The following is a 72089-nucleotide window of genomic DNA, read 5'->3' on the forward strand; positions in this document are numbered from 1 at the left end:
CCACATCTTTGTCAATGTTTACATTGTCATTTTAAAATATATTAGCCATCCAGGTGGTCATGCAGTGGTATCTCATTTTGGTTTTAATTTGCATTTCCCTGATAGCTAATGAAATTAAACTTGTTTGGCATTTAGATACCTTTTCTTTAGAAGTGCCTGCTTATGCCTTTTGTACATTTAATAAAATGAAATGACTGTCTTTTTTACTATTGATTTGTAGGAGTCCTTTATCCTTAATAAAAATCCTTTGTGAATACAACTGCACACATGCACATGTGTTTGAATACACATATACATGGGCTTATATATACACATATATGTTTGTATGCATAAACACATGTATATATTCTCACTATGCAAGGATTTTATGAACAAACTCCATTTATAGCAGCTACTCCATTATACACAGAAGTACAATTCCTACTCCATTTTTCTGACTTAGCTTTCTGCATAATTTCTTCTCTGTTACCTTCCCTATCTATTATTATCCTACATGTAATGTATATAATGTCCTCCATTTAATGACTCTGTGGCAGATTGCAGTTTCCAAAGATAACTGTTACAATCTCTCCCATTCCAACAGTCTTCTTATAATGTGACTTTACCTCTCTGCTCACTGAGAAGTACAATCTTCACTTTCTCCCCTTGAACCTGGAAGACTCATGACTATGGTAGAAGTGATGCTGTGTAACTTCCAAGGCTAAGTCATGAAAGACAACAGAGGTTTTATCTGTTTCTCTTGGGATGTTGCTCTTGAACTCTAGCCACCATTCTGTAAGGATGTCCAAACAACCCCATGCTGAGAGACCACACGGAGAGTCCACGTGACAGTGGTCTAGGTGACAGCCCAACTGAGGTCTCAGTTGACAGTCAGCATGACCAGCAGACGTGAGAGTGAAGCTGCCTCTAGATGGCTCTAACCCATATCTGTTAAGTCACTCTCAGCCTTCAAATCTTCCTGTCTGGAACCCTAGGCATTGTGGGTCACAGAAAATTCATTCCTTCTGTGACTGTTCAAATTCCAGATCCACATAATCTATGAGCATAGTACAATGGCTGTCTTATGAAACTAAGTTTGGGGTGCTTTTTACACAGCAATAGTAACAGAAGGAGAACCTTTCTCTAATGACTTGCACTTAGAAGTACTGAGGGAGAATCTATCTGTATATCATGGTAACCAAATCTGACTAATTTTTAGATATATGTTAATTTTATTCCTGTATTTCCACCTGTTCTTCTCTCTCATTCATCTGCAAGTTTGCCAGAGGAGATGTTTAGTGACAGATGGCCAATGGACTGTCATCTTATCTTAGACGCCATTTTTCTCAGGAGAGGACTAGGGGAATACGTATCTGACAGTTAAACTTTTCATGGACAGTGCAGTACAAAACACACACTTTCAGGGCATCCCTGGTGGTACAGCGGTTAAGAATCCCTCTGACAATTCAGGGGACATGGGTTTGAGCCCTGATCCAGGAAGATCCCACATGCCATGGAGCAGCTAAGCCCGTGTGCCACAACTACTGAGCCTGCGCTCTAGAGCCCACGAGCCACAACTACTGAGCCCGCGTGCCTAGAGCCTCTGCTCCGCAACAAGCGAAGCCACCGCAATGAGAAGCCCGTGCACCGCAATGAAGAGTAGCCCCCACTCGCCGCAACTAGAGAAAGCCCACACACAACAACGGAGACCCAATGCAGCCAAAAATAAATGAATAAAATAAATTTTAAAAAACACACCTTTTATTAATTAAAAATGGTGTGTTAGATAATTTAAACATAAAATTCAGTACTGTAGGTTATATATAGGCTAACTCTTGTCCCTAGTAGACCCCAACCTGTATGTTGATAGTAGACTACCTCCTATAACAAGCAAAAATCAAAATGTACACTGGTACAAACACAGTAGAAGCCTATTTCAGGCTCATGTAGCTATTCCAATGGGTAAATACATCAAAGGGGTGGTTCTCTTCCATGTGGTCATTCAGGGACCCAGAATGCCAGAGGCTCTACAATTATCAACAAGTGGCTCTCAAGCTGGAAGCAGAGAAGATTATGGGGAGGAATCCAAATGGGCCAGACATGGGTCTGAAAGTAGCACGTGTTACTTCTGGTCACACTCTATTGGTTAGAACTCAGTAATATGAGCGGCGCAACTGCGAGAGAAACTCTAGTACAGATGTGTACCCAGGAAGAAGCAATGAACTTGGATTTTGGTGAGTAGCAGTTTGTCACAAACACAAATTAATTTCAGTATTTTACTGATCGTGACTGTTCAGAAAATTAAAATAGAATTTAAGTGCCATTTGGCAAGGCTCCTGTTGTTTTCTTTCCTGTATTTGCTCTACTGTAATAACCTTGGTTAAAGTCTGAACTGATTTCTACTCCTAACCATACCCTTTTCAGGATTTAACACTGAGAACATTTCTCTAATCATAGTCTCTCTCTTTCATAGCATAAAAAGATAATTCAAAATGTGATTGCAATAAAGAAAAGCAGAGGTATTCTGGACTTGAGTGGCCACTCTCTGGTTGACTAGTTAGCTAAGGGATTACACTTACATGACATTTAATTTCTATCTTTCTCCACTGCATTCTCTTTGCAGACTGGAAAAAATTCTCTACATATTTCTTTTTTGTCCTTGTGCTGTATTCAAACTCTTTACCACTGTTTTGGGCTGAATGATATGCGTGACCACAATCAATCAGCACAGAGCATATCTGAGTTGTATTTAAAAAAATACAAAAAACCAACAAACAAACACGAGAAACGAAAAACAAGAAAATGAAAAAATAAACAAACAGGAATTTCCAAATACTGATCTACAGCAAAGTAAAACAATCTAGTGACTTCTTTTTAAAGTTATATTATTTCAGTTTTTTTGTGTTAATGGTAAACTATATGCTTTTAAACTATATGCATTTAAAATATATTCTAAATATGGCAAACAAAAATTCATAGATGTTATGATATCCTCCCAAAGCTTTGAAATATTGTTGTCCTTTGAAAGCCAAACTTTGAAAACTCGTAGCACATAAAAAGCAAATTACTGAAAGGACCTGTCCCCGGGCAAGCTTGGGTCTTTGCCTCATTTTTAGCATCATTCACTTAGCTTTCTGCTGAGCTTAATTACTGGATAATTTGAAGTCCAGATTTTAAAACTTTCATCCAGAATACCACAGACATGAAAAAATCATAATTTTCACGTTCACATCTCCTTAATAACATTGTTTCCATCCTGTCATAAGACAATACTGATGTTTAGCAAGAATCATAGCAAATTACATTGCTTAGTAAAAATTCATAACTATTGCTGCTATTGTTTCCCTCCAAAAGATATAGACATATTATTTAAGTAACTCTGAAATTAGAGATTTTTAAAATAAAAGTCTATAGTTTTCAACTACTCTGTATACAGTATTTATTTTGAATGGGATTATCTCTTAAATGGATATCAAGGGCATCTATTAAAGTTAAAAATATTAGAAGATTCTCTTTTGGTTTGAGAATATTTGAAGCACTTTTACCTTTGAGCAAAAATAACTGCGCCTTGAATAAAAGTCACATTTTAAATGTCTGAATAATGCTGAATTTTTTGCAGCTGAATTCAAATGTGAAGCAACGACAGAAATCACCTTCAGTTTAAAAGTTAGCTAAATTCACAGTTTCTGATGCATATTTTAATAATACAATGTTGCAACTTTAACAAGGACTGCATTTGCCTTTAAGTCCACATAATAGTGAAAGCTTAATATTAAAAAAAAAAAAACTTTTGTCTAGCAAAAGTGATTTGAAGATGTTTTGCTCCATGCATGTGAACTCAGCAGGTGATTCTTGCCTATCTTTGATGTCAAACAGCACAAAACTTCAGTGAGTAGTAGCTTCAGAAATGCAATAGACATAGCTGAGTCTTCATACGAAGCTCATGCTTGAACTACATCAGAAGAACTGACATCTATTATGGTGAGCAAAGACAAGTGTTTGAAAAGAGATTCAAACAGAAGTGTCAGAATTTACAGTGCATAGTTTTATATAAGTTGATTTTAACCAAGCATATCTCTATGAACTCTGCAGGATAGAAAGGAAGTTTCAAAAGGCAGAGAAATTGTTGTCATCTAAGGGCATGGAATGTTTTAATAGCTTAAGGAAGAACATTTCTGAAAGGTGATGTGCTGATCCATTTACTTTGACTGAGTAATAAGGCTTGTCATTGTGATAGTGCAGTTTTTAACCCTTAGAACAATAGAAATGTATGTGAACCAGAGAGCATAAAGGGACGCTTGAAAACTTGGAAGAAACTTACAGCCCATTTAAAAGTTTTTTAGTCTCTAGTCACAGAGACTCACTGTAAGTTTTCTGAATATCATCTAGCCACTAAAGAGAAAGCAAACAAGAAGGAACAAACAAACAAAAATCCTTTTTAGACCTAGTGAGTCATAGTGACCTTAAAAATAAGGCAGAGAAAATTCAGTGGTGTTCCTAATTTGTTGCTTTTCAGAAGAAAACAAACATTAGCACTGTTTGTTATGTTTCTTCATGTGTGGTTGCTTTTATTCCCAACAATGCAGAGGTTTTGGGCAGGTTATTAAAGAAAGAAGTCCCTGTTTGTGTTTGTGAGTCTGAGTGTACATGTGTGCTGTGTTTCAGCGGTGGGGTGGGGATGAGTGTTTGAGACCTCAACTGGAGAGAGGTTTCTTTTGAAATTGCGTCCTAAGGGTTTAATCACAGCAGTCCTCCTAAAACTCTCCCTTAGGGGTCTAGTGTCACAAACGAACTTAATTGTTTTTCTAGCAATGCTTCTCCACCTGGCACCCAAACAGATTTAAACAAAAGCAAATCTCCTTGGCTAAAGCACAGAAATGCAATCTCTATGCAGCAATTTCTATGCAGCGATTTCCAGTTTGTAATCAACATTTAGCAGTGTGAGATCTACCTCTTCTTAACCTACAATTAGCACAATTGATGCACTGCATGCCAAACCACTTGTTTAGTTATTATATTCTAATGTTTGCTTTTAACAACAAATTTCCCTCCCTAGATTAGCTGCTGAAGCCTCCCCAAGGACAGTCTGGCTAGTCAAATTCAAATCTGTCATTCCCTGGAGCACCACATCTCAGTTCTTTTAGATTTAATTACTGAATTTATTACATTGCATTTAAACAAATACTTTCTCCTTCTAAAGTGGTCTAGACCTTCAGAAGGGAAAGAGTAGCATATGGCATATGCCGTGGGCTGAGGGTGGTAGTGAGGGCTTGGCTATGGACATATCATGTAACCCACAGCCCTTTCTTTCCCACATTATTAGAAGATGTGCCTGATGAAAGTTAAGCCTCAAGAAAGTAAATTTAAAAAATGTTCACTAAGCATATACTTTCTGCAAAGCATAGGTATAGTGCTGTGGGGAACAACCAAAAGATATAATAATAGCACAATAACCACCATTCATTGAACTGTTTTTGAATTTGCTCCTTTCATCCAGTTAGTGTCTGTTTATTTCCTTCATAGGATTTATGAAATATAGAGTAATTTTATTTTTTTTACTTGTTTAATGTCTCTCTCCCCTCTCCCACTTCTAAATTTTAAGAAGGTAGGTAGTCTGGCAGATTCAAACTATTGTACAGGGGATGGATAAATGATGAAGTCTTACTGTATAGTGCAGGGAACTATATTCAGTATCCTGTGATAAACCATAATGAAAAGAATATGAAAATGAATGTGTATATGTGTGTGTGTATATATATAAATTTATATATAAATATATATGTATATATATTTATATGACTGAATCACTGCTGTACAGTAGAAATTAACACAACATTGTAAATCAACTATACTTCAATAAAATAAATTAAAAAAAAAAAGAAGGTAGGGATCTTACATGTCCTTATGACTGCTCTATCTGTAATACCTCACAGAGTGCCTGATCCATAGTGGATGTTCAATAACATCTTGTAGAATAAATGAATAAAAGTGCCAAGTGCTTCCTATACATTATCTCGACTAATTTTCACAAGTCCATTTTATTTTTGTGGTTTTACAGATGTGGAAACTGAGCCTTAGATGGGTTAATGTTGTTTGGAGATGTAATTCAAACACAGGTCTGTCTGACTCCAGTGCCCAATTTCACAATGTTGTCAATTCAGAGTCCATACTAGGTTTCTCTTGCTGGAAGGTGGTCTTTTTTCGGGGGGGGTTTGTGTTGGGTTTTCGTTGCTGTGTGCGGGCTTTCTCTAGTTGCAGCGAGCAGGGGCTACCCTCCACTGAGGTGTGGGGGCTTCTCACTGCCGCGGCTTCTCTTGTTGCCGAGCACAGGCTCTAGGTGCGCGGGCTTCAGTAGCTGTGGCACATGGGCTTGGTAGTGGTGGCTTGTGAGCTCTAGAGCACAGGCTCAGTAGTTGCGGCTCACAGGCTTTGTTGCTCCGCAGCATGTGGGATCTTCCCGGACTAGGGATCGAACCCGTGTCCCCTGCATTAGCAGGCGGATTTTTAACTACTTCACCACCAGGGAAGCCCTGGAAGGTGGTCTTGAATGAATGACGCCAGGAGCGTACAATCAGAGAGATAGAGATGTATATAAAGAAATCATAGAAAACTGATCACAAATTGCTACAGTAGAAGTACAAATATCAATCTATGAATAGGAGAAGGTTAATTTTAACTAAAAGATGGGAATCTAGGTAAGATTTCTGGAAAAGCCTGATTGATTTCACATATTTTATATAGTTTTTCCATTTGGTTCTTTTAAAATAATTTCTATATACTGCAGAGCTTCTTTATATATTTAATTCATTGTAGACATACTTTTTATGATATTGAATGGTATTTAAAATTCTATCTGCTAATTCCCATATATGAGTTATCTCAGATTCAGTTTTCATGGAATATCTTTTCTTTTGAGGATGGGTCCTATTTTCCTGTTCTTCCTATTTTTGGATTATATCCTGGATACTGTAATGTTCTGATTTGGAGACTCTGGATTTGATTATACTCCCCTGAAGAGTACTGACATATTTTTGTCTGTTTTTGCAGACAATTAACTTGGTTGCACTGAACAGAAATGGGACCAGGGAAGGAGTGCAAAAGTGGACTTTTATACCAAAGGAACTGTGTGTACAGTGGTAGTGAGAATAAAAGCATGTTTTGAGTTTGCAGCACTGTGAGTAGGTTAGTGTAGGTGTTTGGTTATTTATGTGGCTATATGGGAGCGTGTGAGTATTGGGTCAGTTAGATAGAAAAGGAAGGCTGAAAAACCACATTTTAGAATGCCAAGAGGGTTCAGACTCTAATCTTCTGCTAGTGGGAAGCCGTGGAAGGGTTTTGGGCAAAATAGAAAGATGATAACATGTCTTGGATAATTAATACAGAGGATGGTTCTAGTGGACAGGATGAAAATGATGGTATTGACTGTCATCAACGAACCCTTCCAGGAGGTCATTGCAGTGATCCAGAGAAAAAGCCAAACTGGAGGCAGTTGTAGCATAAATCTATCTGAACTGAGCTAACATAAAGTTCAGAATATTTTCCCATACATATCCTGTGGAATAGTTTAGAAGACGTCTAAAATAAAATCTTGTGAACATGGGACACTAATTGTTAGAATATTATGATTGAGGGCTTCCCTGGTGGCGTAGTGGTTGAGAGTCCGCCTGACGATGTAGGGAACCCAGGAACATGGGTTCGTGCCCCGGTCTGGGAGGATCCCGCATGCTGCGGAGCGGCTGGGCCCGTGAGCCATGGCCGCTGGGCCTGCGCGTCCGGAGCCTGTGCTCCGCGGCGGGGGAGGCCACAGCAGTGAGAGGCCCACATACCGCAAAAAAGAAAAAAAAAAAAAAAAAAAGAATATTATGATTGACACTAAATTGGTTATAAAATAATTTGTGATTTCAACTTGTAACTGAAAATCACTAGACTCCTTTGCAAATTTAAACACTAAGTGTACTTAGCTGTTGTCAATTAATTAGCATTAGACTCAGGGCAGTGGGGGTGGGATGGGGTGGGGTGGTGAGAGCGGAAGAAACTTGACATTTACAAATTGCTTACTACATGCCAGGCACAACATTGACTTCAGTGCCTCTTGGAACTCCTGAGAAATAGTGATTTATATTTCCATTTTAAAGATGTGGAAACTGAGAGGCACAGAAGTTAAAAGTAACTTCTCCGAGGTCACACAGCTACTAAGTAGACAATGTATTAAGTCCAGGTCTATCTGATTCTAATGTTTATTCTATTTTAAACTTGGCCCTACTTTTGAAAGTGATAGTGAATGTAGCAGACAAGCTATAACTCTATTTTTATAAGCAACTTCCATATCTCCTCTTTTTCAGTCTCCTCTGATAAATTCTACAGATATTTCAACAATAGGTATCAATTCCTTGGAAGTACAACAGAAAGAGAAGGTTCTTAGGAAATAGCTGTTCAGTTTGTCTCCCCCATGGAAGAAAATTGGTAGAATAAATTCTTAATGGACTAAAGTGCTAAGGGACAAACAGCTTGGTTAATGGTAAAAATTCATGACATAAAGTAAGTAATCTTTATGCAGGTAACCGAATTGATCTGATTCTTTTCATGAGTTGACAGGGATGGCTCCCCTGGAGAAAAAATAGCAGTTTTCTCAGATGAGTGTTTTTAAGGTTGTATTTCCATAAGGAGAAAGCATAAAGTTACAAATCATTTAGTCCCTCCTAAAGCCTTCAGACACTACATGTACCTAAATGATCCTTGAAGACAAACCCTGAATACAACCTTATGCCTCCTTGTCATGACTTCGATATTTGACTGCTCACCCTTTTTCCAGCTGACAGTTTCATAGACCACTGGTTGTATTTAAGGTGGGTAGTAGGCAAGAGAAATCGCCCACTGATTCTTCTACAACAGAAGATATGGGGATCATAGGGAAGAAATATCACCTGTGTCTTATTAAAGAACTGAGTGACTCTAGAGGATGGTGGATTTGGTATAATTAAAGACTTTACTTCTCAAATTTTGGTCTTGCTCCAAATTATTTTTCCAATGAAAACTAAAACTGGGAACACTGGCCATTTTCTTATGGAGATTCACTACAATTAACCGCATTAGTTGGGAAAGGAATCACATAAACTAATTCAGATTTTAGTTAGTTATTCCTGGTAGCAAACACAATCCATGAGAAAAACAGTCTCAGGAGAATTAGTCTGTGATGGAGGTGGGGAGGTAGCATAGGTGATTATAAAACAGCACACTGGAAAATATTTGTGAGGAGGACTTTGATGTAGGCCCTGGACACCTGAGAAGAGAGAATCATTGAAACCAGAAAGATTGGTCAAAAACTGAGCACACCCTCTAGCTGATGGCTGATTTCTATCTTTATCCTCACATGGTCTTGCTTATCAATAAGCATTTCCATGGGCAATTTTGTTTTAGAAACTAAGCTCTGCAGCTCAACTAGAGACTGCGCTCAAAATCTTAAAAAAATACTGGAGATTTCACACTTCCTATTATAAATATAGATATGCTGTCTTCACAGTTTTAGAAATGTCCCTCTAGGCACCTGGGAGTAAGACCCTGTCAACATTCCAGTTTCAACAAAACTGGATAGATAAATTGAATAAATTTGTGAAGGTTGTTCTCCAAGTTTATGGAAAATTATACTCTACATCGAGTCAAACATGCCGAGTTTTTTGTTTTTTTTAAGTTGGCCTTTTATTTTAGGAAAAGCGAGTACATTTTTACTTGTAGCCATTTGGGGGGCTTATATTTTAAAGAAATAAATACACAGTTCAGCATCCTATATTCAGAAAGAAATATCTGGGAACATTATAATACTAATTTCATCCTGAAACGATGGCTTTCTCCTCCTGGCTTAATCATGTGCTTGATAATTGGATCAAGAAATGCAAATATCTTGAGCCACGCTCCAGTGAGATAACCCCTCTGCACTATAATTCAGCCCCACAGCTACTAACCACCTCCACAATGACTTCACCAACTTCATCAGCCCCCAACTCATACCTTGACCATGAGAGAGTCAGAAAATACATTAATCAATTTAAGGATCATAAGAATACTTTACTGTCCACTCGTCATGGATGAGGAAACTAACACTCAGGGAAATTAGATGAACTCTCCAAAGTCACACGACAGGAGGAAGATGTACGTATGCAACTAGACGTAGGTCTACCTTCAGAATCCCTACTCTTTCTACCATGCACCGCTCCCCTAGGTATAGGTAAACAGATCCCCTGAAAAGTGGAATAAGCATATCTTTCATTTATATCATCAGTATGTATCAATGATAAATAGGTAGAAAGATAGACAAAATTTATATAATTCATATTTAGGTATATATATTATATATATATAATTTATATATAAAAAGTCTTCCTAATTTTTAGACTCAGTGTCAACTGAGACCACTCAGACTGATTGGTTACTAGTGTACTGAAGGATTCCAGAGAAGAGAAGGTAAGACATGTCAAGTTCCATCATTTCCAGGATGATTTTGTCAAAAGGCGCCCATATTCCTTTCACAGCAAGATCACATCAGTCGATGTGAACCAATCCCTGTGGGGATTTCATAAAAGAAATTAAAACAAATGTCTTTTTCCTATAATGCAAATGAAGTCTAGTTTTCTAGAAACAGTGTTTACTGACAGTTTAACGTAGGTTTTTTTTTTTTTTTTCTGAAACTGGAAGTTGGATGTAATCAATATCTGTGATCTCTTCTTATTCTCTAAGAACACTCCTTACACTGGAACTCATCTATCTGACAATTAAAGAGAACTGGTTAGTGAAGTAGCTTTTTCCAAAGGAAGGAAGGGAGTGCATTTAGAATCTAACAGGCACTCAGTTTCTATGGGTTCTATAAAGCTTATGATGATATTTACTAAACAGTCTATAATGAAAGATAAAAAATCTTTACCGAATGAAATATGACTTTATTATATGAAATGCATAGTCACAAGCCAAAATACTCCTTCCAAAATTTTATGAAATGATGACTAAAAACATTATCAAATAGTAGAGTAAAAGTTTGAAAACTCTAGTTGCAAGACTAGAAGAAACTTTAGGCAGACCTCCAATATATAAAACAGACACGAGTGAAGCCTCTGTGGCTATAATGTGAAATGCTGAACACCTCTGTAGGACCTTAGGCCAGTCTAAGACATCGATGGAAAATCTTGAGATAGAACGTATAAAGAATTTTTGAACAAATACCAAGTAAGTCTTTTTAATGATAGCAAGGAGATAAAATTATTTTTAAAAAGACAGAAAAAAAAAGGTCAAGTTAGAAATAAAATTTACCTGACAGTGGATTAAAACTTATTTTTAATTATTTAAATTTTCCAACAGCAGTTTAACATATTTTTTTAATATATGTCTGGGCAATAACTACAGACTTAATCTAGTTAGGCTGCCCTCAGCACTACACTTAAATCTGCCCATGACAATAGATAATACTCATATGTAAAGAGAATCTGTGCAATGCATTTGGTATTCAACTGGAAAAGCACCTTGATTTAAAAACTTGAAAGCCAAGTGTGTTCTCTATCAAAATTACAAACTACTGTTCTGATATATTATTGGGTCATTTCACCAGCAGTGGACCACAGATACAAGCTTTATGAAAAAATGGTTGCATGCTTTAAATGTCCATTAATGTATGTTTAATTATAATGGAATGTCTATAAAAGTCCGTGTGACATCTACATGAAGATCAAAACAATTAATTATAATCAGCATTAACTAAATGGATACAGAATAAATTAGAAAGAGAGGGATGTTCAAAAGAAAAAAAATACACGTAGAAAGCTTGAATATGAATGAGAATAATGGATTTATCTTTAAAGGAAATAAAACAATTCTGATTTTATATACATTTGATTTATGAATAACTCTTTTAAAAGTGTATTTTTTTAATCAGTTGCCAAAAATTCCAACTTACTAAAGTACATGGAAAGAGAATATACATTCATTCATTCGTTTATTCATTAACTCAGCAAATATTTATTCGATATTTGTTAGGTACTGGTAATGTAATTGTAATGATAAAATATGCTAGTTACAAGTTGCTCAGAGACAGTTCAGAGAGGTACATAGATTTTGTAATTGTAACTCAATGTAATGGGAACTATTATTATAATAGTTATGTAGAAAAGAAGAGAGTGGTCAGTTCTATAGGGCAGGAGGTAGATTAGAGAAATTGTGAGAAATATATTTAGAAACATTCTTCAAAGACAGAAAATCCTTAAAGCTCATACATCAGTTGCATACATAATTGAGGGGCTCAGAAGAAAAGGGCAGAATCAGAATTTTTGCATTACTTACATTATGTCCATGCTTTGAAATGTTTGATTCATATATATATATATCTGTTAGACTGTAGTATTTCGAGTAAATTATGCCACTATAGAGAAAGTTGAAAGCAGCACCTGTGGCAAGTTTCATAGGTACGGCAGAGAACTTCAAATGTGGCAATCAAAAGTTTGAGATGATATGAGACTTCCCCGGTTGTGCAGTGGTTAAGACTTCATGCTCCCAATGCAGGGGGCCTGGGTTCGGTCCGCTGGTCAGGGAACTAGATCCTGCATGCTGCAACTAAGAGCCTACATGCCACAACTAAAAGAGCCTGCATGCGGCAACTAAAGAACCTGCATGCCGTAACTAAAGAACCTGCATGCCACCACTATAGATCTGCACGTTGCAATGAAGATCTTGCGTGCTGAACACGACCCAGAGCAGCCAAAAAAAAAAACTATGTTTGAGATGATATATGCCAGCACTCATGGGCATGGACAAATGAGCCTCTAGCTAAGTGTTCACATATAAACCAACCTAACATGTCTGAAAATAAAAATATATCAAATCAAAGATCAGCCATTTACCTCCTCTAGATTCATTCACATATCCATTCCTTTATTTTCATTGCTTAGGTACTATTTTAGGTCCTGGAAAAATGGCAACAAATAGGACAGAGAAAGTCCCAGGCCTCACAGAGCTTACGGTGATCAAGATTCACCATAAACACATGTACAAATAACTTCAATTCAGATAGTAATAAACACAATGAAGAAAAAGAAAGCAGAAGAAAGAAACAGAGTGTGAAGAGCGGCATTTTGAAAAGGGTGTTCAGGGAAGAATTCTTTGTTGAAGGGAAGGAAAGAGGGAGTCATGAAAAATACGGGAGAAAATATTCAAGGATCAGCAAGTTCAAAGACCTTGAGGCAAGGCGCTTTCCTCATTGAAGGAAGTAAATGTAGCCTTGACCAGAGCAGAGTGAAGGAAGGAGAAATGATGGGGTACGAAGTTGGAGAATATGCCGGGGGGAGGGGGCAGTGGAGAGGTTTAGTGGGGGCAGAGAGCAGGATGGGTTTTATTCTAGTCTAAGGATCATCTAGATCCACTAGAGGGTTGTGAGTAGAGAGTGAAACTATCTGATTTCTGTTTTGAAAGAATTAACTCTGGCTGCCATGCAGAACTATGACTGTAGTGTTACCAGGAGCCAGTTTGGGAGCAGCAAGATCATTAGAAACTACAACAGTGGTCCAGGTGTCAGACAGTTACGGCCAGGCCAGGATGGTAGCCTGGAGTTGATGGGCAACAGTCAGATTTAGAAACATGTTGAAAGAAGAGCATTGAGACTTGCTGATGCCTTGGAAGGTATCAGCCCCTATAAGCTATTGATCAAAAATAACTTCTGAGAAAATTTATGTCAAATAACATTTGACTGTTAAAAAATTGACAATATTTTAAAGTTTTTTTGTCTGATTTTACCAAAATATTTTGATGAGCCAACATATTTAAACAGGTTCTTGAATCTGTGTATGTTCTTAACGTAGAATCATCCTTCTTAACGTATGCGTATGGCTGCTATGTTATGAGTGTGGTTATATTTAAATAAAATATAATTTTTCAAGGAATCCCCACAGAGAACATGGAAGGCAAGATATAATGCTAATATCTATCTCTGATCCTTGCCTTATTTTCATCATGTTTCTAAATATGTGAGAAAGATGCATGATAATATCTATGGAGTTTGGTAGGGTACTGTGATACCAGATATAGACGCAAGCCTAACAAACATTTTAGTCTTTAAAGAGCAACATGCAGGTGTATTTGTAAAATACTATGCCACATGATGGATGACTGTGAAAAGGATTTTCGTATATCCACAAACTAAATTTTATTAGACTCGTTCATTTTCAGAATGAAGAAATGTTTTGTGCATTTAAATATATATATATATATATATATATGTATGTATGTATATAAAACATTCATTTGAAGGCCAGTGAGTTCCTTTCTGTAGCTTAGACCAGATGAGTCTTACGGAAAAAAGTTTTAAACTCATGAAAATTGGAGTTTACTCAGGAAATACCGCTAGCGTTTTAATGAAAGTGCCATGCATACTCCTTCTGAAATTTAACACATGGAGTGAACCTTCCCACATCTGTAGCAAATGCAGACTTTGCGCCTTAAGGGCTTGGCATTTTCAGATAAAAAAGAATCAATGTCATTATACAGTATCTCTCTAGAGCATCGTAATTATTCTGCATGCATACAATATTTATTTAAAACTTAAAATTAAACTTCAAGAGGTGGTCATTTGAAAGCTGGCAGTGAGTGAACAGATCCTGTATTCATGCAAAAGAGAATATTTCTTCTAAAAGTTGAGAAATAGATCAAAACGGTCTTTCCAGTAACTGGCACTTTAGTCATATGGATGCTTTTTATGTGTCAGATTTATTAATCAAGAAGGTCCATGGGAATGAGAGGAGGAAATCTTGAGGATGTGACTGTCGGTTTTTGATATGTCAGGTATAATTTTGTGGCTGTGATTTTTGGATTGCAGTACACACACAGCATTGTACTGATGTTTGTGTATCTCTTTATACTCATCATTTGTGATGACTGGAAAAGAAGATAAGGCGGAGATGTTTTGATACAGGATTGAAACTTGAAACTACAGTCCTTCAATTTGAACGGTATTCCTGTTTCATCTTTCTTTTCATGTTACCTTTTTAACTTTTGCCACTGATGTAAAAGGAAAAAAAAAAAAAGAAAATTTGAAAAGATGCCAGGTGTTGGTTCTTATCTGGGTGAAGGATCACAGAAGTAGAGGATAAAATATAGTTTGTAGTTTGTCACAGTGGCAGACTTATGAAGATCAAACACTTGTCAACAACACCTGTTTGTCCTCCTATGGCCATCATAGAATTATTAAGACGGTGACACCTCTTCATAGTTGGTACATTTTGCCAAGATTGTAGTGTATAATGTTCCAATTAGTTTAACAGGGTGTATTCTACTGGGATGAATACAGTCTTCCTTAATTGCTTTTGGCTGCTTCCTGAAATAAAAGATTCTCTTCGTGGTACAAACACATCGGTCACTGTGAAATTCAGAATGGTATGCTCCCTTTTAAGTCATCAAAAATAACACAGAAACAGGTATTTCCAAAAGCTGAGGCAAAGCAGTTTATTTTTACAATGTTTGAACTGAGAATGCAACAAAACTGTGAAGTAAAAGAACTAAGCGAAACTTTTTTTCTTTTTGGTTATTATTTTTTTCCACTTGCCAAATAACCAGTTTGATGTTTTTCTCTATTGGTTTTTGTGAATAGACCAGCTGCTTGTGTGTACTTAGATTTTGTACTGTATCATACAATTCTTGGTGAAAATTCTCATTTTTGACCAAGTTGAGTGACTGTTTACTCATTTTATTTTTTTTTGCTTCGACTCCTGCAGACATCAAGTCCATACTGAATGCCTACCAGCCTTGGCCCATATTCAACTCAGACTATTTGTGGGAAGTTTATCTTCATGAGGTCGAGAGCCAACAGTGCCTTTCAGAGTTTGCAGTGACTGGTGCTTCGCAGCATTTCTTGAAGCTCCTTTCAGCTTAGTATCTTTTAGCCATAATTGCCCTCAGTAGCTACATGAGGTCCTAAAGAGCCTGGGAGAAATTTAGTCACCATGTGGGCAAAAAGGAACAGGAATCAAAAAGGGGGAAGAAAATTTGAAGACGAAAAGTCTTGGGTAGAGATGTGAAGCCATAAAATATACAGACATAAAGTTTTAGATGAACAGTATACCCCTCTAATACCTTCAGGGATTTTATATGGTTTTAATTTTTTAACTGAGATATGTATTTCTATACATGCCAAACAAAATCACTTGAGGAAACCAAGTAAAACATATAAAATTCTGTGCATATAAACTAATAAGATGACATCATATTTATAAAGAGCACTTTACAAATTGTCACCTAATCTATGTACCTATTGTAACTGCAAGTCTGAATTTGTCCAAGAGGTTCTACTTAATGTCCAGTTCCCAGAAACTTCAAAAAAATTTTTTTAATTAAAAAATAAAACACTGACCAGTCAAAAGATAAAGGTAACTACTTAACCTAACCAGTTAGTTTGACTGAATTGGAAAGAACTCTGTGTAATCTTCTAAACCTACTTATTCCTATAAGTACTATATTTATGATTTTAATTGTGTTCAACTTTCTGAAAATAATAAATGCATGTAGTGCTCAAAGGCTTACAACACACAATCCAACAGTCCTTACTATAACACCTAATTATTCTGCTCTGTAAAGACAACCACTTTCAATACCTTTAAGGTGCTTCTGAAACTCACATATATTATATATATCCTACATATATATGTACCAGAATCCCCAAGTTCATATCTATCTCCATATATAATATATATCCATTTCTTATTTTAATAATTGTAGAAATAGTATACTGACTTTTAGTTTTGGAAGTATAGAATTTACCTCTCTCTTACGATCTCTCCCAATCTCTCGATATAGTTAAATTACAATTTTCTGGTTAAGGTAACAATCAGTGTTAACACAACTATTGTTACACAAATATTTTTCACTTTGGGGCCAAAAAATGACTTTTGATTACATTTCTCTTCTAATAAAGCTTCTTGTTTTTCCCGGCATGAGTATTGCATCATTATTTCCCTATTATTTATTTTCCCTATTATTTCCCTATAGTTTTTCTATAACTATTTTTCATTTATATTTGGTATGAAGTCGTTTTTAAAATAAATACTCCCAAAATATGGGAGTGTTTTTTCTAAGTGTTGAAACACACTAAAACACTAAGCAGTACTACCCCACCTCCACCCCCCACCGGCCCTCCACCTCTCACTCTAACCTACATTCTTTCTGGGTGGTACATAGCTGACATATTGGTCTCTACCTGTGCTGGTTTCCTGTACTTGAACCCTTGATTCCTGGATCTTCTTTCCTGTTTTTTTCTCCTGTATTTCTAAGCATATCTTCTACCACTTTCCTAAGAAAGAGTGCATAGGAAACACATTTATTTATTTTACATATTGACTATCTGAGGATGTCTACCTTCACATATGATTGATAACTTTGAAACCCCTTCATAATGAAATTTTGTAGGCATCGAGCCACAGTCTTCTGGAGATCAGGGTCGCTTTTAAGAATTTCAATACAACGTCTTGCTCTTAAGCATTTCTCCATGACTTGCTTCTATTCTTTAAGAAGTTCTTAGGATCTTTTTTTAATTCCTGTTTTTCTGAAAGTTCCTAACAATCTGCTTTCGTGAAGATGCTTCTCTCCTCTGCTTGGTCCCTAGTTGGCCCTTTCCATTTGGAGACATATGATCTTCAGTTCTGTGGAATGCTTCTCAATTGATTTTGTCACCTGTATTTTCTTTAGGAAATTATGAAACTTTGTAAGATGTTTCAATCTGGACTTTCACCAACACTTTATTTCTGTATTTTGTATCTCTTAAATTTATTCTCTATTTTTTCCTCTCCTATAGGATTTGTCTTATTTTTCCACTCTGGGCATTTCCTTGACACTATCTTCCATACCTTCTGAAAATATTTTCCAGTAATCATATTTTAAATTCTAATAGTCCTTGTTCTTTGATTATTCCTTTTCTTAATAACGCCCTGTTTCTTCTAGGTGTGATATCTTCTCTCATCAATCAGGATAATAATAATAGCTTATAAAAGTTTTCTTTGGTGCTTTTTATTGTCTCCATTTTCTCCCAGTTTACTCTCCTTATTTGTGTCACTCTGTATTTTGTACTGGAGACTCCTCAAATATTTGGTGTTCCTTGGCTGTTCATTCAAACTAAAGAAGTACATTTACAAATTGAAAAAGAAAAACTGGATGACATCTCTTAGTGTATGGGAAAGATTTTCAACATGGATATTTATGTGAGAAGATCTTTAAATGTCAGAGTCTATGGGTCTTTTTACTGGAGTTCTTTATTTTCTCCAGACAAGACTCCTCTATATCTCCTGCGGTTGGGTATGTGGGTGTAAGATTGGCTGCAGGCATGACACCCTGGGGGTCCCAGGGGAGGGAGCTGGTCCCAGGGGGTCACATGATACATGATACCATGCATCACGTGACCCCCTGCATTATGTCTACCCTCAAAAATGCTTGATGTCCTGGACTCCCACATTTCTGGTGCTTTTTTTCCCCCCAGAGACTAAAGCTCTGGTCTTTGAGGGGAAGGTCAGTAGGGAGAGGTAGCCGCAGCTATGCCACATGTATCCCCTTGTTCTCTAAACAGTGAAGCAAGCCCACTTCTCATATTCCCTTGCCTGATATTAGGCTTCAAAAGCTTTGGTAGGCATTTTATTAGGTAAAAGGTTTTAGTTGTCTCAAAAGTTATTCTTTTTTCATAAGATAATTGGAATTGCATTTCGAGGTAAAACTTTATTGAAAGCTTTATGGCTGACCAGGTGCATTAAACTAAATACTTTTCTTTCACCTACTAATTTTGTAATTTTGTTAAAGAAAGGAGGACTTAGTTTTTTGAGTGATTTTTTCTGCCTATAATATCCCATGCTGGTTATTGCTCTTGTTTCTATTACCCCATATAGGCTGTAGGGATTTTTTTTTCTACCCCAGGGGCCTCACAATAGACTTGCCAAATTGTAATTATCATGGCAAATCTTTTCGTTCAGACAAATAAAACGCACATGTTTTATTTTATCCCATTTTCTGGAGCTACATAGTTGAGTCTAAGTTTTCAAAAGTAATTACCAGTCTTCTTGAATCTTGGGAGTGTATTTCTTTAGACCTTCTAATGTGCATAGTGTAAAACCATTTAAAGGTATGTTAATTTTTTTCTTAGAAATACTGTTTCAAATAATCATGCAGAGGAAAAAAAAAGTGAAAATGACTATTTATGTCAACTGAGGACCTCAATGAAAGTTGTTAAAGGGTTGAGAAATAAAAGTTATAAAGGAAAGTTTAAGCAAAGGAACAGGATTATTAGCCAAGAGAAAGGTCTAACAGTACCCACAGTTCAAGAACCGTATAGAAAAATAATGACCCACTGTTCTCTAGATCTAGAGAAGACATAAGAAAAGGAATTAAGCTAGAAGTGAAATGTGAAAATTACGAAACTTTCTAAGATGCTCCAATCGTGACTTACACCAACACTGATAAAAAAGAATAAACATACAGGTGAAGGCAAACTAGATACTTAGGTTAAGAAGACATGAGTCTCAACAATCCCTACAACTAAATCGTTGCTTGGGACTGAGGATTCCCCCCCCCCACCCCGCAAAGACATAAAGACTTTCATTTATTCAGAAGTATCAAATTCAGAATAAAGTATAGAAGGGGCCAATTAATTCAACTGGTTTGATAAAAGTATTTAATTAATATTCATCTCCAAGAAAAAAACCCTACGGAACCAAATAAACAAGATGTGTGTGTGTGGGGGGAGTTTGTGGGATTGTGTGTAGGTGTTGTGTCCATCGTGTGAGGGACCTGTCTGAAGGCAGAACATAGATTGTTGTGTAGGTTCCAAGACCCCCATTGCTACATGTCTCTTGTCTTCTGGAGATTACATGTTTAACCTAGTGACCTCTGTAGGGAAACGTTGGCTTTCAGTCCAGCTCCCATGCATGCCACAGGGCCCCTTCGGTAACCCTTTTTCCAGATACACAGAGCTATTTGGCTCCACCAGGATAACTGTATACCAGAGCAAAGGCTGACTTGGTTTTCTTAGTGCCCCTCATGCATTTTTTATTCCTGAAATATAATTCTAAAGTTGTAGAGTTTTTCACTTAGTTTTCCCACATATTACATGTATGTAATTCACCCATTTAAAGAATACAGTTCCGTGGTTTTTAGTATGTCCACAGAATTATACAACCACCACCGTAACCTACTTTTAGAAGATTCTATTATTCCAAAAAGAAACCCAATAACTCCCTTCTTTTGTAAGGATTCTAAAGAAGGAGTTTTCATGAAGTCCTTTAATTTCATCACAAATTATTGTATTTTTACAGAGGTATCTATTTTAAAAAATGAACACAGTCTTTCAAGTTGGCAACATGATCTTGGCGAGAAACATAATTAATATAAATATCTGAATTTATACCTTTGGTAGTTCCACATCTATCACAAATTAGGACCAAAACTAATTCTATTGCAACAGATTAGATAGAGTTGTTACATGAAGATGAGACTGTGATTTCTAAGCATTTGCCTATTTAAATATAATTAGATTAGTATTAAATGGAGTCAAAGCACATTCAAAAAGAGTTTCAGATAAGACGATGGATGACCTGTTCTGTTCTTTTTCTCCAAGCCGAGTTGTAAAGTAAGAGAAAGGATCTTTTGGCTCTCTTCTCTCACACTCTGTTAGTTAAGATACAGCTGCTATAACAAACACATCCAGAAACCCAGTAGCTGAGAGAGAACAGTCCTGAGGGGGGTGGGCAGTCCAAAGAGGTTCCACACTTCTATTTCTACATTAAGAAGTCATCCAGGACCCAGGTGTCTTCCATCATGGTGCTTCGCCATCACCCAGGGGATTCATCAAAGCTGGCTCTTATGGACTGACTTGTACCCCTCCCCAAACTCCTATGTTGAAGTTCTAACACCTAATGTGACTGTATTTGGAGATAGGGCCTGTAAGAAAGTAGTAAAGTTTAAGTGAAATGGGGCCTTAATCCCATAGGACTAGCGTCCTTATAAAAAGAGGAAGAGACACCAGATCTCTCTCTCTCTCTCTCTCTCTCTCTCTCTCTGTGCAGACAGGAAGGGCCATGTGAGGACTCGGTGAGACGGCAGCTATCTACAAGTGAGAAAGAGAGCCCTCACCAGAAACCAAACCTGATGGCACCTTGATCTTGGACTTCTAGCTTCCTGAACTGTGAGAAAATATATTTCTGTTGTTTAAGGCATCCAGCCTGTCGATTAGCAGATTAATACCCTAGATTACCAGTACCATATCCTTGTTCTTGCACACAGGAAGGAGAAAAGAGATACAGTGGAGAATAAGAAGCCTCCTTTAAGGGGTGTGGTATAGAAACTGCAAATATTATCTCTGTTCACTTCTCATTGGCTAGAATTTAGACACATGGGCACACTTAACAATAAGGAAGGTGAGAAACTATCTAGTGGGTTGACACATTCCCTGCTAAAACTCTGTGTGTGTGTGTGTGTGTGTGTGTGTGTGTGTGTCTGTGTGTGTGTGTGTGTAACTAAAAGGCAGAAGGGGAAATGGGTACTGGGCACTTAGTAGTCTCTATAACAAATGTTCTTCCTCCAAGTTTTAGCATCTCTTTCTAGGTACGTGTTGATTACTCAACAGCTTCCCAACAAATGACTGTAGATTTGGCCTGTTGACAACACCCCATGCCCTCAACTTTGACATTTGATCGAGCTTTTCAAAAATTTTGTTTGCAATCCTGTTTCTTTTCTCAGCTCTGTGTTCTTAGAGAGTTCTGATCTTACTAATTTATACTAAAATATTTATGGGTGATAAGTGTGTGGTACTGGGTGATGGTGCTTAGAGATTTGCAAGCCTGTAATCACGGGATAGTTGTGTCTCTGTTTCCATGCAGAATGAGCTCCTGTCTCTAGCAGGTTGTGCCGCTGAGAGGTGAAAGGGGGACGAGAACTTAGAGCATTACAATGAACAAATGTCCTTTCTCTACCCATGCCTATATGCCTTCCCTTTAAAGGTTACTTTCTATGTACTGTCAGTGACTGGGCCAAGGTCCAGGGGAACCACGTTTGAACAGCTGATTCACTTGCAACATTGCCCTGATCTCAGATACTCTCAGACTGTGTTGGCTCCCTGCCTGTCTGTCCATGCTTTGTGATTCTTTTATGATCATTGTACTCTCAGTGGCCAAGTGAAAACATCTAGCGCAGAGCAGATGTGAATGAGGAGAGGACCTTCAGAACTGATCATCTTTAATTAAAAGTGCAACACTCCCCCAGGTTTGCATCTGAAGACCACATAACACACAGTATTTTGATAATGAAATTCAACTGGTACTTTCTTTCTATAACCGGCCTTCTTGGATAGAAGCTAAATGGATTCAAGTTGCACCAAATTGGAACATGCACCAGGAGGTATTATCATGAAGCTTTAAATATACAATTCAGCTTCTGCATTTCTACTAGGAGAGCCAAAATTAATTTAATTTTATGAAGGTCAAGGGGCAATTGCAGGGGATGTATGTGAGGGGGCTGGGAATGGAGTTCAGCTTCCCTGTCATCACATATGTAATCAGTGATGATGCTCAAGCTTCCTCAACCAGTGGGCTGAGGAACAGGAGGTGATTCCATGAGCAGGAATTGGTGAGAACACAGGACTCCTGGGCTGGACCTGATCTCCTGAGAGCTTATCTCTCTGACAACAATAGCTTAGTCTCAGGCTAAGCAAACCTTTTCTGTAGGTGCCAATATCTTACTATTCTGTAAATAGTAAATATTTTAGGCTTTGTAGGCCCTAAGGTCACTTTTACAACAACTCAGCTCTGCCTTTGTAGTGAGAAAACAGTCACACACAAAATGTGAAGGAGTGTGGACGTGTGCCAATGAAACTTTATTTACACACACGGAAATTCGAACTTTCTGCCCTTTTAGTATGCCGTAAAATATTACTCTTCCTTTGATTTTTGTTTTCAACCATTTACAAGTATAAAAACTATCTTTGCGGGCTTCCCTGGTGGCGCAGTAGTTGAGAGTCTGCCTGCCAATGCAGGGGACGCGGGTTCGTGCCCCGGTCCAGGAAGATCCCACATGCTGCAGAGCAGCTGGGCCCGTGAGCCACGGCCGCTGAGCCTGCGCATCCAGAGCCTGTGCTCCGCAACGGCAGAGGCCACAACAGTGGGAGGCCCGCGTACTGCAAAAAAAAAAAAAACACACAAAAATATAAACTATCTTTGCTCCCAGGGCAAAGCCAACCCTTGGCCTGGTTTGGTCTTCATTCGATGAGTAATTATTGAGTGACTCCATGTGCCAAGCACTGTTCTCAGTGATAGGAACACTGCAGTGAACAAACAGACAAAACTCCCTGCGCCCACAGAGCTTACATTCTACATCCATCCACTGACTTTGTTTATCATCCAGAAAAGAGTCACTATAACGACACTGGGTGTTAATGTATGACCCTGTTACAAGACTTCATGTTCATATACTTGTTAAGCCACTAAGTAAATGCAGTTAGCATTCTGCAAGTTCAATCTCAAGCATGTTCATTGTACATACCTTTATTATACTCCTTTTGTATTCTATTCTATCTCATTTATTCCTCATCCTTAGCACAGTGCCTGGTACAGAAGAGGCATTCAGTTCTATATTTAATTGAAGCTAAGATGCTATTCATATTATTTTATGGAAAAAAATCCATTATTTTAAGAAAGAAAGTTGTCAGTTAATTCTAGGATGGCATCATTGTGAGAGGCACCCACATTTCAGAGATGTTAAAATGTGAAAAAAGAAATGTGAGACAGACTCTATGAAATAGGGTAAATGTTTCCTAAATAAATTGTGTCTATATCCCCATTGATTCTGAAAACTTACAATACTAATTTATAATGAGGCACAGGAAGAGCCAGAATCCTATCTGAGGGCTGTGTGAAAAGTGTCACGTGAGGTTGACCACCCTGCATTCTGGTGACTCTACAGCCTTTGTGTGCTAGAGATGTTTCCTCCCTCCTTAAAGGCCTTGCTTGCTTTCCTGAAGGATCCCGGGCTGCCTCACAGACAGCCTTGCCTCCTTCTTGCCAGTCTGGTGATGAGTGGTGCAGAAACGTTTTAATTAATGGTGAACTTCTCAAAGTTGAAGTACAAACAATTATAGCTCAATTTTACATTCGGCCTCATTTTCGTCAGTTTCATTCTCTCCTCCCTTCCCATTAGATGACTCTGTTTCACAGTCTGTAAAGCTGCCTAAGGGCTCTGCTTGCGAAGAAAGGGCATTGTTTCCCTCCCTCCCTCCCTCTCTCTCTCTCTATCTCTCTCTCTCTCTCTCTCCCTCCCTCCCTCCCTCCCTCTCTCTCTCTCTCTATCTCTCTCTCTCTCTCTCTCCCTCCCTCCCTCTCTCTCGCTCTCCCTCCCTCCCTCCCTCCCTCCCTCCCTCCCTCCCTCCCTCTCTCTCTCTCTTTCTCTCTCTCGCAATTAAAAGCTGCAGAGAGACAAAGACAGAGCTCTCCTGCTAAACATCTCCAATGAAGTCCTTCCAAAAGGTAGATGCCTCACTCTTCTCTAGCTGGAAAATGATTTCTTTTTTTCCAGAAAGGTTCACGTCTTTCCCATAACAACTGTTTGCACACAAGACTCCGAGAAAGTTCATAGCACACATCACAAGTACATCTGATATGTAAGTGAAGTGATCTGTAGCACTGCTAATTAGACCTAAATTCTTGATTTACTATTTATAAAACAAAATTGATTATTACTTCATCAACAACATTTAAAGCATCATTAAGAGAGGTCTGCTCCAGCAGCCTCAGGTTAAATTTTTTAACAAGCACTTTAGTTGCTAATCTGTGTTATTGCCAACATATGTAAACTTCCTAATGCTAATTGCATTCAGCTGTGAATCAAACAATGTCTAATTCTCTTCAGGATTAATTATGCACATGTGCCGCCTGCATTCCTAAACATGGTTCTCATAAATAATAAGAGATATATCTAAGCAGATGGGATTTTTCCAACTAAATGATCTGTTTATCATGAATAAAACAAATGACACATACTAGACTTCAAATGCAGAGTCACTGCAACTTTGAATATTTTTAGCTTTAATAATTATCCCAACAATTGTTTGTGTGAATACATTTTTGAACAATCCAGCAGCAAACAATGTTTGCTCACATGCTGTGTTTATATCTTACAACATTTAAAAAAATTTTGAACTGAGAACCGGGAACAGTGTAGTTCATTTTATGCACTGACTGGGTGAAGATAATTGTACACTGTAAAGATTCAAATTCTACCTTCCCCAGGGAGTTCTGTTTAAATGGAGTTGGTAATTAAACTGATAAAATGTTACACAGTTGTCTCACTTTCTAGAACAGAACATGTTGGTGGGCATCTTTCCTAGCATTACAAGGCTAGAATCATTTCAATAGTTTCATTCAGTTCTTTGTTCCTGCAACAAAAATAATTTTGAAAGAAAGTGTACTTCTGTAAAGAAAAAAAAAAGAAGAAAGAGACACAGGAAAATGTAGAATTGTTACTAATCTGTCCTATTTCTACAGGGTTTTTTGTTCACTTATATATAGTGTACCCATAGTATCTGCATATTATTACAAACCAAAGTTGAATTGGAATGCATATTAATATGAACCAAAGTTGAATTGGCATTCCAGAGAAGATTAGAATATTTTTCTTTAAGGAGGGAAATCCATAACTGCTTCTTCTAAGAAAGGTTGAAAACTTAATACCAGTCCCACTGCTTTCTCCCCTCTTCTCATATGCTTTCTATCCCATAGTGACCGAAATGTATCTGTCTTATCCATGACCATTTTTACTGGATTTCGCTAGGTAGCTAAGCCAGTTGATAAACTATTTAAACTATGGCTCTAAAGCTGATTTAAGTGTATGTAAACTCAGAATACAAAAAGACCCGAGTTTGAATCCTGTCTCTACTACTTGACAGCAGTATGAACGTACAAGTTATTTAACCTCATTATGAAATTTCTTTTCTTCACTTCTAACACAGAGATAACGCCACCTCCTTTACAGGCTGTTGTGAGGATCTGTGGAGATCTTCACAGTTCCTAGGCCTAGCTGGTCGAAGGTGCTCAGCTAACGTTGACTCTTTCCATTTCTTCTTTTCCTTCCCCAACATACTATTTGCCTCTTAACGTTCACATGCTGAGCCTTAACCAAAAGAGGATCTATGGAGCTTTCAGTGGGAGACAGAATGCGGAGGAGGAGACTTTTCTGGTCCCTCTCAACCTCACCATAGTCCATTGTTTCCTACTAGTCCTTTACAAAACCTCCCTTGTCCTAAACGATACAATTCTTCCTTAGCTTAATGACAGTATATGCACTGTTTTAAAGCAGAGACTTTGTGATTATATTAGTGAAATAATATAACCACACCATGGTTTTCACAGGAACACTTAACAACATGACCTAGGTGATATGGGAATAAATTAAAACATTGGATCAAATACTAATTTCAGCTGGCAAACCTGATAATTTAGGTTCTTTGACCTTGTGGCGGTGACTATCTTGAACTCTTACAATCATACATTTTTGGCTAAGCCATCAGCCAAAGCCCTTCCTTATGGTTTCAAGAAGACATCCCTGGATTCTGAAGGAGCCGCAGCTCGTATTGCTGCTTAGGAGGCAGTGGTGTGAATGTAGTTAATGGCAGAAACAGAATGTAGAGCAAAGTGTTCTTTGGCACAAACCACTTTCTCCAACCTTTCACCGGGAAACGTTCTCACCTCTCCACATCCCTTGTGCTGCACTGGGACTTCTACTTCTCACCTCCATCCTCCTGGAGATGGGCAATTTTTCTGCCCTCATTCAAAATGTGACTCATCTAGATGAACTGGCAACTGACTATTCAGATTCTTCAAGTATCTATATATATTTTTTCTCCTTTAATCAATTTTATAGACTGAGACTTCACTCAGATATCTACTAGAAAATCAAAACTAAAACCAAGGCAAAAATGAAACAAAGCAAAACAAACAAAAATCTGGATTTAGTCCTGCCCGTATCTTCCTTTACCTGCTGATACTTTCAGTACAATTATCATTTATATTTTAAAAAGTAATGTAGGCATTTATGATATTGAGACATTTTAAAAAGTGCAATTACATTCAATAGCTGCATTTCCCAAGCCAGGAAAGTAAAAAGTTTTCCATCAGGTTAAAACTAAAATAGTTATTGAACTTCACCCTGCCTCAGTCTTCTCATCTGTAAAGTGGAGACAAAATTAGCAAATATCTTATAAGATGGCCCCGGCCCGGGAGGATCCCACATGCCGCGGAGCGGCTGGGCCCGTGAGCCATGGCCGCTGAGCCTGCGCGTCCGGAGCCTGTGCTCCGCAACAGGAGAGGCCACGATAGTGAGAGGCCCGATAGTGAGAGGCCCGCGTACCACAAAAAAAAAAAAATGTCGATCTTATAAGATGATTTGAAGGATTAAATAAAATAGTAATTGTAAGATGCTTAGAACAGTGCCTGGCAACAAGTGCTTAGTGATTTTTAGTGTTTTTTTAGTGTTTTTTTCTGTTATTATAATTAATAACTTACATATTCAAGTAACCCAAACTCTGCCACACATTTTTGACCTTAATATGACTTTCTTACTAATCATGGATTTGAGTTAATAACCTAAGAAGTAAGTAATGCATATGGATTTTTAAAAATCTAGCTGTCCTTAAAATTGAAAAGCATCCAAAAATACAAAAGAAAGTAAAGGAATAAAACATTGGATTAATGAAGGAAATGGTGCTATTGGAGACTTTAGTGGCTGCACAATATATCTGCCCCAGGCATTGAGCCTGAGGGTGTTTTTATGTTTTCTTCCTTTACGTTTCTCTGGGCTTATGCCCACATGTAAATGCAAGCACAGTCCATTCTCCTCCCCATTAGTGTCTTTCCAGACTTGATAAGGATATTCATGCTGTTCCCTAGAGTTTAATAATTGCCAAGAGATGCATTAACTGATAACATTGATTGTGAAGTACTTTAAGTCACTAAAGTCTCTCTTTTTTTTTTGAACAATTAATTTCATATTCTTCCAAAAACAATTTTAACTGCTTGGCACAAAACACATGGTACTTAATATTTTACTGACATTTAAACAAGTCTAAGTTTGCTAGTTTCATTAAATACATTTACACTAAAAATCATTTAATTTCTCAAACGTACGTTTGGCAACGAACATGCTATCTTATGTAATATAAAGGGTACATGGGTAGTAGGCTGTGGTCCACACGTATTAGATATCTTGCTAATGGATGCTACAGAAACTTCCACTCTTTTTATCAAAATTTTAAGCCTGGGGATTTGAAAGTAAAAGTGAACTTAGATGAATAAACAAACTAATTTCTATATGGCTTATTTGAAATATAAAAAGGAAAAGCAAATAAAATTGCCTCTACCCCTTTGCTCATGGATATTACTAAATTATTATCTGTGAGGTCCCAGCTAAAATGAAACAAAACAAAAAACAACCTTAACCTCCTTTAAATTTTTATTACCAGTTTTGAGTCATCAGATAAATGTATATTTTCTTTTATCTGCATTAATGGATGGTATCCTATGATTTCTAAGGTTTCTTCTAGTTTAGAATTCTGATTCCTGTTTCTTCTAAAATATTGAATTTGGACATGCATTTATTTTGGTCAGTATTTAATATAAAATAAAGTTGGCATTCCAAATCAGTGGGGAAATAGAGATAGACTAATTGGTTAAATTTTGTGAAAATATAGGTTAGATAACAAAATATATTTTATAATGCTTAAACATAAATGTAAAAAAGAGTTATAAAATAATTAGATAAAAATTTAGAATGATATTCAGATAATATTGGGGTGGGAAGATTTTGCCAAACCCAATTCCAAAGGCAAAAGTAACTAAAAGAAAACTGATTATATATCACTACATAAAAATAAAAAGTTTCTATTTATCAAGCACCATAAATGACTTGGGAAAAATTTTTTGTTGGCAAAACATTAGGATTTCTGTTATATAAAGAGAATACAATACTTATAAATCAATAAAGAGACAAATGAGACAAAGTCCCCTATAGGATAAGCAAAATATATGAACAAGTAATTAATGAAGAAAGAGACGAAAAATGGTTATACATATATGAAAAAATATTCAGCTTCACTTGTAATCTAAGAAATAAATATTTAAAGAAAAAAATTTATATTGTGATTTTCAGATTAGAAAGATGAACAAGAATATTAATGTTTATGTTAGTAATATATGAATAAATGGACATTCTTATATGCTGTTTTTCTCAGTAGAAGCAATATTATTTGGAGGGCTATTTGGTTATGAATATCAATAACCACAAAAATGTCCAGAATAAGAATGACAATGAGGAACTCCTCTAGGTTGAAGGAGACTAAATAACAATGAACACATTGTGAATCCTGGATTGTATTCTGGGGCAGGGAAGTAGTAGACGTGGTTGAGGAACTCAAAAGAACTTTGCTGGGGCAGTTGATATCATTTAAATATGGATTGTGTAATAGATAATAGTAGTATAACAGTGTTAATTCCCTGATTTTGGTAATTTTATTGTGGTGATGTAGCAGAACCTGCTTGCCCTTAGGAAAAGCAAGCTGAAGTATTTAATGGTAAAGGAGCAGGATTGTATCAACTTACTCTCAAATGGGTATGTATGTGTGCATGTGCGTGTGTGTGAGTGCATGCGTGTGTGTGTGTGTGTGTGTGTGTGTGTGTGTGTGTAAAGAGAGAGAGAGGGAATTCAGAGTACAAAGCAATGGAACAAAGGGCAAAATGGGTAAATCTAGGTAAAGAACATAGAGTTCCCTGTATGAGTCCTGCAACTTTTCTGTAAGTTTGGAATTATCAAAATTGAAAGTTAACAACAACAGAATAAGTTTAAAAAGTGTATACCCAATGAACCAATAATTTCACTTTAAGAATTTCTCTGAAGGAAATAATCATGGATTTACAGCGAGGATATTTATTTATCACAGTGTTATTTATAATAGTGAGAATTGGAAACTAAATGAATATGCTCAACAAATTCATTAAAAGTATTTATCTAATAAGGTCGACTTCCATACAGCCATTAAATTCTATTTAGAGAAATGTTCATTGACATGGAAAAATATCTGTGAAATGATGTTAATTTTAAAGCAGAAGATACTAAAAAGTACAATAGGTTTTGTTTTAAAAGGAATATTAATTAAAATTGGTAGGTATATACCAATTGTATACAAATGATTGATTTTCATCAAGATCTTTTTTTTGGGGGGGGAGTTATATCCTATCTGAAAAACAGATCAAACAATTAATGACAGAGATAAAATAGGAGATGCTACTGAGGCAACTGTCAAGGATTTCTTTCATTTTGAGGGTGTTTTGTTATTCATCACAAGGCTACACTATGACTTTTTTGGGCCCTAGGAAATTTTGCCTTCCTGGTTCCCTTTCTCTATAAAAAGTCATATGAATCCAGCCATTCTACTTTTGCGTATTTTTCCAAAGAAAGCAAAAACATGAATTTGAAAAGATATATGCACCCCTATGTTGACTGCAGCATTATTCAATAGCCAAGATACAGAAGCAACCTAAATGCCCAACAATAGATGAATGGATAAAGAAGATGTGGTATGTGTAGCCAACGGAATATTACTCTGCCTTAAAAGAGAATGAACTCTTGCCATTTTCAACAATGTGGATAGACCTAGAGGGTATTATGCTAAATGAAGTAAGTCAAATGAAGTCTGTCTCACTTTGACAATCAGAAGTAAGTCAAATCAAACACTATGATTTCACTTATATGAGGAACCTAAAAACAAAACAAATGAGCAAACATAACAAAACAGAAACAGAGTCAGATACAGAGACCCAACAGGTGGTAGCCAGAGGGGAGAGGGGTGGAGAAATGAGTAAAATAGGTGATGGAAATTAAGAGGCACAAACTTCCAGTTACAGAATAAATGAGTCATAGGGATGAAATGTACATTGTGAGAAATGTAATCAATAATAATGTAATATTTTTGTATGGTGACAGATGGTAATTAGACTTATCAAAAAAATCATATGAAAAATTATATTTTATAGTGCTTTTATAAAGCTGGACATATTAAGATCATATATTAAAATATTTTCTTCTATGTAAAAGTTTATTTTTTTAATTCTTATTTTATAAGAAATTAAAACGATTTAATGGGCCCCTTAAAGTACTGTGGTCTAGGCACTGTGTCTATTGTGCTTAATGGATAAGTTGGCCCTGATTTCACATTCTCTACTTGGTGTATATTCATTAAAATATGAATTCATTTAATTCATTAAAAGTATTTATCTAATAAGGTCGACTTCCATACAGCCATTAAATTCTATTTAGAGAAATGTTCATTGACATGGGAAAATATCTGTGAAATGATGTTAATTTTAAAGCAGAAGATACTAAAAAGTACAATAGGTTTTGTTTTAAAAGGAATATTAATTAAAATTGGTAGGTATATACTAATTGTATACAAATTGGTAGGCATCGCAAGGCATCTAGAGTGGTGCTTCTCAAATTTTAATGTGCATGAAAATCAGAGGAATATTGCTAAAATGCAGATTCTGATTCAGTAAGTATAGGGTGAGACACGAGAGTCTGCATTTCTGACAAGTTCCCAGGTGATGCTAACATTCCTGGTCTGTGGACCATGTTTGGAGTAGCAAAGTGCTAGGAAATGGTTATAATCACCATGCCCAGGACCTCCAAACGTCCATATATTCTTTTTTTTCATGGCTTACTTTTATTTTTTATTATAAAAAACACATACAAGAGTTTTAAATGTCCATATATTCTTCTTCAGCATTTGTACTTTCTTTAAGTGCTGCCTTTTAACCAGTGGTCATTTTTTCTCAGGCATGCAAGAATATCCTTTCCTGCCTGCTTCACACACTTCCATTTACTTAGTGACATAGACTCATTCCCAGACCCATACCTGTATCTGAATCTGTGTCTGGAGGAAGCTATGAAAATATATTAGCAGAGATCATTTATTTGTGGTAGAAATCTAGATGATATTAATGTTATTTGTGTACTTTACTGTTCACCACTTCTCTTCATTGAGCATACATAAATTTTCTAAATAAATTATATATCATAAATAGACATATATACTATAAATATAGCCAAAAAAAGAAAACAATATAAATTGGTCAAGGTATGATAAATGAAGTGCCATCTTGGTGATCTTGGTTGGAAAAGGTGGGGAAAATGTAACAGCTATTAAGGAGGTAAAACAATATTTCAACATTAAAGTGTTTCTAATAGAAATCATAGTTTTGTGTTTATCACTAAAACGAAAGCCAATTAAATTTTAAAAACATATTCTTTCATTAGACGATATGATTCTCAAGATTATGTGATTTATCTTTTTACCTTCTGGGACTAATACATTCTAAGCACTTAATATGTAATTGCTAGATCTGCTTTTTAGTGAGTGGTGAATAAATACATAAAAGGTCTATTTACTTTAATATTCTTGGCAATGACCAACGTAATCAATAATGGGCAAATCCATTAAGATGGCTGAAAATTCAGGGTCTATTACAGAGATTGTTATCATAACTTGAAAGACACCTACCATGCTTTTCATTCCAACTCTTAAATATCATTGGCACTTAAACTTTAAAAAATTTGTCTTTCGGGACCTACAACACTGCTCCAAAGTTTATTTTTACAATTTTTTTAAAGTTAAAACATTGCTCATGAAATATGTTCAGTGTATCTGAATAACATTAAGTAGTATTACTTTACTTATTCCATGAAATCTTTTTAGCACCTCAATTTATTATAGAGTGGTGATTTTTTTCTCAAAAACTCATATTTTTAACTTATAATATATGAATATTTTTTCTAAGTCTTTGTCTGATCATCCATTAGGCTTTGATAGTTATAAATGCTAGCTTAAATCTAAATAATTTGAACAGAAGAAAAGAAAAATCTATAGTTTCAGATTGGACAAACATGTTTTGCTTGGCAGCTGAGATCTCACATAACTGAATAATATAGTATGTCATTGCAACATAACAAATACAGTATATGTGTGTGTGTATAAAATCTTTGAAGTTTTAATGTTCTCTTTGTGCTATACCTTTTAAAATTTTATTTATAACCAGTATATGACGTATAAACGATGGAAAGCTTTCAAAGTTGAATTCATTACAGGTATTAAATGCACCCATAATTATACCTTTCTCCATTCACTTGAGATGATCTGTTATTTGGCACTTTTTGGATGGAAATATTCTTATTCAATTCATGCAATGTTTTCAACTATATTAGTGCTAGTATGTAGTGGCTGCCTTATCCAGACATATAATTCTTACAGAAATACTGGAATGGAACTTCATGAAATTAATATTCTGTGTTTCCCCTGCAGACCCTTAGAAAGAGGAATTTTATGTTTTTTGCAGAAACCTGATATAAGCCTGTATAACTTAAAGATCACATTCACTTTATTTCCCATAATTACTTAGCACCAGGCCAACACCCTGATGCCATATGTATTTTAGGAAAACTATAGTTTTGAGGTTTTATAATTTCTTTGCATAACATGTATATTTAGAAAATATATACATACAGTTGACAGATATTATAACTATTCCTGCTATACAATATAGCCATTGAGCCTTTGTCTTTGAATCATATAAACATAATCTTATGACCTGTTTTAAACTTCAGGAAATAGATTACTTTATCCAGTATTTCAAATTAAAAATTTTTATGGCAATATGTATATATACAATATTTATATATGTGAAAGAAATTTATAATTGCTCATGTAAGTCTGTCTGAATTAATTTATTCAATTATTTCACCTGAAAGTCTTCATTCACCACTGGTTCTTCAGTGGTGAAAAATATGATGTCATGGAGAGTCATTGACCTAACTACTAAAAACAATTAACTTCCATAAAATTATATCATTTAGGGATGCACTGATGTTTTCATTGTTTAAAATTTGAAACAAAAAAATATTAAACAAAAGAATCATGACCCCCATGATTCTACCACCCAATTTAAGAGCTAGAGTATTATTAATAGTGTTTCATCTACTTCTGTTTTCATTCCTCTTCCTTCCCCAGATGTAATTATTATACTGAATTTTGTGTTTATCTTTCTAATTCTTTTAAAAATAGTTTTATCACAACATGTTACTTAGATTTGTTTGCTTTTGAGTCTTACAAAAATGACATACTATATATATAATCACTAGTTTTCATTGTTACATAGCAGGGATTGGCAACCTGTCACCTGGGGGTCAAATCTGACCCATGAGTCAAATGCTTTATTTTATGCAAGGTCTAGTTATTTCACAATGGGAAGAAGACCTGGCAGAACATCTAGTGTGCCTTACTGTCTGAAACAGAGCTTCCAATAATTATTTAAATTATTAGAAACTAGTAATTTGAAGGTTATATCATAAATCTCTAAAGAACTAAAAATTCTTTCTAAATTCTAAAGGACTAAAAAGTTGTTTCAAACTTACTGTCTTAGTCATCTCAGGCTGCCATAATAAAATACAATAATCTGCTTAGCTTAAACAACAGATATTTATGACCTCATGGTTTTGCAGGCTAGAAGTCCAAGATGGAGGTGTCAGTACAGTTTCTGGTAAGAGCTCTCTTCCTGGCTTGTAGACAAATGTCTTCTTGCTCTTTCCCCACATGGTGGGGGAGGGGTGGGATGGGGTGGGGAGGTTGAGAGAGTGCAAGCTCTCTGTATCTCTTCTTATAAAGGCACTAATCCCATCATGAGGGTCCCATTCTCATGACCTCATCTAAATCTAATTACCTCCCAAATGTCTCACTTCCAAATATCATCATATTTGGGGTTTAGGGCTTGAACATATAAATTTTAGGGGTAAGCAATTCAGTTCATAGCACTTATGTTTGAATTTTATAGTTTAAATTCAATATATTCATATAATTATATAATATATAATTAAATACACAATGTATATTTTTATATATAATTCATACATATATATATTTAACTAAGCAACACAATGTATCTGAAGCTCTGTGACTGGTCTTCTTATTCCTTTGAACATTTGGAACCCCAAATCAACACACTCTATCTGATGAAGCACACTTCACAATATTTCAGTCACTACTGACTCTGCTATGGTCGTGCAGATGAAATATTTAAAATATGTCTTTTAGTGTTGGATATTTTTGTTGCATGTAAAAGCAGAACCAGTTATCCCCAAGATCACATATTTTTGTTATGAGTAACCTAATCTGTCCCCCTTCACCCCTTGAATCACTCCATTTCTCACCTTCTCTGCTAAGTACTTAAGATTTCCTAAAATAACAACTCTTTACCAAAACACCCTCTAAATTCATGAATTCTTTCCTCTGTTCATTCAGTTTCCTTTGACCAAGTCATTCATTTCATGATATATACTTCAGAAACACTGAAAGGTATATCTTGTGTAAATGTGTTTTATTTTCACTTTTCAACTATAAATTCACCTTGTTATCTTTTTCCAATGTGAAATTTAATTGATTAATTGCTGGGTCTCACTCCCAGAGTTTCAGATTCAGAACGTCTGGGGTGGAACCCAAGAATTTGTGTTTCAAATAAGTTCCCAGTGATGCTGATGCTGCTGGTCTAGGGACCACACTTTAAGAGCCACTAGTTAACGTATTTTGCTTTCTTAATCCAAGTGATATCCTTGGAATAATCTAGGTCATGGAAAGCTAAACCAGATTATTTTGATTGGTATCTAGACTTATGCCAGCAGGCCATATTGAAGCATTTAAGAAAGTCAGAGAGACCCTGCCTTTAGATTTATTATAAGGATGTTGGTAGCACATTGTAAACATTGATTGGCTACTTTTATACCTTGGCTCATTGTTGCTATACTACATGGGTTCTTCCTGTACATGAAAACCTAGCACAGAAATTTCATCTGTCTTCAATGAGGTATCATGCCTGTTTTCATTTTTTAAATTGTGTATTAAGTAACTGACAGTGTTTCTATCTTTGGGTTGACAACTAGGACACTCAAAGACAAATGTGTAGCCAATTTCTAATAGGGTATGTGAGAAATTATATTGAGTATTTGGACATTAATTTACACTTGGCTTTATATCATTTATCCTGATTTTTCCTACTATCCTATCAACTTTCTCTTATTTTCATATTTTCTTTTTTGTATCTCTACAGGTTACCTGGGTTACTTTTTTGGAAGAGAGTAGCAGTAAAGATTACGAAATGAGTGACTAGCTAAGCAAGCAAACAGTTAAGTGCATGACAGCACCGAGGATGTCAAAATTACTGAAATGAGGTTCAAATAGAATCACTTAGTATCACATAGTTGATCTGGAGATCTGTTCTATTTTTCCCTGGAGTATTATCCTTGTTACTCAGTTATAGTCATACTTACTCTTTAACAGTCAGGTTTGCAGTATTTAATTGTTCATTGAGGTTTACCATGAGCTTCACAGAGCATAAACTGTGATTGTTTTAGTATGAGGGCATAACCCACCAGGTTTAGGATTTTTTTCTCTTTTGCAAGGAAACTTGGGAGACTACTTCATAAATCTAAGTGATTCTGTTTTTGTTATATGTCTGGAATGTCATATTTATTATTGTACAGAAAACTCTAAAAATGGCAGGAACACTAGTCATGATAGATTATTTTTACCCTGTTTAATTAGCAGAGGGAAAAATTGCCAAAACAAACGAGAAGGAGGTTGTTTTCTGTTGTTGTCCAAGGTCTTATTGTTCACCAGAGTCAGTGAAATATTCCCCATATAATGCTGCCATCTTGTTTATTCTTTTAAACAAACATTGAGGCAGAGAGAAATCATTTCCATATTTTATGCAGAAAATACATATGTTTTCTATCAAAAAATTTGGGAGAATTTTTGGTTTAATTGAGAAGATTAATTCACTAGCATGTATAATGTTTCTCTACACTGTAATTTGTTTTTAATTACACATGAGTACCATATGTAGTTCATTGACACTCTTTATGAATTCTTGAAAGTAAATTTACTCAACACTCATGTCATTTGTATCGTGGGGTGTGTGTTCCTTGTTAAGTGATTCCTTTCTAATTTCTAAATAATTAGCTAATTAAGGGCATGGTCCTGGGGTTCTTCTGCAAGAATAACACCCACTGGCTTGAAGACAGCGGGGTCTGCTTTTACTGTGGATCACAGTGCTGAGTAGCCTCATCCTGTTGTTTTTTTTCTAATTAAAGTCGTATTCATATTTGCAAATGTTTACCTGTGAAAATAAACTTGTTAAACAAGCTTGTGGATTTCTGTACTGTGAAGGTGGTTAACTCACTCTTGGTAGATGCTAGAGGATTCTATCTAGCTCCACTGATAAACAGTCATCACTGCATCCACAACCCTAGCCAGCCACCTTGCAAACGTCTGTAGTTGATCACAGGAGCAGCGTTAGATCAGAACAAATATCCCAGCCCAGGGACACTAACCCTGCTACTAATAATAAAAATGATAATGATAATAATAGCTCATACTTTTCTAGCACTTACTATATGCCAGACACTGCCATATATACTATATACATAACTCTGTCAATCATCACAAAAAACTGTTGAAATTTGTACATATCCTAATAACAGTGGGCTAATGAGGTCATTATTTCATTTAAAGGACGTCACCTTTTCTAAAAATAACAGAGAAATACTTAAATGTACTAGAAATACCAGTGCTGAAGACTGACATGCCAAAGTGTCTTTGGTTCTGATCTGTTCTTTGACAAAGAATTTGAATAGCAATGATGTAACTTCACTTATCATAACTTATTTCATCAGCTGGTGAGTTTTTAGTAGTGTGGACACGATGCTGCATTGCATTAAGTGAACCAACTGTCAGTTAAGTATAATGGGAGGACCTTTCCCCTTGTTCAATTGGGCCTATATAGAAGGTGAGAGTCTCTGTATTTATCCCCTGTGTGCTTAAAGTGAAAAAGATGTGCTGCTAGGTAACATTTGATTCCATATTTACGCCATCATTTCTTAAGTTCAGCCCATTGCTTCATCTCATTAAACCGATATGTTCATGTGTGAGCTGGTTCCCCCAGTCTCTAGCCTTCCCTCCTTTGCTGGTCCCCTGTAAGAGGAATTTTCTGATAGCACTTCTCTGAGCAAGCAGCCCTCTGAGAGGAAAACCACAGGCAAGCCTCAGACTTTCCAGTTAAAGACCCAATGCCCTACCAAGGCACTACAACACCTTCACAGCTTGGCTCTACCCACCTGCAGGATTTTTATCTCTCATTCCCACCATAGCATCCATCTACACTGGACTGTATCAAACTCACTAAATATCTCCCAGGGTATCCATCTCTTTGACTTTGCTTCTGCTCTCACCTCTGTCTGGCAGTCCTCCTCCTCCTTCCTTCATTGTGTAGAGACATGCTCCTACCTCCATGACTAAAATCATCACCTCCTCCAGGAAGTCCTCCCTGAATATCACATTGGTAAAACTCTTCCTACTTTGTGCTTCAATTCCCGTATCTCAGTTCCTATTCTGATCTGTGATATATTTCTTTATTTACATAAATGACTCACTATCTAATTAGGAATTCTTTGAGAACAGGAATTGCCACACCCACACACATACATACACACCTATACCCACACACCACCTGTACTTGGCCTAGCATTGCTTTATTTTTAAGGGAGACCTCAGTGTCATGTGTGGGTTAGCAGAGTTGTTGTCTTCCATGTGGACAGTATCTTTTATCTTTATTTTTATCTTTTTATGTCTTTTATCTTTTAATTCCCCTGTATTTTACTTACAAGCGATTCTTAAGTAGTACATTAGTAGTAATGCATTATTCTACTTTTAGATAACAGCCATTCCTCAGTAAAACGTAAACTTTTTAAACATAGAATCTTTTCTTTGTTATCATTTATTTATTTTGTGCACTCTGCATACCAGCGTGTCTAAGAGTGTCTGTGGAGCCAGACTGTCTGGCTTCCGATCTCTACTCTGTTTGCACTGAACTGTGCAGTCTTGGGGAAGACGTTTAACCTCTCTGGCCTTCGTAGGACATCTGTACAATGAGGAAAATAACCATACCTGCTTCACAGGGTTGTTGTGAGGCTAAACAATAAGGTGTGTACAACAGTTAGAATAACGCCTGATGCAGAGTAAACCCTTGATAAAGAGCTGTTCTGGTTGTGATGGTTGGGGCAATTTTCTGGTCCTTACTGCACCTCACATGCTCCCACTCATCCTGCCTGGTCTTGGGCTTCTCATGGTCTAGAGGCAGAAAAGACTCCCTGATGGCCTGACCAGAAGCTCCCAGAAGACAATTCTCAATCAGTTCTCAATCATGTGTTCAACAGACCTCCCTGAGTGTTCAAAAAGCACTTTTTCTTATAATTATTTCTTAAACCACCTCCATTCCATCTCACTCTATCCCTCCCTGTTGCTCAGGCAAACTCCAAGAAAAGCCTGAGCAAACAGGTAGGGCTTTCAACTTGTACCCGGAATGCACAACTAAATCCAAAGCTAATGAAGTTCGTTCAGATTAAAAGCACTTCATATGCCTACGACAGCTCTTTATATAATGCAGTTAGTGGTAGAAAATTCATGGTATTTCATGCCTACTTATATGCTTTTCATGTGAAAAGATACAGCATAATAAAAGTCGAGGATTACTCATGTTAATTTATTATATTTTGCTGATATAGTCACATCAAGGGCTTAAGAAATATACTTCAACAGAAGTACAAATGAAGGAAGGATGGTTTAAGACATGGTGCATAAATACTCTCCTTCCTGCTGCTGTTAATGACACTTCATTTAGAAATACACCCTCTTTCATATGGATAACACTCTATTTTAGAGTTAGACTTCTTTAGAAAAGGAAACTATAAAATGCATTGAGCTGATTGTTTAGTAAAAAATTTAACAAAATTATCCTCCTATAAATGAATTGAAATGTAACAAAAATGAAAGGTAGATACCCCTCATAATTCTCATGAGCATTAACTTTTAGAAGAAATCTATTAGACATACCAACTCAGTTTAACACATTTTTCCATAACATGTAAATAAGAAGAGCGATATTTAATTTTAATTGGGTGGGTTTAGTGCCTTTGAAATTATAATTGGAGCAATTTATATTTAAATAAAATCAGTAATAAAATTTATATTAATGTAAATAAATGTAATTATTAATTTAAATAAATTTATATATTAAATAAAAACAAAAATCTGTGCTGTCTTTTCACTAGAGAAAAGGATCTTGGAAATATCATCTTTGATATGAATCATTACAAAGATACTGAGCACCTATATACACAAAACACTAAGTTGGGTTGGGAGCAAGGGTTGGGACAGAACCAATACCTAGGGAATTGGTAACAAAATTATACATTTTATAAAATCATATATGCAGGTCAACTTAAATATATAAATCAATATGTTATACAGACTATATTAGGAGTGCAGATAATAAGTGCCAGAAGGATTCAGAGGAGAAAAACATTGCAGTGGGCTTGAAATAATTGCCAGTCTTCAAAGAAGAGTTACTATTTGAACAGTAGGTTATATTATATTTAATAAGCAGAGAAAAAGGAAAGGATATAGATAATTAAAGAGTGCAATGAGCAGAGGCAGATTTACTGGGAAGTATGTGAAGTGTAAGGGGCGTGGGTCCCTTCCAAAACCTGTACTCTATGTTGTATTCATAATTTTTCTCCCTCCCTCCTTTTCTTCCTTCCTTCCTTCCTTTTTAAAGAAGACCTCCCGAGTTGCATGAGCTTTTGACCCCACAAGTTCTCAGTGTTTATCTGGTAAAGAACCAAAGTTGATGGGAGAAAATGATTTATGTTGGGAAAACAAATGGACTAGTCTTCATTTAGCAGAAGGTTCATGTTAAAGTGGCCCAGGGGAATGGAATGATTGGAAGTGTAGTGCTATAGACTGGATGCTTGTTTCCCCCCAGAATTCATTGTTGAAGCCTAAACCCCAATGTTATACTATTGAAGGTGAAGCTTAGGGGAGGTGATTAGGTCATGAAGGTGGAGCCCTCATTAATGGAATTAGTGCCCTTACAAAAGAGATCACAGAGAACTCCCTTGCCCCTTCCAGCATGTGGGGATACAATGAAAAGAAGGCCATTCATGAACCAGGAAGCTGGTCAGGCACTCACCAGACACCAAATCTGCCTGTCCCTTGATTTTGTTCTTTCAGCCTTCAGAACTGTGAGAAATAAGTTTCTGTTGCTTATATGCCACTCAGTCTGTGGTATTCTGTTAGAATAGCCTGAGTGGACTAAGACAGGTACATTAGGACAAAGTTGCAGAAGTTATTCATTTTCATACTAAAGTACTAACTAAATCACTTGAAAATTTATCCAATGTGCAATGCAAAACCAACAAAAGATTTTAAAAGAATGAATTTAATAGAGCTCTTACAATATAGACCAAAGACTGATCATCATGTAGCTCATATAGGCTGTGTTCAAGGTCATACAGTAAATAAATGGTGATGCTGGGACTCTGAAACACATCCTTCTGACTCTATGCATGTAACATCTTCTTCCTATCCATGCCACAGAAGAGTGAAAATGAATGTGGCAGTGACAGCCAACAAAAAGTGAGTGTGAGAAGAAAGGAGGGAAAATCAGGAAGGATGAGAACAGATAGCCATGGACAGGAATCAAAAGAATTAGGCTATATGAAGCACCAAAGCCTTTTCTGTTGCTTGGGAAGCAATAACATAGGGAAAAGAAACATGAATTTTCAATAAAGTAATATTTTATTGTTGTAAAAACCACTCTGTGTTAAAACCACCTAAATCACTGCAGTATACAACAAAACCAGACCAAAAGGGAGCAAAATAACCTTATGTCTTCATTATACCTAACATGTCTACTTCTTCACTTGCTAATATTTTAATATGGAACATGTGATACTCTCTTCCTAATAATAGAATACTATCTCCAACTTTTGTTGGATATTTATTGTACTTTACTTGTATTATAATTATACTTGAATGTATTTTACTAAATTATAACTTCCTGAAGGACAGAGTCTGTGACTGACATGTTTCAGCAGAACTGAACTCATTGCTTTACATGTCATTATTTACTTGTTAATGTTGATATCTACTGAAAACACACACACTTGCGTGCATGCACTGAGCCAATCATAGTCGTTTTGATGTCTGAAGAATGGCTTAAAGACCTAAATGCAAGACTGGATACTAGAAAACTCCTAGAGGAAAACACAGCAAACACTCTTTGACATAAATCTCAGCAGTATCTTTTTATCTTTATTAAAAAAAATTTTTTTTAGCAATACCTTTTTATATCTATCTCCTAGAGTAATGGAAATAAAAACAAAAATAAACAAATGGGACTTAATTAAACTTCAAAGCTTTTGCACAGCAAAAGAAACCATAAACAAAATGAAAAGACAACATACAGAATGGGAGAAAATATTTGCAAATGACACGACTGACAGACAAGGCATTAATCTCCAAAATATACAAACAACTGGTGCAGCTCAATATCAAAAAACAAACAACCCATTCAAAAAATGGCCCAAAGATCTAAATAGACATTTCTCCATAGAAGACATACAGATGGTCAAACACACATGAAAAGATGCTCAACATCACTAATTATTAGGGAAATGCAAATCAAAACTACAATGAGGTATCACCTCACACCAGTCAGAATGGCCATCATCAAAGAGTCTACAAATAATAAATGCTGGAAAGGGTATGGAGAAAAAGGAACACTCCTACACTGCTGGTGGGAACATAAATTTGTACAGCCACTATGGAGAAAAATATGGAAGTTCCTTAAAAAACTAAAAATAGAGCTACCATATGATCCTGCAATCCCACTCCTGGGCATATATTTGGAGAAAATCATAATTCAAAAAGATACATGCAACTCCATTGTTTATTGCAGCACTGTTGACAATAGCCAAGACATGGAAGCAACCTAAATGTTCACTGACAGATGAATGGACAAAGAAGATGTGGTGTATATATATATATATATATATATATATATATATATATATATATATGCATATTTAAAATACAATGGAATATTACTCAGCCATAAAAAAAGAATGAAATAATGCCATTTGCAGTGACATGGATACAACTAGAGATTATCATACTAAGTGAAGTAAGTCAGACAGAGAAAGACAAATATCATATGATATCACTTCTATGTAAAATCTAAAAAAAAATGATACATATGAACTTGTATATAAAACAGAAATAGACCCATAGACCTAGAAAACAAACTTATGGTTACCAAAGGGGAAAAGGGTGAGGAGGGATAAATTAGGAGTTTGGGATTAACAGATACACAATACTATATATAAAATAGATAACCAACAAGGGAAAAGACTCTAAAAGAAAGAAAAAAATATATATATATATAAATGATTAAATTACTTTGCTCTACACCTGAAACTAACACAACATTGTATATCAACTATACTTCAATTAAAAAAAAAAGTAGGGGAGATTTTCTAGACATTACATCTACTTTCACTTGAAACTTCCTATTACCTTTTTAACTGTAGGTACTGATTTATTATCCCCTTTTAACTTAGGTGGTTTTTATCAGCTCTGCCTAAAATCACACATAGGTGGTCCATTCATACCATTTCAGCCTGTTTTATTGTTTTAAGTATTTCATCTGTTAGTTCTCTGGTTGTAATTATTTTTCTGAATCTATCAATAATTCTTAATCCTTCTTTGTTCTTTTCATTTTATTTCCTATATCCCATTTTCTCTTCTACTGTATTGTTCTTAGTGTCTGCTTTTACATTTTTCTTTTATATTGTTTAACAAATGTTTTAAGAAATTTTTTTAAAAGAATGGCCTCCTTTATTTTATATCATTCTTCAATATGAAGAAATTGAGGAAGAAGAAGGAGGATTTAGATTTAATCAACATTCAGGTCAAATGATTTGAGAAGATAAGCATACTGGATATGCTGAAGAGAAGCCATTTGGCAGTCAAATGACAAGGATGTCAGATGGGACCATTTGGGCTTTGCACAGTTTTATCAACCAGACTTACTCATGATTTTTAAAAAGCTTCTTTGGTCTCCAATCCCTCTTCCATTTTGTAGGAAGACTACTCTTTCTCATACTGAGTGTATTACCCCTCTTTAAATATTATTTAGTACTTCCCCACAATTTATATCCTAAAGAAGCAGTGTAGTAATTAAAAGTGAAGGTCTTGGAGTCACACAAAACCAGGTATAAATCACAGCTCCATCTCTAACTGACTGGCCTTAGGCAAGTCTCAATTTCTGTCTGTCTCTACCACACCTATACAATTGTAATGAGCAAATAGAAGGAGGCATGAAAATGTGCATAGCACGGAGAGTATTCTGTATTAGTATTTGTAGCAGTAATCATTTTCCAGAGGAACAGACCAGTAGGAGTGAAGGAGAGAAAGAGAGAGAGAGAGAGAGAAAGAGATTAAGATTGGGATTTTAAGGAACTGACTCATGGGATTGTAGAGACTGGACAATCTGAAATTTGCAGGGCAGATCAGCAAGGTAGATTGTGAGGCTGAATACAGGCAGGATTGCTATGTTAGTGTCTTGAGGCAGAATTTCCAGCATTCCATCTTCTCCAGGGAACCTCAGTTTTTGCTCCTCACCTCAGCTGATTGGGTGAAGCCCACCCACATCAGGGATGAAGATATTCACACCTATACATCTTCACAACAAGATCTAGACTAGAGTTTGACCAAAAAACTAAGCCTCATAGCCTAGCCAAGTTGACACATACAATTAACCATGGTAGTATTCTTACTAAGGAACAGACCTGACTTCTTTGCAATTGCTTGAAAACACATGCTTTTTCATGCCTGTGTGCTGTTCGCAGACCACCTCTCTCTTTATGCTGGAACAATCTCCCCCTACTTCCCTGCATGGCAAACTTGTACTAATCCTCTAGGTTTCAAGTAATTCCTTAAATTCTCTACTAGACTTTCCTTACTACTCCAGGTATAATCTATTGCATCCCCTGTTTTCAAACAGTGCTTTGTGTAATCCTCTTGAAAGCAACACCGAGGCTAAATTGTCCCTTTCTATCTTTATATTATGAGCACACACAGTACAGAGTAAAAAACTGAATGTTTGAATGAATTGCTCAGTGAATATTTAAATAACAAATGACAGAAAGAACAAAAGGGGGAAGAAAGGAAGCAAAGAATAAAAGAAAAGAAAGAAAAAGATTATTAATTTCTTTCTACAATCTGCTCTTGGACATCTTTGGTTGCCTACAATATTTTTCACCCTTCCCACATGACTTGGGATGATGAATCATGATAAAGTATTTGTCTACAATCTTCTCAAACTTGAGAACTAAGCAATATATGCAATATATGTTTATATGCAATGTAGGTATTGAGTTTAAAATGATCACAGAGATGAAGATTTTGTGGTGGAATTTGAAATTGAGATAAAAACTGAGCCTAAAATTGTTTTTAAAATTTTGTTATTTGTCTTCATTAAAAATTAGGCAGCTCTAAAATATTCTGTTATGTATCGCATCCTGTGTCACTTGTTTTTATCATGTTTAATGTGAGAATCAAGACCAGGTCACCATATCTATCTTCTTGTCAAGGCCTTCATGAAGATAATTCTTGGATATCTTACAAGTATGAGGTCATGAAAACCATTTTCTGAAACGATGTCATTATGTCTCACATGAAAAGACATCACTTATGGGTGGATAATTCATGTTGCTGCCTTCTGAATGGCTAAGGCTCCTCAGCCAGTTTTTCTTCTGGTCACATCCTGTGCAATCAGTTTAAAACATGACTTGCTCTTGGACCCTATTTAGTAGACTATGACACGTTGGGAATCAAAGAACTCCTGTATCTTTCATACTTCCAAAGGAGGTGGCCCAATATGCAGAATGTGGGCTCTGCAGTGAGAAAGCTTAGGGTACCCTTGTTTTAAAGTGTTATTCCACATCTGCAGACAAATGATGGACAAAACACTTTAGGGCACTATACATCACGATGTAATTAAAGATGCAAGCTTAGTCTCAGAGAAGAGAAAGAAATGAGACTAATGACTAAGCCAACAAGCAAATAGAACTTCTGATGTTTTTCTTTGAAACTCAGAATGAAGCTTTAGCTTCAGGTGTTATTTTCATCTCAGCCTATTTATAAAAATGAAGTAATGCTCTCCTTTTCATATCTTGGATAATATTCTGAATTCTGTTGAGGTGATTTAATAGAACAGTTATACAGAGAGATGAGCCCTGAGAAGTCACTGAGGACGTGGAGGATACATGCAATGGGAGGGGAAAGGGAGAGATTATTTCCCTTTCCGGGACCACGGCATTAGCATCATAAACATGTTCCATTTACTTCCATTTTTCAGTAACACTGGCCCTTTACATTATGTTTTACCTGAAGTGAACTCATGTTTTAATTGTTGATTTTGTTCATTGTTGGTTGGGTTGGCTGTCTTCCTTTGCATGAGATTTCTTGATTTGTTTCGGAATTGGGGTTTTCAGGGGCATTTTGTGAAGGAGTTTTTTGGTTTGGTTGGATTTAGTTTTTGGTTTTCTTTTTCTTTCTCTTGGCTTAGTTCTTGGTCACAAGACAGTTGTTTATCTTTCTGCCTCCCTAAGCCCATAATTTGCATAAAACCATCATTTGGATAGCCTGGATTCTAGCCTTCTTCATGAGCTGAGAGCCCTGGGCATCCCCAGCTTCAAGCAGTAGGGCGGGAACACGGGAACTGAGCCCCTACCCCTAATGCTAGCTTCTGGTTTAGGAGCCCCAAACTCATTTACATTCAGCCACCCTTTCCAATTTGAATTTATCTTCCTTTTCTGATCCAAGGCGATGTTTGCTTTGCTTTTCAGCCAGGCTTTGTGTTGCTGTTTTTTTCTTTTTTCTATCTTATCTTCACTATAAAATGTTAAGAGCAGAGACATTCTTCAAAAGAGCTACTGACAGCACCATCATTGACCAGATGTCCCCAGGGTTCTTACGTTATCAAGAGTTCTTTGATATTGAGTCAGAGACTGAAAAGAGGTTAAACATCCGCCAATGATTCAATAGTTTTCAAATTTTCATGTGCCCATGGGTCACTACAGGACTTTTTTACAAAGTAGATTCCCAGACTCCATCTCTAGAGATTCCAATTCAATATGTTTGGAGGTGGGGGCTACATGTCTACAGTTTTAATAATCCAGCTCAGTGATTTGGTCTGTTCCGACAACTGGATAATTGATAGATTCTCAAAAATCAATAGCTAGAGTACATCACAACTCAAGTATGAAGAGGATTGGTCACTGTGGCAGAGAACTCTGTTCCTGTGCCATGGACAACTACTTGTGTGACCCTCCAAGACTGAGGACATCCTGTGAAGAAAGGGAAGAAAGAGAGGATGTTGTAATGAATGTAGGTCTGATGGGAGAAATAGAGAGGAACATGGTTAGCACATCCAAGAGAGTTCTATGTAGCATGGCTACCAGAAGGAAATCTCAGATCAAAGGTGCAACACAAAGGAAAAAAATTACATAGGTTTAATGTGATGCGTCCTATTAATTAAACATTTTACTGTAATTGTACTAAGAGTGTTTGTCTTATTTTCTGGAAATTCCCATGAGTACTCGAAAAGCAGAAAGGGAATATGCCACTCAACAGTATTTTGAGAAATAATCATCTGTAGGAATCAAAATTGGGTGGATTAAGGTGTTAAATTTATACTAAAAAGAACTTGGCTAGTAAGTGGCTTAATGACAGTGATATGAAACAATGAAGAAACAGGAGATAAAAGGTAGCTGATGAATTCTTAACTGTTTGGATGTGAAAGTTCTTCACTACTAAGAAAACGGCAAAGGCTTTTTTTTTTATCCGTTTGCATGTCACTCTACGTTGTAAATTATAAAATGAGTGAGCAACTAGTGTCTCAGGATCTTCTGGCTTGCAGCGCTGAATGGTTCCAATCCCATACCATGAAGCATTAGTACAGAGAAACAGTACTTAACCTTGGGAATTGACAAGTAGATCATTTTGCATGTTTGTATGTATAAATGTGCGTGTCCCTTTGCCAAAAGATGTGCCAAAGGGTTTTACAGTTGAGTACATTATGATCATTCCTTAACAAAATAGACCTTAATTGCTACAAAAATTCCTCTATGGCTTCTGCTCTCTAAATCATCTTACTACTTAAATGGAGAAAAGGCCAAAAACCTTCTTGCTTTTTCTACTGCAGGCTTGTGGGTGGCTTGCCATTTGTAGAAAATGTAGAGCAGTTCTTCCATAGCTGTAGCTAGAATCTCCACTGGGGCATAGGTACACTTCAGATGAACATATCTGTGATCCTATCGTAGAAGTTCAGACTGGGGAAAGACAGGGCAACCGCTGTTTCATAACTTGGCTTTATATTTTTTCTTTTGCGGTATGCGGGCCTCTCACTGCCGTGGCCTCTCCCGTTGCGGAGCACAGGCTCCGGATGCGCAGGCTCAGCGGCCATGGCTCACGGGCCCAGCCGCTCCACGGCATGTGGGATCTTCCCGGACCGGGGCACGAACCCGTGTCCCCTGCATCGGCAGGCGGACTCTCAACCACTGCGCCACCAGGGAAGCCCTATATTTTTTCTTTGTGATACACCCAGCTAAAAAAAACTGAAGGTGGCTATGTGCAAAAGGAAGATCTGAATGAAAGAAAGGGCTTACACGATGGACCTACACTGGGAGAATTTCAATTTACAGAAAGATATATTTTGAAGACTGCTCTCCAGGAATATGCAGTCAAGAAATTGATATGAAAGATCACAGACTTTTTAGTACAGTCAACACAGTGCTTAAGATGGGCAAATTTACCTGAAGTATTAAGAAACGTATACCATCTTTTACCAGCAAAATATTGCTTACAATCCAAAATAAATTTTTTTAACCAGCAATATACTTCTGATATCCTTTTAAAAATGAATGTGGCAATATACTATGGAAATCTCTGCTGAGTAACCAGGGAAGTGAAAAGTAAAATTAGAAAATAGAGCATGTCTTTTGAGAGACTGATTTGAAAAGTGTGGTGTCAATATATAAACATGCCAGATTAAAATACTGATTTTTATGGATGTGGTATTTGAATGACTTCATGGGGAGGCAATATAGCTCAGTGGTTATTATATGGGTTTTACAGACCAGACCTTGGATCAACAGGTTTCAGGCTCTATCCTTATACTAACTATATGACTTTGAAATTTACAGCATCCTTTCTCCTCTGCATAAAGGAATTTTGCAAGATAATTAGCACAGAGCCTTCTCTCTAGCTCCCCTGGAAATGCGGTGGTGAGGTGAAGGGGTGGGGAGGTGGTAGTGGTACAGAGAGGGGAAGAGAAGGGAGATGCAATTGGATACAGCATGTTATGCACAATGCCCTGTTCCAGGTATCAGGTATCAAATTACAATTGGTCGGTTGTCTGAAATCCAATATATATGAAATACATTGTGGTGGGCAAGGAGAGTCACTGCCTAGAGAACAGTTGTCACCCAAATGCTAGGAATGCTGTCTTTAGGCAGCCTCCAGCTATCAAGATCAAGGTTTACCTCTTCTGTGGTAGTCCACATTCAATGACTGATAAAGGCAGAAGTATAAAGGTTAGGCCTTTCCAGCTTGGTGGGACATATATACAGGGTTGACCAAGGCTTTGGTAGCCTTTGATATACTTCAACTTCTCCCCTGCCCAACCCTACTTTCTCTTCAACCCTTCTGTGGGTGTTGATCCCTAATAAGCACCCGGTACCCCATCTCAATCTCAGACTCTGGAGAATCAACGTGTGACACACAGCACACATTCTAGCAGTAACTGCAGAGATTTGAGGTCCTGGGAAGCAAGCATAACTAAACACAGAACACATGCACCTTTGGAGTAGAAAGTTTGTGAGGTTCATAAAACAAAGTGGTGGTATAAAAGCTCTTGTGAATGCTTGTCCAAATACTCATGGTGCAGAATTCTTACAAAGTAATGACTCTATACGCAGGTTATACAAAGAGTGGCTAGAACCACAAACAAAAGGATGGTCTCGAGACAGAGATGAATAGATGCTATTGTTGTGGAAATCATTTTGAGAAATCTTTCCCAATAGCAGTGATGGATTTGCATGGGCTCACTACATTTATTTTTTTGTCTTCTGCCATTGCATTCTTTTTGTCTTCTGCTTCCAAGTTAAGCATTTGCTAGGTGGCATGCTGGGTTGAGGATATAATCTCTGATGAAGGAATCTAGTGACAACTGATGACCTATTTGGGGATTATTCTTCAGGGTGAGCTAATCATAGCTGATGGCACAGCCGTGTCAAAAATGTCTCCGTTGAGACCTTTTATCTGGAGATTCCCTGCCAGGCCTGTGGCAGAATATAGTATTGTTGCTATTATTATATAAATTATGAAAAATGTAATAAAACATATTTGTATCCAGCCAGTGGTATGACCCAAAAGGACTTGGAACTCTTCTGTCTGTTTAATATAGCAGAATTAATCAAAGTCAGAGTGTAATATAGGATCAGGAGTACCAAGGTAAATCATCAAATATCAGAAGTCAAGGTTGGGTAGTCAGTCTGAGTTTGGCCAAATAAATATCATTTCCTTACAAAGCAAAAGATAAAAAGAAGCAAGGTCAGGAATGTAAGAACTAAATTAGGTCACCAAAGCAATTCAAGGTTGAGAATCTAAGGATGCAAGTAAAGAGGGATGAGGAACACTATATCAAATATCCACACATGGGTCAAAGTAGTCATAATAGTAGTATGATAATAATAATAATGACCCTTAAGGAGCATTTACTACGTGCTGCCCACTGGGGTAGGCAGCCTACATGGAGGAGGTAACTACAATTATTACCCTTATTTCACTAGGCTTGGAGAGGTTAAGGAACTTGCTCAGTCACACAACTAATGAGGAGTGGAAGCAGGATTTTAACCCATGAACATACTCTATAACTCATGCCATTAACTATTATGCATCATTGTCTCTCCGTGGAACAACCCAAGAAATAGAATACCGGGAGAAAAAGGAAAGTGTGTTAGGGAACTTCTGACAGTTGACTCTACCTGGTAGTATTTTTATCCTCCCATAAGCCTTTATAGATTAACCCTTTAATGCTGAGTTAATTTGTCCAGATAATTGCTCTAAATTGGTCAACGTTAATGATACATTTAGTCTGCTTATATAATAAGTATCACTTTTAGAAAAAGATAACCATTGATAAATTTTTATTACACGAAGTTGCTATTTGCTTCATCCCATTCTACGAGTTGAGGGCATTTCTATAATAATATAGGACAGTTGTAGATAATATATACATGTATTATATATAAGATATACTATATAATATAGGCCCTCATACACTTCATGAAAATAATAAAAATATTCCTTATAAATGATTTATTGAACTACACCAAGAAATAACTATACACCACCCATTATACAATTACTATAAGCATATAAAACAAGTTAAATTATTTAGGGTGGGATGCTATTACGAGTTTTCAATACCAAAGTGGATAAAACACTTCACCAAATACAGTTAAAAGAATTTATTTAAAATAAGTCCATTCAAGATCTCCGCTTCCTCTTGGACCAACTGTGTTCCACTGGTCCTCTTCCTTATAACTTATAATGTTCTTTCCTCAAGCACCTAACTCCAATTCTGTTCATCATGGAAAGAAGTGATGGTATGGTCCAAAATGAAACAGTCCATCCATCAGCCAGACAAGCATTCACACAAAATGTAAAAAGAACATACAAGAATGACCTTAATTCAGGTTCAAGTGATCTATTCCAACCCACACAGAGTCTTTCTGTGGGTGTGTGTTGGGGGTGGGAGTGAAGTTTCAGAAATGTGTTCACTATTCTACTTCACTCATCCCTTCAACTTTTATTTGGACTCTTGGGGTCCCTCTAGTGACTGCCTCTTGCAGTGATCGACAAGCCTCTCCTGTTCCCTTCTCTCGCCACCGCCCACGCCCCTCCGTGACCCCTCAGTCTGTTTAAACCCTTTGTCTTAACCCCCGCCCTCCCACATACACACGTATTTGTTTCCCTCAGTCACCACGGAGAGTTGTTGATATGCTTTATTGTGTTCTACTGCCTCTTAGCCACAGAAGTTCCAGATTCTAGCTAGCAGTTCTCTGAGCGAACTATTAAGACCCCAGCAGATCAAGAGGGAGGATATATGGAGATGTATGCATATGTGTAGCTGAGTCACTTTGTTATAAAGCAGAAACTAACACACCATTGTAAAGCAATTATACTCCAATAAAGATGTTAAAAAAAAAAAAAAAAGACGCAAGCGGATAAAATGCCCCCAATAGATTACTAATAATAAAAGGGCATCTGTCTTATCCTGCTCAGAGCTGATTGCAAAGGCAGTTTCCTGTGTTTCTGCCTGAGCTCTGACTATGACACGGGTGTCTTAAATATTGTCTCTGTAAATAGACTCTCCACTACGCAGAAATCTTTTATAACACTTGCTCAAAAACAAATGAACAGTCTCTATGAATATAAAACTCAGGGAGACTATTACTTAATCATTTTATAAACACTTGGGGGGTGGGGGCAGAGGGTGAGGTCTATACTTACCCACAAACTGTAAACTTTGTGTACAAATTACCTTTAAAAATAGATTTAAGGGGCTTCCCTGGTGGCACAGTGGTTGAGAACCTGCCTGCTAATGCAGGGACACGGGTTCGAGCCTTGGTCTGGGAGGATGCCACATGCCGCGGAGCAACTAGGCCCGTGAGCCACAACTACTGACCCTGCGTGTCTGGAGCCTGTGCTCCGCAAAAATAGAGACCGCGATAGTGAGACGCCCGCGCACCGCGATGAAGAGTAGCCCCCGCTTGCCGCAACTAGAGACAGCCCTCGCACAGAAACGAAGACCCAACACAGCAAAAATAAATAAATTAATAAACTCCTACCCCCAACATCTTCTAAACAAAAAATAATAATAGATTTAAAAAGTAAAAATGATGGTTTTAGATTCACAGATTAATAGACTTGTTTTAATTAGGGAAAATGTACTATAATCATTCTCTTTGGATTCACCCATCTGCAAATGGAGGAAAAGGAAAAGTTGGACTATGAAGTCATTGATAATCTTTCTACTGCTAAAATCCTATGATAATAAAATGCTTTGTGAGTGTTGCTTAACCTCTAGCAAAAAAAAAAATTTCAGAGAGACTAACATATTTAGCCCATTCAATTTTTTTGCAATTATTTTCTATTTTGGAACTGTTGAAATGAATTACTATGTAATAGCTTTTTGTATTATGTAATAGCTGACTTTATTAGAAACCACCTTATGGTTTCTGGTGAACATCTGCCCATACTGTGAAGTCATCATATAATCTGGCACAGTGGACACCTTATAGTTAGAAGAAATTGAAGACTACAGGCATATTGCAGCTTGTAACTAATATATTTTGGCAAAGAAATGTTTAAATGTTTATTCTTGTTTTATTAAAAATTGTATATTTACAGTAGGCCATCGAGGTGCTGAGACTATATATGTTTTGTAACAAAAAGTCACCACACTGCCATATTTTTCCCAAACTGGAGTTTTACATTAGAAGGCTGTATTCAGAAGGACATAAATATCTTAGTGGGAGACTTCTAATGCAAATGTACATATAAAAATAAAGTTTTTCCTACCAGAACAATACTGTCTTGTCACATTCAAATATGGTTAAAAAAAAAATGTCCTAACAACATCCATTGAAAATCACATCTTTATGCTATCAAGAAGCTAGTGATAGCATAAGGAAAACTCAGCTTTAATGGTACAAAAAATTCATAATTATGCTAATATAAGCGTGATAATGTTTATATGTCTGGAAAGAAAGTGTACCATTTTCTTACTTACAAGTGTCAGTGACAGAACACTTGGAGGTATGTTTTGAAAGAGTATCCCATTATGGTCAATGAGAATTATATGGTTAAAACACTGTACACCAATTTGAAAAATTATCCGAGAGGACTCTAATATGGCTTTTTATGACTTACCCATGTAAATTATTTTATTTTCCAATAGCTCTTCAGTGTGGGAGAATAAGATCCATGAATTTGAATAATTATTCTTTAAAAAATAAAAGCTATCCTTTAAAGAATCTCTGAGAAAGTTGACTTATGGTGGGATTCTTTTTTCCTGAATTCCTAAATATAAGTGAAGCAATTCTTAATATATTTTAATGAAAACAAGAAAAGTTCCTTCAACTGGTGAGAGTTGCTATTTTAGAAATGTGAATGTTTGTTATTTAATTATGTATATTCTTTCTGTGCTTCTTATACTGTAAACACTTTTCTAAGGCTGTGAGTTTAACTGTGAGTGAAACAAAGCTCCTGTTCTTTTTTTTTTTTTTTTTTTTTTTTTTGTTGTGCGTCTCCTGTTGCGGAGCATAGGCTCCGGACGCGCAGGCTCAGCGGCCATGCGGCATGTGGGATCCTCCCGGACCGGGGCACGAACCCGTGTCCCCTGCATCGGCAGGCGGACGCTCAACCACTGCGCCACCAGAGAAGCCTGCTCCTGTTCTTTTAACTAGCTTATATTCTAGTGGAGGGAGATGTTATACATGAATTAAAAAGAAAAACAGATATTGTTTGAATATTCCATTAATCACAAAATCAAATTTTCTACTGAAAAGAGATGTAATAACTATCTGTTTAACAAAATAGATTCTCATTTTCATAGGCAATTCTTATTTTAATACTTAGCCCAAGATATTCTTATTTTACTGCAGCAGTGCTAAGACCCAGAGAAGTGAAAATATTTGACCAAAATAAGAGACAGGGCCAGGGGTTTTATTCACCTAATATCATCTAATATGAGGTCAGTGTTTTAAAAATAATTTTGAAACAATATATAATATAAAAGTAAAAGTTTATAAAGCAAAATTTAAAACAGAAGATGCTATGAATGATATGAATAAGCACAAGGGTGAGGTAAATATCAATAAAATTCAAACATGAACATCTGAAAGAGAAGAATTAAAATATGGCAGTGAAATAAAAGAAACAAGTAATACTTTGAAAAATGAAGAATTCCATTTAAGCAAAATGTTTTGATTCCCAATTTTTTCCTTCTCTCCTTAATTGTTCCAGAAATTATTTGGTGTGGTGGAACTTTCCATATCATTGCTGTGTTTGTTTACATGCTTTGCACATTCACGTTTTAAGAAAACTTTAGAAAGGGATCCTTGATTAACACTGCTCCACACCATGGAAAAATGGGGAGCATAAAATACTTGCAGCAATTATAAGGAAGAATCTAAAAGTGGCAGGAAGGTGATATATTTGATGAATCCAATTAGGTAGATAAAAGGTAAACAATTATTAAGAAGGAAAGCAGAGAAAAATTTTTGTGGTGAATAGGAATTACAGCTACTTATGCAATTAACAATCATTGTCTTTGGTTTTTGAATGAAGCAAATCATGGGCCCAGGATTTACTAGAAAAAAAAAATACTTTTTGCTTTTATTTTTTATTATTCTTGACAATTAAGTGCAAATTTTTGTAGGTCTAAGAAGCTGTACATTGCACGTCTTCACTTTTTTTTCTTTTTGAGTGCATCGCCCATTTTTAAATGATTGATAAAAATTGTTAAATAAGGCAAATACTGTACATGGTGTAGTGTAATGAGGCTTATAGGCAGGGGGAATACTGCTCATCGTGATATTAAAATTAAATGTAGCATTTTTTAAATCCTTGACATAAATAAAGAAGTTAGTTCTCTGGACCACTGCTTTTTCCATAAACTCAATGTTCTGTATAAGTCATTGTCATGGGATATATTTTATTTTGAGGCAACTCAGTCATTTTCCCCCCATAAATAAGTATCAAATCAAGTATCATTTATCTAAAAATTACGTCTTGTAAGGTCTATGATATGCTAAAGATACTAGTTAGAGGGGGTTGACTGTAGTTCTGGTAGTTTATACCCATCTTTTAAGATGACTTTTACTTTCCTTCAGATATACAAGTGATGTCTTCAGTTTAAAGGTCAGTTGGGATGGTACATATTTATTTCTAGGAACAACTCAGATGTTATTGTTTGAAACTCCAGCTTCTACATAGGGATGTCTGAAATATTTCTTTGGAAATGTGTGGGAGAGGAAAAATGAATGAGAAATTTTCAGAGTCAAGAAGTCAATAACTAATGATAGTATAGGGATAACAGTTGTTCATTTAGTAATCACATAAAATATTTTAAGGGAGAATCACCTTATGTATGATGATTTGACATTATATCTCACACTTCATTTGAAAACAAAAGATTTGCAGGCAAATAAAAATTAATATAAAACATGTAAGACTACCTGGCAGTACTTTCTAATCCTCTCTCCTTTTTCTCTTGAGTCCATCATATCCAAAAGGTAAGGAAGAGATAGAGATACTTTAATTACACAGGGAAGACTGAACTATAAAATCTTGGTGGCTTGTCTAAGGAAATGCTTTTAATACGTGATGAAGGTAGAATTCAAACTAATTCTTCTAGTTCTCAGCCTAGTAATTTTTGAATCAAACTCTTGCCGAGGACATGTGTAGTCAGAGTGTTTTTTCCTCCTAAAAATTGAGGGCCCCCAAATATTAAAAATAATACTGTAAAGAGATCACTTTAAAATTACCATCACTATCGTGAAATAGTTATTAAGTGTATCCAGTGTATAGAGAACTTGCTGAATTTCAAGGAAGAAAAACTGCAGCTGCAGGTAATTTTGCTTGTCTTTACAAAACAATTAAAATCATATTTGTTTAGTTTGTTCAGATTACAAAGGCATTACAAATTAATTGAAATTTTGGAGCAATTAAAATGTATGCAAAGAAATATAAAAATCAACAATCTTATTAATATGAATTAGCATTTAATATATGTTATAGTTCTTTTCACTTCTTCCATGTATCCACATATATGCATATTTTTAATATGAGGAAATTTATCTTTTTAATACTGGTAAAATAGGGTCATTTTAAAAACTTGAATATGGTAAAGTTTATCTATCTTTCATTTTGTTCCTTTCCCCATTTCTTTGGAAACCATTCACAAACTGAAAAAAAATGTTTTCAACGTGTATAGATAGACAAGGATTATTTTTAATTTATCAAGAATTTTTATAAGCCAATGAGAAAAATAAGAACACAGAAATAGAAAAAATGATTACAGATCATTGACAATTCACAAATGAATAAATACAAATGGCTAATGAAGATATTAATACATGATCAATAACTAAAGGAATGCACATTAAAACAACAATGAGTAATAAAAGCAAGAACAAGGTTAAAGGTAGGGAGAGTAAGGGCAAGCACAGAGGAGAGAACAGGAGGAAAGCTATGCGTGCCAGTGCTATAGAAGAGTGTGAGAAACATTCCATATACTGTTAGTAGGAGATCGTGAGAAGTGGCACAGGACTGATGGGTAGAAGACAAGTTGGGAAGAAAGGATAGACCAGAGTGACATAATCAGGAACCTTATGCAGGGTAGCAGCAGTGGCAACAACAGAAAGAAAAACAGTACATTTGATTAACTTCTTATTAAATGTCAGACATTTTATTGGAAGATTCCTGCCCCCTCGCCCTGCACATAGTATCTTACTTGAGCTACATAAGGACCTTCTGAGGAAGCTTCATTTTACACAGCAGGAAATTTGAACTCAGAAATGTGATTTACCCCACGTAGTACTGCTACAACATGGCAGAGCTAGGACTGAATGCAAATGCTTTTTATCTCAAATCTTTGTGTGCTACCTATTCCGTCTTATTGGGTAGGATGTAGGATATAACAACATGAAAACAAGCTCTAAGGCCAGGGGTAAGCAATACAATTTTTCTTGAAAATTTTGCTTAAAATTCCTTCTGTTTCTATGGCTGTGAACACAAGTTTGAGAGCCCCAAACCTGGAAGAATAGCAACTTGAGCAGAAATTGCAGTCTCACAGAGGATATAGAGGGTGTAAGTGTAAATTGCTATTCTGAATTCAGATCTTAAGTTAGGAAGAGACATGAAGGCTGAAACATCTTCCTAGAGGTGATGAGAAAGAACCGAACTGTAAGAAAACCAAGGGAGAGCGTAGATGGGGAAAGAACAGAGAGTTTGAAGACTAGAAAGTCCACATTTAAGGAACAGTAATTTAAAAAGGGACAACTGTGGCTAAATGACACAGGATACCTTTCATGCCTTCTTGGTTATTTCCTCCATCATCACCCAAATCTTACCCAATTTTTATTTCTTGTAAACTCCAACGAGCTTAATCATCTTTCTCTTCTTTGCCCTAGTTTTCTCAATTTTATACCATTTTTATACTACCAGAATATTCTATTGAATTCTCTCACAAGGAATGCTTATGGAAAGACTAGAGCAGTTGTTCTCAAATGGGGGGAGGGGGGGTCTTTGCTCCCCCAATGGCACTTGTCAACCTCTGGAGAGAGTTTTGGTTGTCACAGTTTAGGGGAGGGGGGTGTCTCCTACTGGTATCTGGTGGATGGCGGCCAGAGATGTTGCTAAACATCTTATACTGCACAAAATAGCTTCCCACAAAACAAAGAACAATTGTACCTCCCAGAATAGCAATAGTACCAAGGTTTAGAAACTCTGGCTTAGATAAAGACATGTCAAATGACTCCCAGTTTGGGTACTGTTTTTCTAAGAACAGAAGGAGATAATAGGTTAATAGGTGAGGAAAGGCCCATGTGGAGAATTAGTTTCTAGTTTCAACAGTACAAGAGCTGGCTGGAGGACCCATTTAACAAATACATTTGAACTACAGGGATGATTGTGGTAATGATGCATTGCCTAGTGTCCTCTTGTGAAGCCAACTTGTCGTGGATTTTCTTCTACTCCTTTTTTGTTTTACATAATTCTTTTTTTTACCTAAGCAGGATTGACTTTGAAATAAAACCCAACATGTTTCCCAGTTGATTTTGATTTAAAGGAAACCTTTGGTAGAGTGCTTCAGGGTACACTGGCTATGGCTATTTATCTTTATCCTAGTAGTTTATATATTTTAAGAAAATGATGAATGGAAGCTTTAAAAAAACTCATTATGGTAATTGATTATTATAGCAAAACCTTGGGAACTTTACAAAAGAGAATTGTATTCTCTTGGTATCTTAGTTTTAAACCAGACGTGTAATTAGAAGAATCCATAAACATTTGTCACAGTAGAGAAGCCTGTTCACTAAGTTTAGAAGGAAACTCTGGAGTCACTTTATTGTCCTGTACTGGGATGACACACAGTAGTGGCTGTCACGTATAACAGGAGATTAATATGCCCTATGAAATAAAAGACCACCCACGTGGAACCAGTGTGAAAAGTAGTGATAGCAGAGCTGGGTTCATTTCTTTAGAAAGGTTGAATGTGATCCTTTCCTAACAATGTCTCAGCATTTGTGAACTGAGAACAAATTTAGTTAAAATGTCATTTACACATTATTTTTCATCTTTATCTTGTGCTTTACTTTCTCTAAAATCTTAAAAGGATGTAAAAATATGAACTGAGGCCATTATGAAAATGTACCCATATCCACACACACTCCTCCTCAAACACACACACACGCAATCACCAACACACCACGAAAATGGAAATCCACATACCAACTGTACAGAGAGCTCAACTGTTGACTTTTTTTTCTTACAAATATGGTGCAATGTTGATCTCTCTAAAGGATTAAGAAATGGCTACGGAGAAGAGCCAATTATTTCAGCATTAGAAAAGAAAAAGTACAATGGTTATGATAATGATATGTGATAATATTGTATTGTGTATTCTTTACTCTTTAAAAGTTATACTCTGTAGGTGGGTTGAAGACCATGGCCTCAGCTTCTTAGCCATCTTGAATCAATATGACTCCTCTTAAGGGAAGAAATCCAAGCCCCCCCACAATCCTGCCCTCAGCCACTGCAGGAAAATTCTTTCAAAATCGCTTCAGGGCTTCCCAGTTATAAGACTCAAAGCCTCTGGACTTGCCATCACCACTTACTGCTATAACTCTACCAAGTAGCAGGCATATGGGATCCTGCAAATCTTATCTCCAACCATCTGTGTAGAACTCTTTCCAATGTGCATTTTCTCCCAGATCTAAGAAACATTTCAAGTTAGAGAGTACTTAGAACATTAGGCCTCTTAGCAAACTCTGGACATTTTGTTAGCTTGAGAGTAGGGAATTTTGGAATCCAAATAATTTCCCCAGTTCAAAGATCAGCGAATATGAGACTCATAGTATACCCTCCAAGACCCATGGAAAAAACCATGGATTGGGAGAACTGCCTTTGAAAGATGCCAGGAGAGCTCAGGAACACACCCTTTTTTGGAGTGCTGAGCGCTTAACCTGGGGGTTGATGTCATCAGGATTCAGGTACAATTTTGCTTCTTCAATCTACCAGTTTCAAGGAAAGTTATCACAACTATGCTCCTTAAGTCTATCATCTTTGGCTACTTCTCTAGACGCAAACCCACTGTACTGATCAAATCTCTGCTACAGCTGCTTAATGCCCTAATTTTCCTCCTCTCACTCCTGACCTCCTTCCAGTGACTATTTCCACTGACTTTTCTGAAATTATCAGTTCATTAAAATCAAATCCCCTACCTTCCAACCCTATTCCTTCTATCCAGCCACATCTTTTTTTTAAGTTGAAAATTGGCTCTAAATCAAAAACAGCACTTCTTCTGAAGCCTTCTTGAGCACAGATTGATCACTGCCTCAAAACCTACATTTTACAGGTTTTTAGGGTGGTAAGGACAATCTCCTACTTTGATAATATTCACCTAGCCCATTGCTACCCATGAATTCCCCCCAAATCTTCACAGGCTTGTGAATATTGATCATGTATATAACTTGCATCTTGTGTTACTGATTTTTGTTTGCACGTTTGTTTTGAATAAAAATGTCTGTAAGGATTTTGAGAGTGGTTAGGCATTTGAGGCTAGAGCAGGATACAGCTTTCAATCATTTGCACAACTAATAAGTATGAAGTGCCTAGCACATGTGAGATCCCACTCTAGGTATTGAGCATACAGTGGCAACAGTACAGAAAAAAATCCCCGGACCTCATGCAGCTTACACTCTTGTGAACTTGTTGGGAAGTGTCTGACATCTGTTTCACCTCCCTCCTGCCTCATTCACAGAGACTTGGAACCTTGCAGGTCAGTAAAGAGTTCTGCTTATGTCGTGCACAGGGCTGAGGAAAGATCAGAGGAAATTTCTTTGATTTTGGACGCTTTCATTAGCACTATGGGACACAGCTCTGCAATTGGATGATTCTTTGCTTTGATCTCTTAGTCCCATCAAATTTTCTGCCAATATTTTAGAATTTGAGAATGGCCCAAGAATATACAAAACGTTGGGAATCACTGTCCTAGCCCACTTTTTGTACTCCTTTACCATGACATTTTTTCAGGAAAATCTCCTCTTTCTTTGAGCTTCACATCAGGAATCCACATCTCAACTTGGATGACACATCCTAAGAGGCAAGAGAGAATACTGCTTGAGAGTATGGATTTTTAAGTCAAACAGCTGTGTGACCTTCAGCGGGGAATTAACTTCTCTATACCTCAGTTTCCTCATCTTTAGAAGGAGGATAATACCAGTGCCTTCCCCCAGGATTGCAGTCAAGGTTAAATGAGTTAATCTATCTCCAAGTGCTAATAACTCCTCCCAGCCTATAAAAGTACCCAGTAAGGGCCAAAAAGTCTCGATTTTCCCCCTCCCCCTGGAACTCCCTTTCTCAGCGTTCTCCAGTTTCACTAAGGCAGCACATTACACTCAGCTGCTCATGCCAGAAACGTGACAGTCATCCTTGACTCTACCCTTTCCCTCAGCTCTCACTTTCTGTCCTTCGGCAAGACTGATGGCCTACTGTCAAACTGGATTCCATATCTGAGAACTCCTCCCACTGCTACCATCCCACCATCATTGATACGCCCTTAAGAAATGACATGCCCTTGCAATCTATTACACCATACAACATTCAGAGCAATATTTTTAAAATATAAATTAAATTTCATCACTCCCTTCAAAACCGTACAATTGGTTTCCAGTTACACTCAGCATAAAACTTTAACTCCTTGCCAGCGCTTTTCTTCTTCCAGAATTTCATCCCTTACTTCTTTTAAATTTTATTGAAGTATAGTTGACTTAAAATGTTGTGTTTAATTTCTGCTGTACAGCAAAGTGACTCAGTTATACATATATATGGGGGGGAGGGAAGGTCTGGGAGTTTGTGATTAGCAGATGCAAACATATATAGGATGGATAAACAACAAGGTCCTACTGTATAGCACAGGGAACTATATTCAATATCCTGTGACAAACCATAACAGAAAAGAATATGAAAAGAGTCTCTTTACTTCTTTAATCAAGGATCTATTAGTGTTAAGCTCTGTCTATTTTGCACATCTTCTCTTTGAACTGGGTAGTCTGTATTTTCATTATGATGTGTTTTTTTTTAACATCTTTAGCGGCATATAATTGCTTTACAATGGTGTGTTAGTTTTTGCTCTATAACAAAGTGAATCAGTTATACATATACATATATCTCCATATCTCCTTCCTTTTGCGTCTCCTCCTCACCCTGCCTATCCTACCCCTCTAGGTGGTCACAAAGCAGCGACCTGATCTCCCCTCATTTCTCTTCCTGGGAACTTAAGCTTCACAAATTGGAGGAATCACATTTTTAACTGGGAAAAAATTTCTGTCATCTCTGTATAGGGATAATGCTGATACCTCTTTTCCATTATATTCTCTCCTTTAGGAAGTGCATTTATGCATGGACTAGACTTATTCTGCATTCATGTCTCAATTTCTCCTTGACGTTTTTTCTCTCTTTATCTCTCTGTGCTGCATTCTGACTGATTTGCTCAGAAATATTTTTTAGTTTACTATGTTTTCTCACTTGTGTCCAATCTATTTTTCATATATACATTTAATTTTTTAATACCTATGGCTGCTTGTTTTCTTTCTATAAATTCTAGTTGGTTATTTAAAATGTCTATTCTTTACTGATAGTGTCTTATGGTTTTGAATATTTTTAAGACTTTATTTATTTATTTATTATTAGTTTTTGCGGTACGCGGGCCTCTCACTGTTGTGGCCTCTCCCATTGCAGAGCACAGGCTCCAGACGCGCAGGCTCAGCGGCCATGGCTCACGGGTCCAGCCGCTCCGCGGCATGTGGGATCTTCCCGGACCGGGGCACGAACCCGTGTCCCCTGCATCAGCAGGTGGACTCTCAACCACTGCGCCACCAGGGAAGCCCAAGACTATATTTATTTTAAACTCATTTTTGGTAGCATTTTCCCAATAGTTTTATTAAGTTCTTGGGAGTCTGACTCTGCTTTGGGATATGTCTGCTGTTTGATCCTCAGGTGTTCTGTAATTTCCGATTATGAGTATATATGCAATGGAGTATTTGTGATATAAAGACACATTCCTCTAAAAAGTATTGCTTCTGCTATGGGCTACAGGGTTCAGTAGGGCCCTGGTACACTTTTTATGTAAACTCTTAAGCTTAGGAGTTTGGCGACATGCAGGTAATATAAAATTTAACCAGATGTTATGAGAGGTATAGTTCCAATGTTATATTCTCAGGGCAATATTTTGCCCCACTCTAAGCCCAGGTTGAAACAAAGAGAATTCCTATTATCTCCCTGTCCTGATGATATTTTTTTCCAATTTAACATTTTATTAAGTATGTAGAGCTTTAAACCTGAAGGTTTAGTGTGAGGGGCCTTTGTCAGAATATTGACTTTTGCAGGTCCAAGGTCCTATTGCCTTGTCCTTTTCTGAAAATAAAACTCAAGCCTCTGGGTCACCATGTTCAGGATACCCTCCAAAGACAGCCAGCATCAGCTCTAGTTTGCTGTTCCTTCTTATTTTTGGTTCTTGGAGATTTTCCTTTCTTTCTTTCGAACTTTCCAGCCATGATTCTTCTTTTTAAGTTTCTAATAGGCTATCTAGGATTTATGGGTATTTTGTAATGGAAGTTTTTGCATGGCACATGTGGTATTTCAAAAGTTTGAATTCATTTCTTCATAGATATTCTTCCTTCAACTTTCCACATGTAGTCCATTCACTATAAATTATCATTTCAATCATTTTACATAACCTTGTCCGATCTCAGAAAGCAGTTGAGTTTGTGTCTACCATTATGTATCTGTTTTTACCACTCTCCATATCAAAAAATTCCTTATTTGGTTTTTCCTTCATTTTCTTCCTTTCTTGATCATATTATTTATTAAAATGTAAGTAAATGATGATCTGTATCCTATTCAAATGAGGTTAATGTTTTCAGTTTTACTTCCTGTGTTTTTATGACTTTATTCTCATTCAATAGATAAATAATCTATACTTTATAATTTCAGTGTGGTGTATAAATTGAAGTTTTTATAGCTATCCTTATTTGCATTTTAGTCAAAATAAAATATAGTGTGAGGTCAAGATTTACTAATCTTAGTATCTGAACTATTTCACATGTTATAGATCAGAAATCTTTATCCTATAGGACTGTTCTTTGGATTGAAGTTTCTTAAGGAAAAATACAGTTTTTCTTAGAGCAATTAATTAGATACAACTTACTGACACTCAAAAATGATTTATATTTAAACTAGCCTTTTTGGTCACAAATATAAAATGCTGGTCTTGCTGAACTGTTTGCTACAACAGGTCCCAGATCTGCAGACCGTCTCACCATGACAGTCATTGATTGGCTCAATTTGCTGCCATCTCTCACTTCATTTTCCCATTACTTATTACATTGTATTCCATTATTTTTCAAGTTTACATATCAGAGAGAGTTTCTATTCTGTCTTCCCTCAGAAGCTAAAAACTGTAGTTGAAAACTGTTCATCAAAAATGACATATTGTTGATAAAAACTATACTCAAACATATATTAAGCACTTATTCCAAGAATGAGATATATTTGCAATCTATCCATTCACGTATGAATATAGCCCATTCCCATATGCAATTTCATTTGCTTCTGACAACCACAAGTGAGGCGAATTGCCCAGGAATTTTCCCATTTTACAGCGTAAGAAAACTGATACTCATGGGTCTCAGGTAATTTGGAACCTCTCCCAGGATTTTTAAATGGCAGAGCTAATTAATACTTAAAACCTAGATATCTAACTCTAGTTTCAATGGTCGTCTCACTTTTTTTTTTTTCAATGCTGTCTCCTTCTGTAGAAGCCGTTGAGATTTATGCACTGTGGGTCAGACAAAAAAAATATCAGGCTCTTTTTGTTAAAGGGAGTCTATTGTCTTGTGAGATACTGGTTGGACTAAGATTTAAACAACAATATATGTCAAATAATACAGGACAATATGACTATTAAATCTGCAGTACAGACAATGAGCACTTGCTTATGCAAATAAGTGAAATCAGGGGATCATCAGAAAATGTCTCATAGTAGAGGTGGGATTCAGGCAGGGTATTGAAGGACAAATAAGTTTTGTTTGTTTGTTTGTTTTTGTTTTTTTTGCGGTACGCGGGCCTCTCACTGTTGTGGCCTCTCCCGTTGCGGGGCACAGGCTCCGGACGCGCAGGCTCAGCGGCCATGGCTCACAGGCCCAGCCACTCCGCGGCATGTGGGATCCTCCCGGACCGGGGCACGAACCCGCATCCCCTGCATCGGCAGGCGGACTCTCAACCACTGCGCCACCAGGGAAGCCCGACAAATAAGTTTTGAGTACACAAGTAGGATGGAGGCTAGTGTAGTAAGAATTAGAATGGGAGAGGCAATGTGCAAAACCAGGAATAGTTCAGGAAAATGAGCCTGCACAATTGTAATAAAAGGTGCTGGCAAAACAATACCTAATGACATGCCATCGGTTCTGGTCCCGTGTTTGCCCACACTATTCCTGTGGTCTGAATGCTATTATGGATGGGTACCATGCTCACAGGATAGCTTAGCAAGTACAATAATCTATCCAGCAAATTGGAAATGACAGGAATAAATGTAGGACTGTGATAGTGTGCAGAAAGTTTGTTTAGTTAGAGGCTACATTTTTATACTGCATATTATCTGTGGGATTGTTGATTTCTTTATGCACTGAGAGAACTAGTGGCGTTTGATACTAACTAGGAAGAAAAGGAGCCTTTCACAATCCCAAATTTGCAGACCAGATTATCATGCCAGACAGCTCTCGGGGGTCCTGTGCACAATTAGCAGGTGATTACTTCCATTTGGGGGGCACCAACGTCAAAAGGAATACACTTCTGCAAATACATTTGGAGTCATAATTAAACCCCTGCTGCCACAATAGGCTGCGCCTATTTCACATCACATAAACTTGATGAATACAAAGAAATGGCAAATGTCAACCTAACAGTCAAAACTCACACTTACAGCTTTTTGCTATTATGAGAAGACATCTGAAAACGCGCAGTCTGGTGGAGAATTTTTCCATTAGCATCGCTGATCAGCATGTGCTATCAATTCTCTATTGACTTCAATTATTAGCAGTCGCTCTGAACTTTCCATTAACTTTAATGATTGGCATTAGCTAAGAAATTTTAGTGCTTTCTATGACCAGTATTTGCTACAAACTCTCCTCCTAATTCGTCAGTCACTCTTTGCTATGATTTTGCTTTAGGTTCTATTTGCTATTATTTCCTCCCTTACTTTTAATGGTTAGCTAAAGATCTAAATTCTTGCCAAAGAACAGTATTCAGCACTTGCTACGAAGTCTTTTTGGTTTTTTTTGTTACAAGTATTTAAACGTAAGCCAAAGGAGTTAGAACATATAAAACAAAGGAATTCTAAATGCAAGACACATGTGTAGTGGAAGACATTTAAAAACTCAGGAGGTTATAGAGTCTTATGGCACTTTTGAGAACCAAAATTTCAGCTCTTGACTAATCTGAAATGCTTTATTTCTTAGACATCAGCTATCTAGCAATGATTACAATCAATGAATTGGGAGAAAGACTGTTATAAGTTACTTCACTGTCTGTTTACTCCCCAGAGTAGGAGATAGAATTGGGGTGGGAGTGAAAAATGAACCATCTTTTCTTGGACTAGGGAGGCTTTTACACCTCTACACCAATAATAAACTAAATATCCCAAATGATGATTTCCTCAATGAGTAACTTTGATGGATTTTTTTTTTTGAGCCAAAGAATAAACCATAACAGATGAAAAAAGAAAATCTATTCTGGTAGAAGTAAAAGATCATTCTAAACACGAGTCCTACGTTAAAAGAACTCCAAGGAAAAGCAACAAGGTCATAATCACGACTCGTGACGCTTGACACCCATCATCCATGCCCCAGATAGTCCTCTCTGCCACCACAGAGCACGTCTCTATTTCTGTTCGGTCCTTAGTATGCACACCCAGCTACCTTGCAGACTCCCCTGTACCTTCTTTACAGCAAGTCCAGCTCTTCTCAGTGGGCTGTGGTTTCTTCTCCTCTCTGTGCTGAAACAGTTTTTGGTATGTTTGCTTTGATTGTGGCTTGTTATCTAAGACTTGTAAAGGGTATCAACTGGCTGATTTTTCAGGGAGTTACAATAGGGAGAGCTTCTCTTTCTTCTGATTTTGGTCCCTGAGAGGTATTGATAGCACTTAACTCTGAAAACCAATAGTCAGTTTATTTTTTATGTTTGTGGGTGAAATAACCTCTTTCTTCTGCCCATCTGACTTTGATTCTTGGAGGAAAGTAGAGTGTGAGGGCTGAGAGGCTTGGAGAAATGTCATTAAAAGTATGTTGAATCTTGGTTTAGATATTATGAACAGCTGAGATCTGAACCAGGGTAAAGAGGGGCTCAGGATTGGGGTTATTTCTGATTTTGTGATTATATTCAAGAAAAACCTTATTATTTACAAAATATTGTGGCAAAATATAGAAAATATTTTCACTGTATTATTTAGATTTACATTTGTAAAGACATTTGTATTCTTTAAAAGTTAAGCTGTCTTAACCGGATGCCTTAATCTTTTTTTTTTTTTCCAATCTGGATCTCATCAACTTTTCTTTTCCTGATTGGGAATTTCAGTTTTAAAGTTTATATTGAGCTGAGAGTCACCTTGCAAATGACATTTTCCTAAGTTGCAGCTAAATGGAATAGATTTTTATAAAATCATAAGTCAATGTTGTATGTGGTTTTACCACTTAATGCATTCCATTATAAAAACATTCTAAGTAAAACTTTCTAACTTTGAACTTGATCTTGTACTCTGTCCTACTCTACTTTTTAATAGTATGCTTACCAATCAGTCATCTATCTCATAAACCAGTTCTGAGACAATCCAGAAAGACACTCACAGTCATGATATAATAGCACCTTTGTCAGGGAACTTGGGCTCCCACCTCTTTAATGCACATTTCATAAGCATTCGGGGGGCACTAAGTTGTTAGTTTTATGTTTTCTGCTTTAAAAGAACCAGAAGGTGAAGAAGATTACCTTTGGCAGCTCTGCTCCATGCCATCACTTTGTTGTCATTCTTGGAATGTCTCAGAAGGTTTTATTAGGTAAAGGCCTCTATAAATTCCAGGTGCTGACCATATGTTCATCACTGCATCCACAAACAGAAAAAGTTTTATTTTCAAATCTGACTTCCCTGTATAAGTAGAGCAAATCCTGTAGACTTGTTAATACATCACTGTGAAAATCTTTACATAGTGTGAACTTTCTTTGTGAGCTAAGTTTCAAGCCAAAGAAAAAGAGAACAACCTACTTGCATTCTCCCATTGTTTTACGGTGTCTGAGAAGAGTTTTTGTGGAAATAAAGAAGGGAATTTGCTATTTCTCCTCCTTAGTTCACCTGAGGGCAGTGGAGTTGGGGAGGAAGTAAAGTTTCTACCTCATTAGTTTTATTATCATTTAAGAATTGTTTTAGCTCTCGTTTGGCAAGTCTCAATAATTTTGGCAACTCTCAATAATTAGTTCCGTTCCAGGAGCTGCCACTTTGTAGTTCCATCATGAACTGTTGGTAATTGGTCCTACAATCTACCATGTGAGATGCCTGGTGACAGAAGAGAGTTAGACAGTCAGATGACCCTGGATGTCCTGATCTAGTCCCGACTGTAGTTTTCATTCACCTCCCTCTTTGGGCCTTTTGGGAGAAGAACGAAACAGAGAAGAGATCAAAAATAAACAAAAATTAGAGTGATCCCCAAAGATGTTACATGCACTGAAACAGCTTAGTGGAATATGAGCCACCAAATCTCCTCTTAGGGGTGTTTGGCGATAGTTTATAGCTTCTGGGCACTTCTGCTCAGTTTTGTGCTCAAAGAAATGGACTCAGAATAGTTCAATGATCTTTGAGTGCCAAGTTGCTTGCAGAAAAGAAGCACAAAATTATTTTATTTTTGTTTTCTTCAGTGTCAATTTAAATTATTTATGTAATTGTTTAAACCTGTACCCATCATTGTGAACATTAGCACAACAAAGAGAAACTAACAGGTAGCTAATAAGTACAACATTCCATTACTCTGAATAGTTTTTTTTTTTGAACTGTGAAAATTTAGTTGTTTGTATTAAAGCTTTTAGGTTTTATTACAAGGCAAGAAAGCCTATCTGTAAGGCAAGTATATCTTAGACTTCAAATATTTTATGCTATGGTAGTAGCAAATTGCACGCTTGTATTGGAGGCACAGGTTTAAGCTGAAAACCAGCTGTCCTTTCAAATATAATTATGAATTGAATTCTGACACCTGTGTTTATTAATGGTGTGATCTTGATGCATATATTAGTTTATTATCGTCCTTTACCTATAATATATGCACAGTCAAATCTTGATTATGTGAAATAATGGAGGAAAGTTGAGAATAATGAGACAAACATTGGAAGTGATGGATAATTCTGAAATGATGCCTATTTGACTTAGATGACGATATACTAATAACATTTATCTCTATCTCTGATCTGGAAAATGTATAGTATTACTTATGAAATAACAACACTACTTTATAAAAATATAAAAGCCTGCCTTCACCATTTTTAACCCTTGTACATGTCCTTCCTGTTTTGCTATCTAGGTCCAGGAAGAAAGCATGCCACCCCTCAAGTTAACACAATTATGAAACTCTTATCTCCTACAAAAAGCTCCTTCATGTCTTTCTTATGCTGTTTTTCTTTTTAATTGGAGTATAATTGCTTCACAATGTTGTTAGTTTCTGCTGTACAACAAGTGAATCAGCTATATGTATATACACATCCCCTCCCTCTTGGACCTCCATCCACCACCCCCGCCATCCCACACATCTAGGTCATCACAGAGAGGGTGTGGAGAAAAGGGAACCCTCTTGCACTGTTGGTGGGAATGTAAATTGATACAGCCACTGTGAAGAACAGTATGGAGGTTCCTTAAGCTGTTCTTTTAACTCAATTCTTGTTCTTTAACATTTAACAGACTAGAGCCAAATGAGATAGGGTTCATGTCAACTAAATAATTAATTAAAGAGGACTAGTTATATGGGTGTTTCTTTTAGTAAGTATGTGTTAACATTTTAAAAGTAGATTTTTATCGTACTGCTATATAATTTTTATTCCAAATTTTCTGCTGATGAAGCCAATAGTTTTATTCTGAGTAAATTAATTCTGTTACCAGCCTAAGAAATATTTTTAAAGAATGTTCCCTTTACCTTTATAGATTAAACTCAAGTTAGACGTTTGTACAGTTCACCACTCCTAGTGAACTACATGCTTTTTTACCTTTTAATAGACTTGGATTTCCTTGTGAGACTAGAAAATTAAACTCAAAGCAGGTAATAACAAATTCAAATCCCTGAGGCCTTCTTTCCTACTCCAGGCAATGTTCTTTTCTTTCTCTAATTTCTCTAGGATTTACAGGCAATAGCCTAGAGGTTAGCATTTACTCACTGTCAGGTGTGAAATGTATGATTGTTTCGTTTCTTCAGTCAGGGAAGCCTACTGAGGGTAGGCACTGGGTATCATGCCTCTTTTATATACCTACATGCACACAGCACGTTGGATAACTTCACCTGATAAATTCAGAAATGGAGGAATGCAAGCATCTTTCTCATCAATTACCTTGGTTAACAGTAATTTTTAAAGAAAAACACCTACTTTCTTGGTCATTTATTTATCGTTTTTCCTAGAAAATAAAATTCTCTTTTGTAAAAGAATGTTTTGTTAACTATTACTGGTTCCTTTTTTTCTTTTTTCCTGTTTTTATTGCCATTAAAAAAAAATACAGCATTTTGTCTCTCTACAACTTTTGTTAAATTTGTGCTAATTAAGGCATATTTCCTTCAACTCACTTTCACAACTACATTCTTGTTAATGACATGAACTCTTAGTAACTCAGTGCTGAACAGAGTCCACTATAATTGGGAAGGAAATTATTTCCATTGGTATCCCTTGGACCCAGAGCTAGAACTGACATTTCGTTATACATGGTGACATGGCCTCTCTTCTGGAGGAGAAATAAAAAAAGTGTTTCCTACAAATAGGCAACAGGCACCTGACCTGTTGGATCAGGTTACATCGGGTTATGTTGTGTTACATGATGTGACATGCCCTGAAATGACCTGAGGCGATGTCATTTCGCGTTACCCTGGTAGAACAATGCTGCTCTTTATTCAACAACCATGGGAAGGCTCATCAGCGGTGGTCACAAAGCATTTTCATGCCACCTTTGCAAAGAAGTAGAGAATCAGCCACGCTCTGAACTGTTCCTCCTAGGAGTCACTTAAGGAAATCAAAGAGTACAAGAATCACAAGAGTCACACAAGTTTCCATTGCTTTAAAAAGTGGAATTAAAATTCTCAGGTACAGAACAGAGGCCTGCATTTATGTGACAAGGATCACAGCATGGCCAAAGAATAACCTATACTCTCAAATAAAAATGTTCCATTATAAATACTTCCAGTATTCTTAAAATAATCCCTTAATTTTCAGATTGGTTTACCTACTTTTTATGTAAAGTCTGTTCCTAAGTACTCTTCTGGTGATTAAAAGTTGTCTTTTAAAACTATACATTGTGTAAATTAGAAGCCCGCAATTAAAAGGTGTCATAAAAGTACGTCTTTAGTCTTATCCTTGAGCTTTCTTTTCTTTTTAATCAAGACAGTGGGTCTCAGTAAGAAACTATCTTAAATTATTACACTCCGTGATATTGTGT

The sequence above is a fragment of the Phocoena phocoena genome, chromosome 9 (genome assembly GCF_963924675.1).
Source record: "Phocoena phocoena chromosome 9, mPhoPho1.1, whole genome shotgun sequence".
NCBI classification, from domain to species: Eukaryota; Metazoa; Chordata; class Mammalia; order Artiodactyla; family Phocoenidae; genus Phocoena; species Phocoena phocoena.